At 38.8% G+C, this 72,089-nt stretch overlaps 1 long non-coding RNA gene and 2 pseudogenes across 3 annotated transcripts; 1 reads left to right on the forward strand and 2 right to left on the reverse strand.

The window, feature by feature from the left end:
- The first annotated feature begins 15,314 nt into the window (after window positions 1-15,314).
- On the forward strand, window positions 15,315-28,329 carry LOC118830660. Of its 3 annotated transcripts, XR_005009097.1 has the most exons (5): window positions 15,315-15,511; window positions 16,242-16,331; window positions 17,320-17,351; window positions 27,175-27,393; window positions 28,258-28,329. It is a non-coding gene; the product is annotated as an uncharacterized LOC118830660 (long non-coding RNA). The 3 variants fall into 3 exon arrangements; XR_005009098.1 differs by lacking the exons at window positions 27,175-27,393; window positions 28,258-28,329 and adding an exon at window positions 18,369-18,836 and having other exon boundaries at window positions 16,242-16,357; XR_005009099.1 differs by lacking the exons at window positions 27,175-27,393; window positions 28,258-28,329 and adding an exon at window positions 18,369-18,836.
- Window positions 28,330-35,988: 7,659 nt separating this feature from the next.
- On the reverse strand, window positions 35,989-37,074 carry LOC118830545 (annotated as a pseudogene).
- A 5,969-nt stretch (window positions 37,075-43,043) lies between these two features.
- Window positions 43,044-44,587, reverse strand: LOC118831639 (annotated as a pseudogene).
- Window positions 44,588-72,089: the final 27,502 nt, after the last annotated feature.

Raw genomic sequence — 72,089 nt, forward strand, 5'->3', positions numbered from 1 at the left:
ATGGTACAAGTGAAAATATATCCCCTTTGTAAAGTATCTGTAAGTTATAGTAAGTTAAAATTGTCTGAGAATTTCTAGATCTGAACCAGAGAAGCAGAACTCTCTTTTACTATCAAGGGACCAGATAACTACAATCAGGCATCTGGGATTTTAAAATACTGCTTTAAATGAACATTGTGAGGAGTGGACATCTGGGCCTATAGAAGACCTTGCCCTGCGGTTCCAAGAGCCTGAGAGGGACAGCACCGGACGCGGATGGCTTTCTCACGGGATCCGGAACCAGAACCTGAGCAAAGACCTGCTTTTTTCCCTTCTGCGTCCTTGTGTTCCCAAGACTGCTTTTCCTGAACTTTTATTATGTTCCCTCTGCTTACTTACAATTAGTTTACAATTCCTGCCCGTCCCTGGGGATGTCCAAATACAGAAAAGGGAAAACATGACTCCACCTAGATAGGGATTTTAAAACTTCACCCTGTGGAAAATAGAGTTTTTTCCATACCTCTAATTGGTCTTTAGGCGAAACTTTCAGTTTGTCTTTGACCAAAAAGGGGGAAATGTGGGATGTTTTGGGAAATGTGGGATGTTTTATACCATTTTTAAAAAATTTCTGGAGTGCAGTACCTGGGGAGGCTCCTTGGACTCTCCTTGAGTCTTCCAGCTAGGTCTGGCCTTCCCCTGGGGCCAATGACCTAGCATTCCTTTTATTGTCACCCCTGCTTAGCGGTTTTTGGTTGGCCTCCTAATTTTCATTGCTGTGCCCCATCAGGTCGTTCCTTTTTCAAGGATTTGAAACCCCCCATGAAGAAAAAAAGTGGGGAATGTAATACAAGGGAAATTAGGAACCCCTGAGTAACCCCTAGCTACTGACGCCCCCTAGGATCCGGTGACTCCTTCCTGGAATGTCAATAGATAGGACCATCCCACTGAGAGATAACCTGGCAGATCCTGTCTAGCAGATATCCCTGAGACTCCTTGGTTCCTTCCTGGAATGTCAATAGATAGGACCATCCCACTGAGAGATAACTTGACGGACCCTTCCTGGGAGATATCCCTGGGACTCTGTGACTCCACCAAGGAATGTAAATGAGATTATCCCACTAGTATGATAACCTGACTGAATCTTTTGATCAGCCAGGACCTTTGTTCCTCTTCCCCCCTACTCTGTACCCCCATATCCTATATAAGCCAAGCCATCACCCCAACACATTTGCCATTGATTTGTGGTGCCGTACCCCGATGGCCGCCGGCTAATAAATTCTCCACTTAAAACTTATACTCTATGGTGTGTCTCGCTCGCTTCTGGTACAACACTTTTACACCTCAAAAATCAGCAAACACTTGCAAACACGGTTTGATTTATCGTTTTGTTCACTTTAGAAAGCATTAATAATGCAGATTGAACACTAGAGTGCGTGTGTGTGTCTGTGTTTTGGGAAGATGAGACATGTGGTTAAACATTTTCCCGCACATCTCTAGTTTACTCCCTAGTATGCGATGTCCTGTCACGGGTAAGAAGCTCAGCCTGGCGCTGGGCCGGAAGTCTATGGAGTAGTAAGATCCCCAACTTCCTGTTGAGTTTTCCAGGTTCCATTCTGTGGCTTCCAATGCCCCCAAAAAGTATGGAGTCTCATTTGCATATTTCCGTCATTCCACCAATGGGGCAAAAGCCGCTGACTCCTCTGCCTTCCGGGAGAGACCTGTCACCTGACAACTCTAAACATGGCGGCTCCGGCTTGGGCACCGTTCTCTGTGCCGGGAGTACGTGAGTGCCGTGTGCCCCACGGGAGTCGGTGGCACCCTCCTCGACCCCCCGAAAAGGGGCGGTCCCCGAACTCCCGCTCCCGGCTCAGACAGGATCCCTCCGGCCCTGTCACAGACCCAGGCTCCACATTCGCTGTCTTGACCGAACAGTCCAGATCACAGGGGCTGCCTGTCTCAGCCGTTTCCCCCCAGGGGAGTGGGAGGGGAGTGATTTTTCCTTGGGAGATTTGGAGCCTGGAAGGAGCAGTCATTTTCGGCCCGGGTGGAGAGAGGAGTTTGTGAATCCGCCTTGGGCAGTGATAATGGATGGTCCCTGCCATGGAGTTAGTCTCCTGTCTCCGTGCCTTTGTACAGGCTGTCCACGTGCCTTTTTAGAATGTTTCTCTTCCTGCAGCGCCAGTCTCCGATGCTACCTTCTCTGCGCAGCCTTCCCGCAGTCCCACCACTCTAATCTTTAGCTCACCTGACTCCCCTCAATTACAGTGTGTTTACTTAATTTGTGTATATTTGGATATCCTTCGGTAGATTCTTTATGTATTGCTTCCCTGGCAGGTAGCACGATGCCATGTACAAATTGGGAAGTTATATTGGAGAACCTTGTTTTCAAATGCTACCTTTCTTTGATGGAACTCGCAACTGCTCATTATTCTAAGTCCAGCTCCTTCTGTTGCTTTTCTGACTCTCCCTATTTCATTTTCCATTTCTAGGAGTGCTCCAAGAATGGAAAGATTGAGAGCAGTTTGTGCAGTATAGCTCACTTTCCTCTATCCCCTGTACACTGTGCTGGGAAAATGCATCCATTTGGAAAAGAGGAAGCTGCCTCGGTGTTGCAGCTCTTTGGATTTTTTTGTGAGTGCCTGAAACGTGGAGAATGGAAACTGGCACAGGCCGGTGTCCCTCAACTACACAGAGGACATGGGGATATCCCCAAGAAGGTGGAAGAGATCCTGCAGGCTCTGGTGGCTTGTCCCAGCCTGATGAGGTAACTACTCTTAAGTGTTCCATCACCAGCACTGCCCATTCACAACTTAATTAGTGTATCAATCTTTGCATATAGATGCCACTTAAGTTTAAGATAATTTAGTAGAGTGAAATTTCAGGTTTTGTTTAGATATTTTCCCACATTCAGTAACTAGAGGAGAAATTTCCTTTAATAGTGAATAGAGAGCTAACTTGGAACCCAGAAACACCTGAGTTCTAGTCCTGCCTCTGATACACACTTGGCTATGTGTCCCCGGGCAAGTCACTTAACTTGGACATCTCAAACTATATGTTACATAGACATTTTAAATTAAATATCCAAAACTGAACTTAATATCTTCCTCAGAAAACTCTCCCTTCTTCTTAACTGTATTCTTGTTGTCAAGGCAAGCACCATCATCCCAAGTCTCAAAGGCTCAAAAACTTTGGTGTCATCTTCAACTTCTCACTCTTACCAGCTTCCTCCCACCATATCCAATCAATGATCAGGTGCTGTCATTTCTACCCTCATAACATCTGTCATGTACAACTCTTTTTTTCCTCTGACACTGGCTCCACCATAGTATAGGCCTTCCCTCCAGTCTTTCCTTTCACTCAGCTGTCAAAGTGATCTTCCTAAAGTGCAGGTCTGACCATATCAAACCCCTATACTGAAAATTCTAGTGGCTCCCTGTTATCTCCAGGATCAAATACAAAATCTGGTTTGACTTTTAAAGAGCCTTTTCCTAGCTTTCCACTTTTCCTACATCTTTTTCCCCTCCAAGTACTTTTTGATCTGTGTAACTAGCCTCCTTCCTCTTCTTTACATGAGAAACCCCATCTCCTGACTCTCTGCATTTCACTAAATGTACCCCATGCCTGGAATTCTTTCCTTCCTCATTTTTACCTCCTGGCATCTTTCAGGTTCTCACCTCAAATCCTACCTTGTGCAAGAAGGTTTTCCTGGTCTTCCTTCGTACTAGCACTAGTGCCTTACTCCTTAGATTGTCTCCAATTTATCTCGCACAGATCCTGTTTGTATTTAGTTAGTTGAGTGTTGCTTTCTCCATTACATTGTGAGCCCCTTGAAGACAGAAACAGCTTTTGCCGTTCTTTGTATCTATAGTACTTAGCGCAATGCCTGGTAGGAATCTAATAAATGCTTATTAATTTGACATGACTTAATTTCTCAGTGGTCTAGGCAAAGTCTCTTACATTCTTAAGTTGCAGAGAAGGTGCTCACCTGCATTGGAGAGGGAATACCTGTTAATGGTTCTCAAAGTACGATCCAGGGACCACTTGGAGTCTTCTAGACCTTTTTAGATCAATCAGTAAATATTTATGAAGTGCCTGTTATGTTCCAGGCACTGTGTGCTAAGTGCTAGGGATACATCTTGAGGTTAAAGATAATCTTGTCCTTAAAGAGCTTACAATAATTATATGGTGGTGATAGCACACAAACACTTATGTGCAAAAAAGCTATCCTGTATGTTAAACCTGAAAATTTGGTTGAAGGAAACAACAGAGCTAGGTGATAGCAAAATCCATGTTGTTTATTATTTTCCCTTAAAACATAGCGAAGCTAGCTTACTTGTACGTACAAGGAGTCAGAGCGTAAACTCTGACTGCCGGAACAAAGCAATGAGAAAACTTATATACGTTATTTTAGCAGAGCTAGCAAGCCTGTATTACCTCATTTTTTATGACCCTCATGTATGTTTAACCATGATACAAGAAGAAGATTTTCCTTAATGGAATAGAGTTGTAAAGGATGTTGACAAAAGTCAGTTGAAACTACAGCCCAGTGTCTCTGTGTCTCATTACATTCCATAACATAGTATATACCCGTAGAATATTAAGTGTGGAAAACATTATACTATTTTATATCATTTCCAACCAGACCCAGAGCCTGAATTAATGAGTAACTGGATGAAGATCCAGGACCTGGGCTTCTTTGTTCTCTCTAAAAGTTTGCTCAGGCAATACCCATACCTCTGTCAACAAGGCCAGATCATTAAGGACATTACCCTAACCCCAAGAGAGATTACCTTGCTTAATATTCTACAGGTATATACTATGTTATGGAATGTAATAAGACACAGAGATGCTGGGCTGTAGTTTCAACTGACTTTTGTCAACATCCTTTACAACTCTATTCCATTAAGGAAAATCCTCTTCTTGTATCATGGTAAAACATACATGGGGGTCATAAAAATGAGGTCATACAGGCTTGCTAGCTCTGCTAAAATAACGTATATAAGTTTTCTCATTGCTTTGTTCAGGCAGCCAGAGTTTATGCTCTGACTCCTTGTACGTACAAATAAGCTAGCTCCGCTATGCTTTAAGGGAAAATAATAAACAACCTGGATTCTTCTGTCACCTAGCTCTGTTGTTTCCTTCAGCCAAATTTTCAGGTTTAACATAAGGTAATCTCTCTTGGGGTTAGGGTAATGTCCTTAATGATCTGGCCTTGTTGACAGAGGTAAGGGTATTGCCTGAGCAAACTTTTAGAGAGAACAAAGAAGCCCAGGTCCTGGATCTTCATCCAGTTACTCATTAATTCAGGCTCTGGGTCTGGTTGAAATTAGAAATGATATAAAATAGTATAATATTTTTCCACATATATTCAGGATAAATTTGAAATAATCAACGGAAGGAAGGTAGGAGAATTGAGGGAGATAGGAAAAGGTTTCCTGTAGAAGGTGAGATTTTTAGCTGAGACTTAAAGAAAGTCAGAGAAGCCAGGCATGGGACACAGCCAGTAAAAATGCCCAGTCGGGAGGTGGAAAGTCGTGTATAACGACAACAAGCAGGCCAGTGTCACTGGATCACAGAGCATGTAGAGGGAAGAAGTGTGTAAGGTGTATGAAGACTGTAAACATAAGTGGAGACCAACTTATGAAGGGCTTTGGACACAAAACAGGATTTTATATTTGATCCTGCAGGGGTAATATGGTCATACCTGTGTTTTACAAAGACCACTGTGACAGTGTAGTAGAAGATAGACTAGAGTTGGGAGAGACTCGTGTCAAAGAGACCAACCAGAGGACTATGACAGAAGTGAAAGAGTGAGGCACCTGTAACAAGATACTGTCAGTGGAGAAAAGAGGGCACATACAAGAGATATTTCCAAAGTAAAATGGATAGTCCTTGGCAACAGGGAGGCTCCACAAAGTTAAAACTATTTTCATTGTATTACTGAGACATTATATGGTGGGGTATAGGCTCTGGAAAACCCCTGGAACTCTCCTTCAATCTTCCAACTTGATCTGGGTTAGCCTGAGGCCATAAGCCTTGCATTGTCACTAAGCCCAACTCTTTTTGACCCTTAACCTAGCCTGGCCCTCCATTGTCAGTTACCTCCAGATTGCCTCTTCCCATGCTTGTTTCTATTCAAATATCTAAATCCAAATAAATTACCCTTAATAAACTAGCTTAGCCTTCCATTGTCTGTTATCTCCAGGTAGCCTTCAGTTACTTCCCACTCTTAATCCCATTCTCTTGGTTCCTGGAGTCTGACCTCTAGTCACCCCAATCTGATCAACATCCTCTTTAGACCCCTCCTCCCATCACCCCAGACTTCTTGGCCGTCCTGGATCCCTCCCACAGTCTTTCTGTATAGAAGATCCATCTTGCCTCCATGAAGGTGCTCAGATTCAATCTACCCCAGATTCAGTGTGCCCAGCTAGCATTACTGATACCTATGCTCAGGCTCCTTAAGAGTCTACATAGGGTGAATCTTTAATGAACTTAGTTTTACTTTGGCTGAAAGAAGGCTTGGGTTGAATTCATTCAGACAGGACCTAGCATGTAGGTATTTTGGGGTCCTGAGCACTCCTAAACTTCATCGTGTAGATATAAACTACATGAACAAGAACTTTTTAGGGAGTCCTCAATAATTTTTAAGAGTATAAAGAAGTACCAAGACAAAAAAGTTTAAGATCAGCTGCCTGCCTTATATCACTGAAAAATCATAAGTCTAAATTCTTTCCAAGACTCTCTTTTTATCAGGTATTTATTAATTTATAAGCAATAGCTTATGATGATGAGGGCCCAGTCTCTGGGAACCCCCTTGAATCTGGAATACAGTCTCTGGGAGCCCCCTTGAACCGTCCTTGAATCTTCCAATTAGATCTGGCCTTCCCCTAAGGCCACAAGCCTCACATTATCATTAGGCCCAAATCTCTACCTAGCCTCGCCCTTTGTTGTTCAGCTACTTCCCACCCTTAATCCCATTACCTCACCTTGCCCTCCTTGGACTTCCCCTCAAGACCCTCCCTAAACCCCTCCTCTAGTCACCCCAGACCACCCCTCAATCCCTCCTACAGTCTTTGTGTATATAATCTCCATCTTGCCTCCATGAAGGTGCTCAGATTCAATCTAATTCAGTAGGTTGAATCTGGCCCTCTTGTGGAAACAGGCGTCACAAAGGCGGGGGGGATTTCTTAAGACAGCCCGTTGTGGTGAATCCCTAATAAACTTTGTCTTTTCCCTTGGCTGAGAAGGCTTGAGTCGAATTCTTTCGGCAGGACCCGGTGCGTCAATATTTTGGGGTGTCGAGCACCTCTCAACCTTTTACTTCTTCATTTTATGGTGCGTTGGCCGGGAACGACTGCTAATCTCAAGTTTTTCTCCAGCCAAGACTGGAAGGTAAGCCTCTCCCTAACCCAAACCCCTTCTCGCTCTCCAAGCATTTTGGAAGAGCTTTTCGGGCCTGACTTCCCAGGTCCCAGTAGGTCAGACAGCTGCTCGCTGTCTTGGACTCAGCCTGACGCTCTCAGGTACTCGGTCCAGTGGTTTATGTTCAAGGCCATGGACCTGGGCACACCTTCTGAAGCATAGAGGACAAGGATGGTTCAAGGGGGCTCCCAGAGACTGTATTCCAGATTCAAGGGGTTTCCCAGAGACTGGGCCCTCATCAATGACATCATGTAAAACTTGGTACAGAGCCTGTCCAGGGAATTACCCCTGAGACAATCTTTGTCTTCTTTACAATAAGTCTCTTTGAGAGGGGATAGATAACAACATACTATTTTCTTTCATTCCTTCAAAAATATAAATCCCATATCCATATGGGGATGAAGATTTTGTTGCAGTTTAAGCAAAATAATGAAAGAGAATTCCATCTTGTATTCATAATATTGTTCCTGCTAACAACAGTTATTGCTAAAGACGCTGGATATATTATTCAATCTTTTGCTTTTTATATTCCACCTTTTGTACCTCAGTTTAACAGAGAAGCAAAACTTAATAGATTCCTTTCTTCTTTGGGTTTTAGATAAGCACTTTTCTTATAGTTTTTGTTCTAGGCTGTGCTGTTGGATTTGGGTTGCCAGCTACCAAAAGAAAAAAAGTCAGACTCCCATATCTTTTTCTTTTTATGCAAAGAAAAGGAGGAAAATGAGCTGAAGAAACAATATACCTCAAAATAAATGCATAATTTAAGGAAGCAAAAATTAATTTCAGTTCAACAAGCATTAAATTCCCACTTTTGGAAACACTGGGCTAGGTGCTAGGAAAATAAAGACAGTTCCTCTCCTTAAGAAATTTGGATTTGCAGATGAAAGGGGAGATTAAAGGGCCATTAGTTCAGTACTGCTGTACTGATTGAGTAACTATAATAGCTTGAATTTAATAGGTACTCCAAGCACTTCATTTTGCACAGTTCTACTTAGCAAATTTAATTTCTTCTAGAGATTTCTATAGCAAACCACCTCTAATGGTTCCTTACTAAGTACCTACAGATTTAAATCTTCTTTATCCTAAATTCTTCCCTCATCTACCCATCCTAACTTTAACTTGCTCATCTTGGTTTCTTGACCTCCCATTCAACCACAGCTTAGACCTCACCATCCTCAACAAGCTCCCCTACTTCCTCAAAATTTTAAAATTAACACTTTTCCCCCTTCTCCCTTAAATTCAGCCTGGACTGTCCCTAAAATTACTGTATTCTTTGAAACCATATCCCTTGGAGGCCACATTCTTTGTTCCTCATTGCCTCAGGGTATTTTTTCTAAGTATGTTCCCTCCCTTTTTCCATTTAGAAGCCTATGCAGTCCGTCTATACCTGCCTATCCTCATTCTCATTGCTGTCCTTTACTGATATCTAGGTGTTTCCTAGGTGGCACCTTGGGAAGTGTGAGGCCTAGAGTCAGGGAGACATCTTCCTGCGTTCAAATCTGGTTTCAGATACTCAGTAGCTGTGTGACCCTGGGAAAGTCACTTAACCCCATTTACCTCAGTTTCCTCATCTGTAAAATGAGCTGGAAAAGGAAATGGCAAACCACTCTGGTATCTTTGTGTCTTTGTCAAGAAAAACCTAAACAGGGTCACAAAGAGTTGGATGTAACTGAACAACAACAAGGTCATTGCTAACTTCTTCAGTTATTTTGCTAAAGTTGATGGTTCATCCTCTTTTATATGCCATCCTTTGTCATCATCCATGAAGACTCTGGTGTACATGTTGAAGGACCTGACCTCTTCACACAATTCATCACCACTCTCAATTCCCTCTATTCTGTTATTGACTTCCAAGCTCATTCTACTCAAGGACATCATCATACACTGCTCTCTCACAGCAGATGGATTTGACCTAATGACAATAAGGAGACAACATATTATAACTTGTGGGGTGCAGTTGAACGCTTTCATCAGCAAAAGAGAGAAAGGTTTAGCCTTCACCAAGAAGATCCAGGCCATCTTCTTGTTACTCAGCCCTCCTTCTTTCCTCAGAACTTCTCAGCATCGTCACCTACCATCTCTTTCTTTCTTCTGACCTTAGAAGAGGAGATTTTGTTAATCCTCCTACTCCATCCCATTGCCTCCTGCTCCCACCTTTTCTAGGACCTCACTTCTGCTGTCATTCCCTCTGTTTGATGTATCTTCAGTTTTCTCGCTACTAGTTCCTTCCTGTCTGCCAACAAACATACTTTAGTCTCTTCAATTCTAAAGAATTGTTCTTTTGACCACTCTGCCCCATTTGTTATATCACTCTCCTCTCCTTTGCTGCTAAAATTCTTGAAAAGAGTTGTTGATGCTATAGTATAGGACCTCATCATCAACTCCCCTGGACTATCACATTAACTTAACTTCCCACTCCTCTTTCCAACCCATCCTTCATTACCAAACCTAGGTCTGGTTAGGTCACTTCTCTGCTCAGAAATCTTTAACAGCTTCTTACTGCCCATCAACTAGAGTTCTTACCTCCTTGGTTGGCATTCAAGGCCTACCAGAATAAGGTGGGTGCTGAGGTATATCCCAGCATTGTCTCATATTACGACCTTCTGTATACTCTAGGCCTCAGGCAAACTTTCCCTTTCCAGAATATACCCATTTCCCTCCTACTGTCATGTTGTTCATGTTTTCCTCTGTTCCTGGAATGTCCTCCCTAGTCTTCCTCATCTTTTGAATTTCTCCTCTTTCTTGAAAAGCCTAACTCGTATTCTTCTACCTCCATGAAGTATTTGCTGATGCCCATCCCTCTTCCTGTCACATAGCACTTTGAACCACTTTGATGCACTTAACCATGTAGTATTTTGTATAACATGTATGTATATCTTATCCCTAGACTCTATAGGACCTACACTACGAAGGCAGGGATGATGTCTTATCTAAATGTTTTATCCACTCTCCTGCCTTGTACAATATCCTGTACATAATAAACATTTGTTGAATTTACTTAACCATGTAAAGTAGGTTCTTTCCATTTTTAAAATGAGGAAACTTAGATTCACTAAATTGTGAAACATTTGGCTAATATGTCAGTGCTAGCACTTAAAACGAAGTCTTATGACTCCCAAGACCAGTTCCAAGAAATTTAGATCCCAAGGTCACGCTGCAGAAAGGAAAAAAAGATAAATCTTGGGTGTTGCATGTATGCGGGGCTGGGGTTCTAGCAACTTACTGCTAATGCAGTACTTTGAGTCCTAATCTTTAGATGTTCAGACGTTACCTGAATTTCCCTCAAGGCTGTTCTCATTTTGGACTTCTTCATACCACCAGGATAAGCTTATCACCTTAAATCTTATCACCATGCTGTTCCTAAGTAAAAATTTCTAGACTTTTGGCTGCTTGTTGCTTGTTGAAATCATCTTGCCTTTTCAGGTTTGACAGAAATGGAGTCACAGAGAAGTCAAAATAAACTGTTGTGAAACCCTGAACAGCTCTATTTCTTCTTGCCTTTTCAGGTGTGGGCAGTACAACAGTCCCCAAAGATTGGCCTGGATTTGGCTTCTGACACTAGAAAAATGGCTAGAATGGAACCGGGTAAGGATCTTCTTTACAATTGAAATGAGCCTCTGAGGTGGAGATTGAGAATGAACTGTGAGTAGTGAAATCCTCTTGGTGGATTCTATGTTTTCTATGTTGGTGATTTCTTTTCATCTGAGATTTACCAAAATTTACTTAACAGTGCTTCTTTGAGTAGAGCTTCTTACAGGCTGTGTGAGTGTGGACAACTATTGAACACCAGTATGGATATGAAGGAGAAGAGAGAAAAAAGGTCGTAATATTAATAATAAAGTTAAACTACAATCAGTTGTTGATTATGTCATGGTAGTGGGCAAATATGTAAATAATTGAAGTTCGGAAATATTTTTAAAACCTCGTTGTAATACATATGGGTTAGGATGCAACTTCTCTCACACGCATGCACACGCACAGGCACGCACAGGCATGCATAATTAAGCGAATATTAATCCTATTAAGGGTACAAATAGGGTTTTTAAAAGTTTAATTAGTAGAACATTTTTTTCTTTCCCTTTAGAAAGTTTACATACTAAATCAGTCAAAACATTTCTTAGCATTACTCTGAGGCAATATTGATTAATATTTGTTAGCTTTTACTTAAATTATGGTGTACATTGAAAGTTTTTTGTAAGCCTACATTTATGTACCAAGTCTTCTCATCAGACCATTCCTTTCTTCATTCCAAATTGCTTTTTATTCTGTTTTTATTGTCACCAGAGACCATATCTTTTCAGCAGAGATGCCAAAAAGCAACCAAGATGGTCAACTTAAATTGACCTCTTACTCTTTGCCATCTTTCTGGGGAAAGTACTAATGCACAACATAATGACCAAAATCAAGCCAGAAAAGGGAGATACGAGAAACAGAGTGCCTGCATGAGCAGGGATTATAGTTTATTTTTAGACTTATGGAAGGAGTTTGAAATAAAATGTTTAACAGTTTCTGAAGAGGAAAAGTTTATTGTTCCCACTTAGGGAATCTTTGTGTCTTAAACATTGAATTTCTTGAACCAGGTGAACTTTCACCTCTCATTTGCTTGCTTTATGAATGCTCACTCAACTGGATCAGTTTTCTTGCACCAGGGGATTTCATTATCCAGTCACCCTGCCCAGTCCTTTTCCTTCGTTTTCACTGCACAGGCTGAACATAACTTTTGTCTTGGTTTTTCCAAGATTAAAATAAATAGTTTTGCCCCTTAAAACCACAGTAACTCTGTTTTTTAAAACAACTTCAAAGATGTGATGAGTCCTCTGGGAGCTGATTAAACTTACCCTAAAACCCACATGGAACCTACAGCATTAACCTCTGACTTTCCTTCTCAAGGTGCTTCAAAACCAGACAAAAAAGTCTTGCTTTCTTTTAAACTGCTTGCTGTGGTTCCTTTTCTAAACCTCCTAACTTCTGCTAAAAGTTTCCTTTTTGATTTTCGGATTAGTGTGTAACCTTCTTCTCCTTTTCTTTGTTCCATTTTTGCTTTTCTCCCTTTCGTTTTGTTGTGATTTTTCTAGGTATTATTTTCAGGGTGGATCTTGTACTTAAGATGGTTGGCATCAGTGTTCTAGATAAAGTACATAAATTCTTGACTGTTGAAGAAAAATATGAATATGAAATCTGCTTATGAATCTGTGGATAATGACTGTCACATAATGAATAAAATCAGTGTTAGTCAGCTTGGCTTTAGAATTCTAAGTGGAAGCCCTAACCTGTTCCTTTCAAGTAAGAATATGGTGTCTGGGTAACTTAATTATTTCTCACAGACCCAGGCATCTATACAAGCCTCTATCTTCCTACATGAATCCTCTTCCTTCAACTATCATAGTCCTTTCCTGGTTTACTCCCTCCTGAAAAGACCTTGACACACAAATTAATGAAAATGTCATAACAATATAAGGAATTATCTCATCAAAAATATTAATGGAAACAATACATAAGTTTAGCAGATTTGCAGGACATAAAATCAGTCTGCCAATATCATCTGCATTCTTATTCACTAGTTATAAAGATCAAGAAAGGATAAAGCAGAAATCTCATTTATGATGAAAGGAAGCCCATCAAATATGTAGGAATTGACCTACCTAGAACACTTAAGATCCCTGTATAAGGGCTATAAAACTAGAGTGACCAAAATAGAGGAGGACCTAAATAATTGGAGAGACATTTGGTATTAATAAAATGGGCCAAATTAATATAGTAAAAATTACAAATTGCCCATATAAAAAGTTTGAAAAACTGGAATAGTTATCTCTTTTGTAAAAAGAAGGTATATATTTTTCTGTGCCACAAATAGAAGGGATCATTAGGGACAAATCTATATGCTTGACTACATTAGAATAGTGAAAGATAATACATTAGGGGAAATATTTATAGCAAATGGAAGATGATTGCATATGAAACTGCAAATCTGTTACGCACAACTTGCTATTACTTTCAAATATACAACAAAATTATCACATAAGTTTCTTTTTTTTTCTTCCATCTCCCCCTCCCACCCTAGAGATGGGTACCGTTAGGCACATGTACCTGTATATATGCGTATATATGTAATTATTCTATGCATACTTCTATTTATCAGTTCTTTGTCCATTAGATTTTTAAGTAACCTTCCTGGCCCACAGTTCTCTTTCCTTCAGGTTCCTACAACACTCATTTAGCCCTTACATGTGTCCTTACGTTGTCACCTTTTTAAATGTGTTTATGCTTTGTCCAGCAACTTCTCAACTACATCATCAACACCTTAAGGAGAGGGGCCATATTTTATCCTTCTTCATAACCCCTGTGGTGCCCAAAACAGCATCCTCAAGTGTAGAAGTATCACACTTAGTGCAAGCAGATTAAAATGTAATGGGCATGTGTTCAACAAAATAAGCAAAATATAGTAAAACATAAATGTTAGTTTGTGATTTTCTAAGTCAATACACAGCCACAGGGATGTATTTCTCTTTGAGCTTCATACCACTGCTCAAGTACTCAATAAATATCTCAGTGTATGTGGCTGATAAAGGCAGCAGACACTTGTGGAAAGCCCCAAGGTGTTTTCATCACAACATTGCACCTCTGTTTTTCTATACTAGTTCTCTTCATGTACAGACATCTGAACACTGGGTTGAGAATCAAAAGATTTTTGTTTTAGCCCCAGTTCTGATGCTTGCTAGCTGTGGGACTGTAACATCTCTCCAAGCATCAGTTTCCTCATCTGAAATATAGGGATAATCCTCTATTGTCTCACAGGATTTTTATGGAGAAAGTACTTTGTAAACTTCAAGAAGCAACATAAATATGAGCTGCTATCATTATCTAGTCCCAATTCTTACTCAGCACATGGCCTCGGGTAAATCACTTAAGACCTCTAAGCCTCAGTTTTTCATCTTTCAAAAGTGAATATAAATAAACATGCTTTACATAGTTAGTAACTACGCAACAAATGATGGTTTCCAAAAGCATTTTGAAATTTGTAAAGGACTCTTTTGTAAATGTGAATTCCTGTTATCTGAACCTGGCTCTACCCCTTGGTAACCATGTGACCTTGAGCAGATTACTTACTCTAATGTTCTGATACCATTATAAACAGGAATCCTAAATTCTTGACTTTGTCACTCACTGACTTTCAGACCTGGTACAATTTTTTTATATCTCAGGTTTCTCATTTGTAAAACAAGAATGATCATTTTCATTTCTATAAAGATAACAGATAAGATCAGGAAAATATCCTAAACTCCTATTCCTTAAAAGTAAGCTGGTGGTCTCTTCTCAAGCTTTTGCCTGGCCACTGTAATATAAAGCCTTCCAGGAATAAAAAAGTGTCTCTAATCGCAGCCCTTTGCCTAATCTGGGTTACAAATCCAAATAACAGGATTTAATCCACCTTATAAGAGAAAACCCCTTATGAACTATCTTTTATGCCTCAAAACTCTGAAGGAGTTAAATTTTCTGATCAAGCCCTGTCCAAAAATGATTTCTCAATTTTATCAAGAGGTGAATATCATAGAGATGGTAGCCCAGAGGAAATTCCAAGCCTAAGTTGGTTTCTTAGACCTCCAGTCAGAGTACTCCTGAGTCAGACCTCAGATCTCTCTTTTGTGGCCTGGCTTTTGTCATGCAGCACTCAAAAACCTTACCACATTGGGACTTAGCAAGGTTACAATATTCAGAGGTACAGTGTACTTAGTAGATTTCCAGCTTTTCATCTTTGAGCTGGTCTTAAGAATCTTAGATTACTTTTCCTCTGTAGTACCCAGAAAACTTTGCTCTGAATGGGACCAAAAAAGTTGATTGCATGCCACGAAGCAATGACTATGACATTTCTTAGCATATAATACATGATATTTGTCTCAAAAAAAAGATAGCCAACACAGCCAAATTAGAATTTCTAGGCTAATGACATATTGATATGGCCTGGCCCACTTAGCTGTATTCAAGCTCTAACTTTAATTCTCACTTTTCATCTGACCTTTCAGAGTCTCCTTTGCATGATCTCCAAGCTTAAAGGAGAGAAGCTTCCCACAGAGTGATCCCTTGGAATTTATGCCTCCTGAAAAACCGCCAGGTAGGCGGGAGTGGGTACCAGATGAGATAGAAATCACCTGTATGATATGTAGAAGTGAACGTTTCACCATGGTAAGCAGCTGCCTGCTTCATTTCTTACTAAGTGAGAGGCAGCCTCAGCTCAAAACGAAGGAATCTATGTTCTAGTCCCAAGTGTGTTACTAACAAGCACTTCCTTGTCTGTAAAAATGGGGGTGATAAAACTTATCTACCTCACCCTTTGCCCATAGGGATGAAACAAGGTTTCATAGGTAAAAGTGCTTTAATAAAGTATTATTATTGAGAAATATAGGTTATTTGATTGGTTTTATTGATCTGGTTGGCACAGTGCCTGGCACATAGTAGTAGCACTTAGTAAGTGCTGATTGATTGTTTAATTGAAAGCCATTGTTAAAAAGATGTGTGGGTATCTCTTCTTTCCCACTGTGTTGTGCCCACCAGAAGGTAGAACTAGTTTTCATGATCAGCCCAACATTGCAGAATCTTCAACGAACTTTGAAGTTTCTCCCTTCAGATGAAAGAGAGGCTCCTCTAGGGCAGGGATGTCAGATTGCATGTATTTGCTTTAGCACCAAGACTACCATGTCCTCTGAGTACATAATATGAAAAAACTGGAGAAAAGAAGGGAGGGAAGGGGACTCCATTGATAGAACTATTTATTAATTTATTGAGAAAAACATTTATTAATCTACCCATCTCCCCTTTCCTTTCCCCTCCTCTCTGTTTCTTAGTTTAACTGCCATCGCTGTACCAGGCTGGTGTGCAGCTCTTGCTCCACTAAGAAAATGGTTGTAGAGGGCAGCAAAGAGAACCCAGCTCGGGTATGTGACCAGTGCTACAAGAAACAGTGAGTAGAGGTTATGGCAGCAAGGGCTCTGCTCGTTCCCCTAAGCCTTCAGGTCCCCAAAAGCCCTGCTTCTCTGACATCAGCACTCCTCAAACAAACACTTAGTGACTTCTTAAGTGAAGTGTTGGTGGACTCGTAGCAGGACAAGCTATCTGTGGGTAGGGCTAATCCTTTCCAGCCAAGATGAGAAGAAATATGTGTTCAGGGTCCCTGTCATGGATTCCTCAGTGGCAGGGATTTATTTCTTCATTCTGACCCCAAGAGTCTGTTTAGTGTCTGCACTTAGTGAAGCAACTAACTCCTTATCCACTTGAAGCAGTCTCTGCTTCTTGGATCATACCTCCTAGCTCATAGATGCTTAACTAAAGTTTGCTAAATTGAATGAAATGTTTTCTATCCCAGTTGGGCACTACTTACCATGTAAAATCCAATTAGATAATATATGAAAGTCATTTTGTAAACCTTATTTATATGCAAACATTAGCTTTTTCAATTATTGTAACCTTACCTGTGCCAACAACCATGCCTGGTGACCCATAGATCATCAAACATGCCAGTCACACTTTCCTAATAAATCTTCCATTTGCCCTCATACTTCAAAAAACCATAAGAACCTCCAGAGTTCTATATTCATAGTAGCATTGATTAAGTCCACATCTCTGGTTTTAGTTCTGTGTTGAAATAGGTGCCTAATTCCCTTCAACAGTCAGAGAGACAATACATAAACGGGAAAGAGCTTTGAGTCTAGAGTCAGATCATAGGTTCAAATCCTGTCTCTAATATTTATTATCTGTATGATGTTGGGCAAGCCAACTTCCCTAGGCCTCAGTTTTCTCATCTATAAAATGAGAGTTGGACTAGATGGCCTCTGAGGTACCTCCTAGGTTAAGATCTGTAATCCTATGATCCTTTGAACTATGAGACATGTGATGGGCAATTTGTTTTTCTGTTTCTATTTCCAGTTTGCCAGAGGAGAGTATAGGACATTCAGAAGGTGAGCCTGAAAGATACTCTGATATTCTTATATTGGTTTTTAATCTCATGTTCCCTGTATGTCAGAGCTTATTGCAATGAAGACCCCAACTACTGCTTTCAGTCATTTACTTAATGCCAAAGCTCTCTCCATTTGCATCTGTTTCTTAACTCAGTAGGTCATTCCTAGGGTATTTAATTACTACCACCTTTACCTGGAAAGAGAACCCCTTCTTAGTTCTGTAGTACACAGAACAGATGAGCTAAAAACCTACCCAAATTCCTATTTGAGGTTGTACAATTTTATGTACCACTCTTAAGTTCCCACAAATCAAAGGTATAGCTATGGGGGAACAAATATTTATGCATCTTTCATTCTGAGCAGATGCAGAGAACTGAATTCCTTATTATTTACCACTGTCTATGAAGCATCACAGTTCTGTGTTCTACATTGTAGATCTTTTCCCAGGTATATCTGTCTCACAAGAGATGCTACTCCCTTCAGAGTTCTCCCTAAGGGAAAGAGAAAGAGGCCATTACCATAATCAAATGTCTGCACTATTACCTACTGTCAGGACTGACCACCATTGACTTCTATGGCACCCTAACTGATGAATGAATGAATGGCATTTCTATCCTCAGCCTCAGAGAGTCCCTCAAGTGAGAGCCCCCCATACTTGGCTGTGGTGTGAGTCCCCAAAGCAGCTCAGCTGGAGTGGATTTTAGATCTGAATGAGGAAGAAGATAATCTAGTCCGGAGTGAGTTTTATCGTGAACAGGTGTATGTGACTGCTGGCCATGCACCCACCAGTGCCCTAGAGGAGAACCTGAGATCAGCTACAGAGAGTTTTACACAGTGGGCCTTGGATCCCCTAGATTTATTTTCAATCCACTGTTGCTTTACAAAAGGATTTTTTCCCAAGTTCCTTCTCCTCTATTTCAGTTGGCCCATTCATAAAATGGAAATAAGTCCTCTCTCCTGGGAGTACTTGAAAACTGTTTCCATTGGACACTGCTTTCTTCCTTTTTCCCTGGCTAGACCCCCAGTGTCTCCTTGTGCATTGCCATCCTGAACCTGCACCGTGACAGCATTGTGTGCAGCCATCAGTTGATTGATCACTGCTGCCGACTGTCTTGGGGCCTGACCAACCCCGAGGTGGATGCTGGACTGCTCACAGATATCATGAAGCAGCTGCTCTTCAGTGCCAAGATAATGTTTGTTAAAGCTGGCCAGAGCCAAGACTCAGCACTGTGTGACAGGTAGCCTTGTCCTGTGGGTTAGGAGGGTTTCCTTCTACATCTTCCACTCCCAGTTATCCAAACACCCCCAACTTCAAAAAGATAGGGTTGGACAGGAATTCAGCCCACTCTAATTGATTCATGTTAATGAGTTAATTGCTAAATCCTATGTGATTTCACTTCATTCTGTTTTAATATCAGTATCTATATTCCCATACTGAGTTCCTGGGGAAAAAATCAGTATCAATGAGACTAGAATCAGAAGAAAATACAAACCTTGATTTTGGAATTTGATCAGCATTCAGTATTTAATGCGTTCTGGTGCCAAGGAAAATTCACTAAGTCTGGTCTTTTGCTGAAAGCTAAGACCAAGTGACATTGGAGTCTTCTAGGTAGGTATGGTAAACAATGAATTATGTCATTTTGTGGATGGAGTGCCGGCATCAAATGTGTCAAGCTCTAGACCTACTTTTGTCACAGACAGTAAACCTGCTCCATACCTTAAATTACAAAGGCAGTGTGGTGTGGTAGAAAGAGTACTGCTCTTGTATTTAGGAGAAACTTGAGTTCAAGTTCCACTTGGCTGACCAGCCAAATGACTGTGGGCAAGTCACTTGACCTCCCTATGCCTCAGTTTACTCATCTGTAAAATGGAGGTAATAACACCTGTGGCACCTACCTCACATAGTTATTGTGAGGATCAAGGGATCTCTATAAAGGGCTTTGTAAACTTTCAGTTACTTTATAAACATCAGCAATTGTTAGAATCCCCACATACAAGCTAAAAGCAAACCAGAAACTAATTTTACAGCTCTATACACTTGGCCCAGAGCACTGGGTTGTGGATTCAGTACTAGAGATACATGGAGACTTAAAACCATCTACCAGTGACTATACGTAGTTGAAATGTGGTCCAGGATGGAAAATAGAGAATGTCTTTCTTCAGATAAGATGCTCACCATTGACTTAGTACTTTTAACTCACTTTATGGTCTTGGGCAAGTCATTTGGGCCTCAGTTTCCTCATCTTTTAAATAAGGGGGTTGGACAAGGTAATCGTTTAAGATCCATTCTGGTGTGAAAATACTATGAATTTTTGAAGAGATAGCTATTGCTTCTTCTCTAGAACAAACCATAACAACCTTTTTCTCACTTAATAAAAATATGTGAAGGACTGGTGATTATGTGCTCATATGCTTTGTGCTCATATATAGCCCCTTTTATCCAGGCAAGAGTATTACAGTATAGCCTCACAGTAGCTCAGAATCCCCTTCCATGGAAATCAATGAGCAAATAAGATCATATACTAATACAGGCTATAATCTACTGCCAGGAATCATAGGGTTCACTCACCTAGAGTCAGGAGTCAAGGACTCCACTGGCAGAATGGATCAGAAAGGACAGTCCAATAGTGTCAGACAGAGCAGGATTGACCTTTGGGCTCTCTGCTTTCTTACCAAGTTGAAACAATCGCTGTCTGTCAGGGTTGGAGCCCAAGAGAAAACTTGTAGGCTTGAATATATGCCTGCTAAGGCAACCAAACATAGGGGCCCATGAAAGAACTTCAGTTGAGCCAGGCAGGAGGTGAGAATCTAAATAAAGGGGTAGGGAGACTCTGAAAAGAACAATTAGGAAATCAGTGGTGTTTTCATCTGGGTACTAGTGTGAAATAGAATCTAAGCTGATAATGATTCAAGTGATGGCATCACTGAACAAACTGGCCAACACAGAGCACACAGACCCCACCTTCTACACGAAGCCTTTCCCAGTCCTCCTTAATGTTAGTACCTTCCCTCTAAGATGATCTTCACCTTGCCCTATATATATCTTGTTTGCACAGAGCTGTTTTCAGGTTGTCTCACCCTTTAGACTGTGAGCTTTTTGAGGAAGAGACTGTCTTTTGCTTTTCTCTGAATCCCTTTTGCTTAGCATAGTGCCTGTCATAGTAGATGCTTAATAAATGCTAGATGACAGAGTGAGCTAAAAAGGAATCTAGAGCAGGTAGTCCTGAGACTACCTGCTACAAAGGCTTTGCTTCATGCTCCTAGTGACCATAGCAGAAAATTAAAGCAGGAGTTCAAGCAACAGTTACTCTAGTGGGAGTTCTGTGTAGATTCATTTCCATGCCCCTTTCTTCCTAATAGCTACATCAGCAAGGTGGATGTACTGAATATTTTAGTTGCTCCTGTCTATCGACATGTACCATCTCTGGATCAGATCCTACAGTCAGATGCAGTAACGAGACTAAGGAACCAACTTTTGGAAGCTGAATACTATCAGCTGGGTGTTGAGATAAGAGAGGAACACAAACTGCATCTGACTCGTGAGAATGAATTGCGTTTTGCTAGTCTCAAAAATCACTCTTGTCAGCATTTCATAGGAGTAGGGAAGTATCCTGAGCAGAGCCAATGGCCAAGTTAGAGTGGTGGAATATATTTTTTAGTTTAGACTTATCTATGGGTAAAATTGTCAGTGTCACAACAAACCAGAACCAAAATCACAACCCAAAACCAATGAGGATTTACTGAGTTCACCAGCAAGGGAGCTTCACCTACACAATTAAAAATTCCCCAAAGGAACAAAATATCAAAGCTTATATAGGTTTCAATTTAGGCAGGAGGTGAATTGGTTATAAGGTACCTTAGGATTGGACAGGGCTATTGCTGAGCTAGTAACAGAAAAGACTGTTCTTCAGGTTAGCTATCTCTTGTAACCCCACCCTAATAGGCCTCTCATTGCTACAGTAGTAAGGAAGGTCACAGACAGGATAGGACAAGGTCAGGGACAAGATACAGCCATAGACAAAATGGAGTTACTTTAGCTTTCTTGGCTACCTAGTGTCCCCTTTGAGACTAAATAGTCTTGCTTTTTTTTTTTTTAACAATTCCCAAGTTGATATTAGTTCAGATAAGCAGCTTACAGAATGGGTAGCATACAGAAAACTAATAAAAACAAGCAATATTACAATAGGATGAATAACAAAATCCATTATCACTGAAATTTTAAGGGTATCAAGTCCCTTGGCTGTGTCCATGATCTCTAGGTGTCTGGATGGTTTGTGGAAATAGCTCTTTGACCACCAGGTCACTTACAGAAATTCTCTGGGCAATGCTTCTAATGCCCAGTAGTGGTAAGTCTTGGCATAATTTACAAAATCTAATCAAATTGGCCTTTCATGTGGAGAAAACCAGACCTTATAAAGATAACCTTATAAACAATAGAACTATAGGAAGAGCAACCAAGTAGGCAACACAATAAAGGGCTTTGTACTTGTATCACATTATAGCACTTTAGAGGTACTAAGGTACTGCAACAAGATTCATGATACAAAAAAATATAGTTTTACCTGCTATGGTAAGAGAGATTTCCTATGAAAGGAAGAAGCAGGGACCTGGTTGTAACACCCTCAAGCTTAAGGGCACAGAATGACTTAACATAGATATAACAGGATAATGCATCCTTAGTTCCACTTGATTTCAGGTAAGACTTTTTGGAATAGCCAATTACATAGCAAAGTTCTACATTATTCACAAAGTATCATAGCCAGGCTCAGGATTAACCAGGTGGAAAACATTCCTGTTCAAAAAGGAAATAACACAATGAGGAAACTGAGTCAAGAGCATCCTACCTTAGCCTAGTGTAGTCAGAGTGGCCTGTGTTTTCTTTGAATGACAGCTTACCTCATGGAGCCTCGCTGGACACTGGGGCTTGCTCTTCCGGGGCAGAAAGCCCAGCGACCATGCCAGGAATCAGAGAACTTCCTGTGTGATGAGTCATGGGGCTGGCTGAGGGGAGGTGTTAGCTCCAGAACCTGGTCTACACTAGAGGGAGGGGCCAAGTCAAGAAGCAGTCGGCCCTGGTCATTCAGGCGGCGCTTGATGATGTCAAAAACTCTATAAGAGGGGAGAGGACAGCTTGAAGACTCTCTTTCCTTTTCCGGTTGGTGTGGGAGCAACGGAGCGTGACTCTGGGCCAGCCCTTGCTCTCGGGCCGAGCTCAGATGTTCATAACTATGAATTGTATTGGATCTGTCTGTTGATATTTGTAACTTGTTTGTATTTTGGTTTTGAGGTTCGGGGTGCTGGTTTTGTTTTCCCCCAAACTAAATGAATGTTTTGAACCTCAGGGTGCTGACTTTTTTCCCCTGAAGTACGTGAGTGAATTTGTATTTGGTATATCTTTTGATGCTTGTCTCTGCTCTCCTGAACTAACTGAATGCTAACTGAGTGTTGGCGTTTTCCCCTGAATGTTGTCTGCATGCTAACTGAATGCTGGATTAAAGTAAGCTGGTCAGCCCCTTCACCATGCTTTCCTTGTTTAAGCAGATAAAAAGAACCTGTGCTTTCCCGGCGTCCCCGGCAGCCTCCTGGGTGCCAGCAGCCTCCTAAGTGCTGGCTGTGGTGGGGGGAGGATCTTACACCCCCACAGAAGCTGCTAGCTGGGTTGTTAAAACACCTAGTCAAAGTTGCCCCCTTAACTTTCTCAGACACCGGGTCTCAGATCACCCTCCCTTTGAGCAGCTTGTGGAATTTCCCTTGAATGACTTAGTGATAATTCACACCTTTACATCTAAATTCAAAACTTGGAACAATATCAAATTACAGTCCCAAAAGATTTTACTTCAAATAGTAATCTTCACTGATCATAACCTAGGACTAGATAGTTATTATTTCTCATGTTGTTGCAATAACAGTTAACAATAAAGGATTTACCAGGCTTTTCAAAAAAATCATTCAACATCCTTTTTTTTCCTTGATTTTAAACTCATCTGGGTATAAAAATATATCATTGGAAATTAAGAAAATAATCACGTTCTGGAATTCCACATAGATAGCAAATAGTTCACTCAAAATCCAGGAAATACTGACTATTTATTATAAGTCTCTAAAGCCTAGACTATCAGATATCCATCTGTTAAGGTATTGTATATTATTAATCTGTCAGGCAAAAATAAATCTTTAAAACTGGAGTTTGTTAAAACTAAGTTGGCTCAAGATGTAACATACATAGGTGTGTGTATACACATACGTAAATACATACACATACATATATATTTCAGGTATAATTTCATGATTCCCATAGTCACAAATTATATAAATCACTTCTATACTATAAGCAAGCTTATAAATGCAAGTGGTGGATGTGATGGAAGTACCATTTTCTCAGAAAGTCAGTTCATTTTTTTAGAATTTCACAATATTAACAAGTTCTTTCACAGGACTGATAAGATTTCAGGACCTTGTCCAAGCAGATGATCCCAAGAAACCTGGCAAGTTTACAGATAAGGAGATTTTACAAGGTTGTTTTCTTTTTCCTTTTCCCACAAAGTAAATAATTATTATTCTTCCTTTTAAAAATATTCCCAATTAAAAACTTGATAGGTTTTGACATTATGATAATAACCTCTAGTAACTTAATAATTTCACAGTTTCCAGATCAAAAAGAGTTAGATTTTCCAATGATACAATTGCATCATTTTCTTAACAGCATTTCTTGTGCAATGGTTTCCCAAATTTCACAGTCTAAGAAAATTTAGAAATGCAGTAATAAAATCCACACTATTGTGTATTTAAAACATGAAACAAAGCATATTACCAATCAGATGATATCTATTCAGTTGAATACATTTCCAAATTATCTTATATAGAAAGTCACTTTGTTTTATCACTTTGGGCATTCTATGCTGATTATATTCAAGACCAGTATAGAGTAATTTTGTTTCAATTACACCTTTAACAAAACTTGTACTCTCAAAACATATTGTTTTAATTGCAAATATTAAGTATCTTTTCCATTAAGGTCTGTTTTACTTATAAAGAGTCAAAGATCACAATTGTCATAACCGGAGAAAACATCCCATTTAAAATAAGACCAAAAGAAATTAAATCACATCTGGATCCATAGTTACCAATGGTATCATACAGAATCTCAATTTTCCCAATGACCATTTTACTAGTAGCACTTCCTAGGTCCCACTACATTCAGTTAGTCTAGTGCCAAAGACTTAAAGTGACAGTCTTGTATTCTCAGCCCACTCTGCTAGGGTTAATGAGGATCTTATAGTCCTTACATAACAACTAAAATATACCTTTACAATGGTCCTTCAAGGACAGAATTTTGGTACAGTATCTTCAAGTAATTCCATATTGTTACTTGTTGCTAAATTTTCCATATCCTAAAAATGTCCTTATCTCAATGAAATCAAACCTCTCTTTCCAAAACTACAAACCTTTGTCTTTCAAACCCTCCATTCACAGTGCAAATTCCAGCTTTCTTTAATTTTCTGTACATTTTTTTTCCTCATCTCTACTTGCTTAAACTTCCTTCCTTCCTTTCTTTTTATATCCTTCCAGTGGACTTTGATTACAGCCCTTCAAAACTGCCCCTTTCTTATTTCTTTCATATTCTGAACTAACACTTATATAATTCTGCTTAATTGCTCTAATCTTTATTTGCCAGTCATATCCCAGACTATCTGTAGAACTTTATTTCATTGGATTTCTCCAAGTTTTTAGCACAAGTTTTATTACACAATGCCAATTAATTGCAATAGTATTACCTTTCTGGGTTTTTAAGAGTGCATAGTGTGTTCCAATTTCTTTTAGATGACTTTAATTCTAGTTTACCTGTATAATTGCATTCCCTTATATCCTTCACAGTATAAAATACAGTTGTAACACAAAACATTTTCCCAAATTAAGTTTTACTCACCTTGAAGTTGCTTTCTTATTTAAACAAGTTTTTCTCTTTTCATAGTCAAAAATATCTAATAATGGGTGCTTCTTAAGTACCAGATAAATTTAAACCACAAACTCATTTTTTTTTCTTCACTTTGAAACTTCACTTTCAAATTAGCTTCAGTTCCCATTTTTTCCCCTTTCTCTGTAATCAATGAAATAACCTTCCTTCCTTGCACTGAGACAATAAATCTCACTCTCCAGAGAAAGACTGATAAATGGTCTAGGTATTATTTCCATGTTACTTTCGCAGAGTTTTATTTTTATTTTTCCTTAAATTCTGTAGAGTGGTACCCCAAAACTTGCCTAGATATTTCAGCATTTATAAAAAATATTCATACCACAATTTGGAAATTCACAGGATAGAACTTACATTTAGTCACAAATGTAGTCTCTAATTAGTTTACAATGCCATACATTTCTGCAGACTGGGAAAAGATTCTCTTCTCTCTTGTCTGTATTGTCTCGTCTGCCTCACCAACTTGACCTGAGTTAGAAATGCAGAGACTTTCATTTAAAGGCTTAGGAAGTCCCACAGAAAAGTTTTCATTTTTTACATCCTTTTTCCTTTGGCTGATTAGAGCAATGGAAGGAATGAGTTGGATTTTACCAAGACACAAAACACAGACAATGATAACAACATACTTGACATTAAATACAAACACTTATATTGTAACAAAGACAAAACAGAAGTACTTTGAGGTGAAATCTTTTCCAGTTAATCCAGAGAATCCATTTTCTAACTGAGAACCAAACCAAACCACCAGTTTAATCAGAAAGGAGGAGGGTGAGGGGTGTTGCCATTTGTGGATCAGGGCACTATGGCCAATCCTCACCCACCTAACTGCAAATACTTACCAGATTCTCATCACCAACCCATAATGTCTATCCAAAGCAGAGGAGCTCAAGTCATTCCTGAGTTGTCACCCCTGGAATTCCACTAGTCTGTTTAGGAATCCTGCAGCCCGCCACCATGTACTGTGGGTAAAGTTGTTGATGCCTCAGCAAATTAGAACCAAACCCAGTACCACCAATTTAGGAACCAAGAAGGGTTTACTGAGTTTGCCAGCAAAGGAGTCCCAGCCACACAGGCAGACGCTTCCCAAAGGAACAAAAGGACAAAGTTTATATTGGCTTAGATTTAGGTAGGAGGCAAGTTGGGTATGGGGTGCCTTAGGATTGGATAGGACCTATTGCTGGACTAGCGATAGGAATGGCTCTTCTTCAGGTTAGCTATATCTTGTAACCCCACCCTAGCAGGACTGTCTTTACCATTTTAGTGGTATGGCTGTATATGGGGATAGGGTGGGGGGAGGAGGTTGCCATACCAGCCGGATCAGGAACAAGATAGAGGAATTGTAGACACAATGGAGTTGCTTTGGCTTTCTTGGATACCTACACCTCAGATAAAAACTGGACTGGATCTCACTGGTGCATGGCATTCCTGGGGTATGGCCTGCCTCAAAGCTGGGAACCTGATGGCAACACGTGAGAAGTTCAGTCAATGTCTCAAGTCACCCCTTGATCTCAATCAGCTAACTCATGGCTCAAGGCTGGTACAGAATGTAATTGAGTACCTGGAGTCCACAGTATAGCCTGTCTTGTCAGTGGTAAGAGAACAGCAAGCAGTTCAAAAAAGGAAACATCATTGTGATATCATAGTTATAGGGGTCACCTTGATTTTCAACTCTCTCTAATCTCATGTTTAATTATGCATGTGTCATTCTTCTATTAAACTATAAATTCATAAGGACAAAGTCCAAGTTCCATCTAAACTTTGTATCTCTCCTAGTTACCACCACACAGTAAATTCTTAGTAAATATTATTTATTAAAAAGAATGCTTTTCCTGCTCTTCCTCTTCCTTATAGCAGGATGATGGTTATTTTGCCACTCTGAAGGAGCTAGAAGCTACTCTTAGAACTAAGAGCCTCTCTCTAGAAGTGATTTCAGAGGGGAAGTTCATGCACAATACCTACTACCAGGAGTGCCTCTTCTACTTACATCACTACAGCACCAACCTGGCCATAATCAGCTTCTACATGAGGCACAACTGCATGAGAGAAGCCCTTCAGCATCTCCGAAAGAAGGTGAGTGATCCAATGACAACTGGCAGCTTCTTACTTCATCCAACTACATCATCCACACACACACATATACATATATACATACATATACTGATACACACACATTTAAACATATACATATATACATACATACACACACATACACACATACATATATACATACATATACACACATACACACATCTATATATCTACATCTATCTGTCTATATATCTATATCTGTATTTCCTCTAACTACCCTAATGCTGATGAAGGTCTCTTGAGTTAGATATATATCATCTTTCCATGTAGGAATGTAAACAGTTCAACTTCGACTCTAATAATTTTATCTAGGGTTTTTATTACAACCTGCTGCAGCTAAAGCTAACAGATTGGTTGTTTGGTTACCACCTTGGAAATGATAATCCCTAAATCTTGTTGTACAAAAGGATTCTGACTAATATTTACGAATCTCATACAATCCACAGTGTCTACAGATACTCCTGCCGCCCCTTCATCACCGATTCGCACCATCCAAGATATTAACAATTCTCCCATTCTTTGGATGGAACCTACTCAAGATATCTGTGATTTCCTGCTGTGTGAAATCCTCCAGCATCTCTCTGAACACTGTGTTATCTTGGGTTTCTTGCCTCCTTCGCTGTATGGGGCATACTGCTATTTGAGGAGCCTGATCTGATACTGTATCGTTCTCTGGCTCCATAGCATGGTCGCACAAAGTAACATTTCGTGCCTCAGCTTCTGATATTGTATCATCCTTTCTAGACTCACTATCCCCGTCACCATGGTAACGAGACTGGCTGCTAGACTCGAACTGTGCTGAACTTAAATGCACTCTTGACCTCCTTGGCTCCCTCTGTCTTCTAGCCAAATAAACAGCAAACACATAGGATCCAAAATATTGAGTATTGGACTGTGAGGGAAGATGTCCCACCACCATTTCCAGGAATACCTGGTTCGGCAGGATATGATTTACATTGTTTAGAGGACTTCTGGTTGGATAGAAAAGAGGTAAGATAAATCTCTGCTGGGATATGCATGAGAATCCCTAAGAATCATCTTGGATGGATATTACCTAAGCAGCTCTCCTCTCTTTTCCTCCAACTATCACATAGATGCCTTCCGCTACTATCTCTTCCTTCACGTCTGTCTCACATGAAGAGACTTACTCCTTACCAAGGCTAACCTACTTTCCCTCTATCTACCACTCCATCCCATCTCCTCCAACAGATTACTCCCTCTCTGTCACTTACCTTCAGTCTTTCTCTGTCTACAGGCATCTTCCCAATGTCTACAAATGTGCTTGCTCCTTTTGAGGGTTACAAATGGTACTCAACTAAAATAGTATGAATATAACGTAACATTAAACAGTAAAATTTCAATTATCAGTGATTCAATTAGCATCTTAAAGATGGTTTCTTTCTATTCTTGAATACAATATCCATATTTTAATGATACTCACATACGTCTTAGAGGGAAGACATGGTAGCAAATGCCATCTGGCTTGAATGTATTTTCTCCTTATTTCCCAGCCCCACACAACTGAGGACAAAGTGTAGACATCAGGGTACCAAATGACATCAGAAAAGAGCAAAAGGACAGAGACTGTCTATGAAACCTGGGTCCAAACCAAGGTGTTGGCCTTCTGGAAAAACTCATTCTTCACATGACCTATGTGGAAAGAATAAGGAAGAATGTGGGCTAAAATACCATTAATGGGGCATCATTTTCTAGTCTCAAAACTCAACAAAACCATTGACGGTGAACCTACTATGCTTAGAAAAGAATTGATGTGAATTTCATCAAAGCATTACTTTCTAATGTCAATTCTGTGCTCAGAAAAATCTCGAGAGGGACACTGGCCAAAGAAAACCTCAATTTGCCTGTAAGGATTGAAGGGCCAAACATTTTAGTTTGTGCATGAATAAGAGAAGAAGCAAAATCATAAAGACATTGCTATCTGTGGACCAGGAAGAAAGAAGTTCTTAGGCTCAAAAGGCTTAAGGAATTGCTAAGTAGGTGATGAACGAAGACAGAGTTCAATGTTTCTTGTTTACTGGATTTTACATCAATTCTCTTTAGGAAAGAAACAAACACAGCACTTGGTCACCACCTCCTGCCTGCTCAGCACAGTGCTAGGCTCAGTGGAGAGGTGAGGAGACAGAGTGGAGATTAGGGGAACAGACATGCCTCGCCCCCAGGCCAATGCTGACTGAAATGGCCTCTCAGAACCAGATGAGCTTGCTGTCTTCCTCTCTTTGCCTTTTCCTCTCCCCTTTATTTCATTGTCTTCTCTGAATTAGAAGATGCTTTTTACAATAACATTTTGAACCAACACTTTTTAAATGACAGCTTTGATAACTTAAAATTTTACTAAGACTTTTGGAACACCTTGAATGGTTTCCTAAAGCTCCTAAAGGTTGAATGTTGAATGTTGAGGACTCAGAAGCTGGGCTTAAACCCAGGTACTTCAGCTCTCTGTCCACTACCCTCTGCTCCCTCACCTGCCTGGCACACAGTAAGCACTTAATAAATGCTTCTGGATTATTTTTTGTGTAAAACTGAGACACCTCCTGGTCCACATAAAGATTTATTAAGAGTTTTTTTATCCTTTTAGAAAGATATAAGGAATATCCCTGCTTCAGCATGTGCAGAAGAGCAAAAGGGAGATGGGAGGAGGAAAAGATGTTGATTTTACTTAGAAGTCTCATATGCAAAAGAGGTATACTTATAACCCACCCCTAGGTATGCATGAATTCCAGAAAAAAATCAAAAGTCCTACACTCAAAGAACCCTCATTTTTTATGTGTACATCTAAATAAATTTTAAGGCAAATGTGAATTAAGCTTGAGCCAGAGACGCCTCCAGGGGTGATCATGCTGCCTGAACCTTGGCCTGCCTGTCATACCATTTAAGGGTGGGGCACCACATGTGTTGCTACCCATGCTCCTGTTCTCTGTAGGGACCACCCCTCCATTTCCTTGGAAAAAAAAAGGGAAGAAGTCAGTCAAGGGAGAAACGACTGGCTTACTGCCATTTTTAACTCAATGGCCTATAGGCAACTCAATCTCAACATGTTCAAAACAGAATTCATTGTATTTTCCCCAAATCTATTCTCTTTGGACTTTTCCTCTCAAGGACACTCCATCTTCCCAGTCACCTGTTGCAGCCTCAAAGTCATCTTCTGATAGATGAGCTACTCTCACCTAATCTTACATGGAACCAAGACACCACCTTATTTCCCAATCATTGGCTTCAAACCACCCTGCTGCTCTTCCCCATTTCCAGCTTCCCTTTATGCAATCCCTTCCCCCACTGGAGAGTAAGCTCTGTGAGGGCAGACACTGTCTCCTCTTACTTGTTGGCATTTATGTTCTTAGTGCTTAGCAGAGCATCTGGTGAGGAGTAAGCAGATAATCATTGTACTCTCTTGTATAAACTCCTTCTCCCTCTCCTTCCTTCCTCTCTTTCTTTCCCCCACTCAATCTCATACTCCTCACTCTTCCTCAGCCCCCATATTCGATCAGTTGCCAATCCCTGTCATTACCACCTACACAACATCTCTGGCATCTTTGGCATTCTCTCCGCTCACACAACACTTTTCACCTAGGATACTGGAGTATCCTCTTATTGGGTCTCCCGGCCTCTAGTCTCTCCCGGCTCCAGTCCATCTTCCTCTCAGCTGCCAAAAGGATATTCCTAGAGCCCATGTCTGACTGTGTCCCTTCCCTGCCCAACAAGCTCCAGTGGCTACCTAATAATCTATGATCAAACACAAATGCTTTTGTCATTTAAAATGATTCATATCCTGGGTATGCCCTCCCTTTCTAGCCTTGTCCAATATTATTCCCCTTTGTGTACTCTATAATTGACCTTTTCCTGTATTTCATATGCCAAAAAAGAAAAATTCCCATTTAGAGGTCTTTGCAAAGGCTCTCCTCCATGCTTGGAATCCATTCCATCTTCACTTCTGACTCTCAAAGTCCCAAATTTCCTCAATGCTACCTTTTACATGAAGCTTTTTCTGACACTCTCCCTCCTAGTGATCGGATCTTTCCTACCTTGATCCTCCCCCCGCCACTCCACTCCATTACCTTGCATTTTGTTTATATTTTGGATATATTTGCCCATGTACCTACTGCATCCACCACTCAGATGTAAGCCCCTTGAGCACAGGGGCTGTTTCCTTTTTTGTCTTTGTATCACCAGCACCTCAGATAGGGCCTGACATATACTAATAATTTATCGTCTTTGACCAATTGCCATGGAGAAACATACTGGGGCATTTGGTTGATATCTAGTGGCTATACTGGATATTGAAGTCGATTTGTGTTTCCCTTCATCTCCTCACTCTCAGAACTAGAAAGGATTTCCAAGGCCACTATTCCAGACCAAATGAGAATCTCCTCAACAAGTGGTCAAATAGCTTTGGTTTGAAGACCTACAGTGATGGGAACCTTTCCACCACCTAGCAAGATAGCCCATTCTCCTTTGAGACAACTTACTAGCTAAGACACTTACTAGCTATGTGACCCTGGGCAAATCATTTAACCCTATTTGCCTTAGTTTCCTAATCTGTTAAATTAGCTAGAGAAAGAAATGGTAAACCACTCCAGTATCTTTGTCAAGAGAACCCTAAAAATGGTCAGGAAGAGTTGGATACAACTGAAAATGCCTAAACAACAACAACAGCCAGCTTTACAATGCAGTTTGAGGTCTGGAAGGATTATTACCCCTTTTCTCCTACCCCTTTTCATCTTTTCCCTTGATGCCTTTTTAAAAAAGTAATTGTGTTATTATTTTGCCAAGGTTTTAAAGTATGCCTTTGATCATTTGATCAGTATTCACTTAAAAGTATAAATTGACTTTGGTAGTATAGCTAGCATCTGACTAGTGTGAAACATGAATCTCATACAGCTGTATGTATTGGAATTTGCACTATTTGAAAGTATAATGATGTAAAATATGGTTAACTGGTTCCAGCCCAATGGAAATATACAGTGCAAATTCAAAAAATGTGACCACTTCAGGAGATTCTTTATTTGTACTAATCTGGACCTAAGGTGTATTGTTATTTCTATTAGATTGGTACAGCCCAGCCATGAGCATGGAATATTTCTCTAACTATGTAAGCTTGTTCTTTCTTTTTTTTTTTTTTTTTACAACTTGAGGGTCAAAATATTTTAATATTTATTATGATACATTGATTGTGGGTGCTTTTAGAAGGTAAGAATCCTAGTAATGATCTTGTGCTGTCAAGGTTAAAATTAGGTTCAAATATTATCAAATCATACATAATTAGAAGGTTTGTAATGCATTTAGGTAGAGTAATTTATGTAAAATGTATTATTGAGATGAGTTTAATAATCAATAGGGATATAAATAGTGAAATGGATAGAGTATGAATTATTTTATAAAAGCTCCAAGTTAATAATATTAACTTACTATGTATACATTTTTATGTATTTTAATATTTACAACCATTTTTATTGCTTGAGTATATTCTATACAAATGTTTTAATAAATGATTTATGGGTATTTAGTAATGCTCATAGTATTTAGTATTTTAGTAATGTTGTTGTCTTAAATTGTCAGTTTAATACTGTGGCCATTGTTGATCCTGGAGAAATTCTATGATTGTTTAAAATATTTGCTATTTAAACTGTAACCCACACTAAATGGTCTTTAAAACATTTTTATTTTAGGCAAGATGTAAAATATTTAAAATACGGGGGGCGGAGCCAAGATGGCAGCAGGAAAGCAGGGACTAGCATGAGCTCCCCACCGAGTCCCTCCAAAAACCTATAAAAAATGCCTCTGAACCAATTCTAGAACTGTAGAACCCACAAAACAGCAGAGGGAAGCAGGGATCCAGCCCAGGACAACCTGGATGGTCTCTGGGTGGGGTCTATCCCACATGGAGCTGTGAGCTGGGAGCAGAGCAGAGCCGAGCCCCGAGTGAGCGGCTCGGACCAACCAGACCAGGAGCTGGGCAGAGGGGGCCCTAGCGCCCTGAATCAGTGAGCTGCAGCAGTTACCAGACTTCTCAACCCACAAACACCAAAGACAGCAGAGAAGGTTAGTGGGAAAAGCTGTGGGAGTGGAAGGAGTTTGAGGTTCGGCCACCACCCCAGGGCAGCCAAGGTGGGGCAGCTACAGGTTGCTTCTGGCCCCAGGCCCACCTGGTGGGAGGAATTAAGTGGTGGATCAGAGCAGGAGTGCACAGCTTGCTGAAGATCTAAGCCCAGTCCAGGTTGGGGGTTCTTGGGGAAGGAGGAATGCTGGTGTGGCAGAGCTGGCGCATCCCCCCCAAACGTGGAACATAGAACTCTTTAGTCTACAAGCAGTCATACCCTGCTGAAAAACTCAAGGGTCAAGTTAGTTGGTTGGGAGTATGGCCAGGCAGCGAAAACACACCCAGATTCAGTTCAGACTTTGGATTCTTTCTTTGGTGACAAAGAAGACCAAAACATACAGCCTAAAGAAGTCAACAAAGTGCAAGAGCCTACACCAAAACCCTCCAAGAAAAACCTGAACTGGTCTCAGGCCATGGAAGAGCTCAAAAAGGATTTGGAAAAGCTAGTTAGAGAAGTAGAGGAAAAACTGGGAAGAGAAATGAGAAGGATGCGAGAAAACCATGAAAAACAAGTCAATGACTTGCTAAAGGAGACCCCAAAAAATACTGAAAAATACACCGAAGAAAACAACACCTTAAAAATAGACTAACTCAAATGGCAAAAGAGCTCCAAAAAGCAAATGAGGAGAAGAATGCCTTGAAAGGCAGAATTACCCAAATGGAAAAGGAGGTCCAACGGACCACTGAAGAAAATACTACCTAAAAAATTAGATTGGAGCAAGTGGAAGCTAGTGACTTTATGAGAAATCAAGATATTATAAAACAGAACCAAAGGAATGAAAAAGTGGAAGACAATGTGAAATATCTCATTGGAAAAACCACTGACCTGGAAAATAGATCCAGGAGAGATCATTTAAAAATTATTGGACTACCTGAAAGCCATGACCAAAAAAAGAGCTTAGATATCATCGTTCAAGAAATTATCAAGGAGAACTACCCTGATATTCTAGAGCCACAGGGCAAAATAGAAATTGAAAGAATCCACTGATTGCCTCCTCAAACAGATCCCAAAAAGAAATCTCCTAGGAATATTGTTGCCAAATTCCAGAACTCCCAGGTCAAGGAGAAAATACTGCAAGCAGCCAGAAAGAAACAATTTGAGTATTGTGGAAACATAATCAGAATAACTCAAGATCTGGCAGCTTCTACATTAAGAGATCGAAGGGCTTGGAATACGATATTCCAGAGGTCAATGGAGCTAGGATTAAAACCTAGAATCACCTACCCAGGCAAACTGAGTATCATGCTCCAAGGCAAAATATGGCTTTTCAATAAAATAGAGGACTTTCAAGCTTTCTCAGTGAAAAGACCAGAGCTGAATAGAAAATTTGACTTTCAAACACAAGAATCAAGAGAAGCATGAAAAGGTAAACAAGAAAGAGAAATCATAAGGGACTTACTAAAATTGAACTGTTTTGTTTACATTCCTACATAGAAAGATGATGTGTATGATTCATGAGACCTCAATATCATAGTAGCTGAAAGCAATATGCATGTATATATGTTTATGTATATATATAAATGAATGTGCATGTATGTATTATGTATGTGTGTACACACATAGAGAGAGAGAGAGAGAGAGAGAGAGAGAGAGAGAGAGCGGGCACAGGGTGAGTTGAAGATGAAGGGAAGATATCTAAAAGAAATAAAATCAAATTAAGGGATGAGAGAGGAATATATTGAGAGAGGGAGATAGGGAGAGATAGAATGGGGTGGATTATCTCTCATAAAGGTGGCAAGAGGAAGCAGTTCTGTGGGAGGAGGGGAGAGGGCAGGTGAGGGGGGAATGAGTGAATCTTGCTCTCATCAAATTTGGCCTGAGGAGGGAATACCATACATACTCAATTGGGTATCTTACCCCACAGGAAAGAAGAGGGAAGAAGATTAAAAAAAAGGGGGGGATGATGGAGGGGAGGGCAGATGGGGGTGGAGGTAATCAAAAACAAACACTTTGGAAAGGGGACAGGGTCAAGGGAGAAAATTCAATAAAGGGGGATGGGTTGGGAAGGAGCAAAATATAGTTAGTCTTTCACAACATGAGTATTGTGGAAGGGTTATACATAATGATACACATGTGGCCTATGTTGAATTGCTTGACTTCTTAGGGAGGGTGGGTGGGAAGGGAAGAGGGGAGAGAATTTGGAACTCAAAGTTTTAAAAACAGATGTTCAAAAACAACAAAAAAACAGTTTTTGCATGCAACTAGAAAATAAGATACACAGGCAATGGGGCATAGAAATTTATCTTGCCCTACAAGAAAGGAAGGGAAAAGGGGATGGGAGGGGAGTGGGGTGACAGAGGGGAGCGCTGACTGGGGAACAGGGCAACCAGAATATATGTCATCTTGGAATGTGGGGAAGGGTAGAAATGGGGAGAAAATTTGTAATTCAAACTCTTGTGAAAATCAATGCTGAAAACTAAATATGTTAAATAAATTTATTTTAAAAAAAAGATTTAAAATACTATTCTTCCCTTGCTTCTCATGACTGCTTTTGGGGGTTTGCTGAAGGTTCCACTGGGGGTGATAATGGAGAAGAAAAAAACTACATCTCAAAACCCTGGACCCTTATGTCAAACAGTACTGTGGCCTAGGGCTTGACACTTAGCAAGACTTAATCAAAGGCACTTGATTACTTTAGCATTCTAAGAGAGAAAATAGTAAAAAGAAAAAAAGTTCCACCTTAATTACCATAACAGTGCATGTCCCCAACTTTCCCCTAAAGCAGGAACTGACAAGGACTTTTGATTTGTATCAATCTTTATAGTCATTTGATTAGTCCAAATTACAGCTAATTTGTAATTATTTGCCATGCTGATCAGCTGCTATGCTAGTCCATTCAGTAACCATGTTCAAAGAGAGAGGTCATCAAAATCATTCCAAAATGGAAATTCACTCCCATCCACTATAATCAGCTGGACATCTGAATGTTCCAAAAGAAAGTCTGGGAGGAGTCAGTAGCTCCTGATGGTTGTGACAATGAAAATAATAAATATGAGAGAGTATGCTTTCTAGGGAGAAGTTCTCCAAAGCTTTTTGGTACTCTTCTTCCAAGTGTGATCCTGCAATAAGGGAAAGATGCTGAACACAGGCTGTGGCAAGATCTACCTCTCTGTCAACCATAAAACTTCCTTCTGTATCAAGGGATAGGGCTTCACCTGCTACTCCTCCTAAACATTCTGGAATCTGTACATCTAATGCCAATTGCATGCATAGCTGTTTTTCCAACATCTGGTACCCCACAAATCTCTGTTGTTTTCTTTAGGGGTAGTCCACCTCTGATAATATTATCTAGCCCTTGCTCAAGAAGTTCCAATGCTATACATTTCTTGCCTGATGTGGACCCAGAGGCGTATTTCAATATATCCATGGGGCATTCCTGACTTATTATTTGCAGCGTTCCCAGAGACTCTTCTTTAGAGATTCCAACTTCTCTGCTGAGCTCCGAAGACTTCCACTCCAGGAACTCCTCAGTGTTCTAGAAGCTGGCACTCACCAGTTTTACTTTTAGGGCAGAGGCTAGTGGGTAGCTCACCAAGTCCCGCTGCATGGCAGCCCCAGGGAAGCTCCACACCAGGGTTGGTGGGAGCCACCACTCTTGTTTTTATTTCTTCAAGGATCATTTTGTAATTAAATCTATACAAGCCTTTTGTGTGCTTTGGTAGTTTGTTTCCCAGACACTTTATGCATCTTGAAGTTATCTAGAATGGGATTTCCCTGGACTGGCTTTCATAATTATTTAGAAATGCTATTAATATTTGACATTTATTTTGCAGCCTGCATCTTTGCTGAAGTATTAATGGTTTCTATTTGTAACTTTGCTAATCCTCTAGGCATTTCCAAGGAAACTATAATGTCATCAGTTCGCTGTTCTGCCTCAGCAGGAAATCATGGGTTCCTTTACTTCACATGTTAAGGGACCAGAAGCAGTCAGAATAGCTGTAAGCAAGATCTTTCCATTGAACGTCATCATGCCTTTCTAAAAGCAGGCTCTCGAGCCTCTCCCACATGTGCTGACAGCAGGCAGACCACACTGCACTAGCTCTTTGGAAGGAGTTACCACTGGCAGAGACCCCATTACACTAATATGGTAGAGTAAGAACAATTGCTTTAAAAATATATCTAGATCTCCCCAAATTGTTGTTGTTAAGTCATTTTTCAGCCATGTTCAACTCCCCATGACCCCATTTGGGGTTTTCTTGGCAGAGATACTGGAGTGGTTTGCCATTTCCTTCTACAGCATACATACATATATATGTGTGGGTATGTATGTATTCTATGTGTGTGGCAAGAGAGAGAGAGGAAGGCAAAGACAGAAACAGAAAAGTCAGAAGTGAATATATATGTATGTACACATATGTGTACATACATTTGTGTGTATATGTATATGTATGTGTATATGTATATACAAACGTGCTCCCTAACCAAAGACATGCTCTCTCATGAGTACATGCAGAGGCAGGGGAAAGACAGCTCCAGGTTAGACTGTATGTGTGACACAGGGGTCATTACTTCCAACTCCCAGTTACTGGAAGTTTTTTCTTCCCTTTTGTAGGGGCCTCACAAAGTTTCCTATAGGAATGCTATAGCTTTCTACTGGGATCTTTGTAGATTATTGAAGCTACTTTTCTCTAGACTGTCTACTTCATCTTCAGTATGGTTTCATATGCATTTCATAAGCTTTCAATGCAGATATGGTTTTATGGACAAATCTTCTCTGACCTTGCAATAGATTGAAAAGCCTTCCCTGGTCTATCAAGCATAAGGGTGGGAATAAGTCTCTCTCCCCGCATGAGCAATTCCCTTTTAGAGCCTTAGTTGAAGCTTCTCTATCATTAGGCTGTCTTGTCACTGGGATCCTGGATTCCATACCATCTTGCTGTTTTTATCCAACCTCCATGGGGTGTAATCAAGTCTTCGATCAGTTCCAATGTTTCCTAGGTTTGCATTTAGCTTAAATATTCGATCAATTCAACAGAGGTCTGGAGCTTGTATTGTTCATGTCTGAAAATGTTTCCTCCTTCTAGATAAACAGTCCATTACTTCTGTGGCAAGAGACAGGAAGCATGCCTTATCATCAGTCTTCTGGAGTTATAATTGATCATTGTAATACATATTTGTAATAGGTTTTATTTTTGTTGCCTTCCCATTGGGTAAGAGAAGAGATAGGAGAAGGGAGAGAATTTTGAATAGGAAAAAAAGAATACAAAGTCTCAGTGCTTTAAAAATAAATGAATAAAATGAAATGAAATACATTTAATAATCTAAATGAATCTAAAAATGCTATTTCCACTTTTTAATTTTTTCCTTTCACATGGTTTTTCCCTTTTGTTCTGAATTTTCTTTCACAACATGACTAATGTGAAAATTTATTTAATATTATCGTACATGTATAACCTATATCAAATTTCCTCTCATATTTTTGGGGGGCAGGGGAGGTAAGTAGGAATAAAAAAATTGGAACTCAAAATCTTATAAAAGTTGACATTGAAACTACTTTCAATTGGAAAATAATTAAAAGATTAAGTGCAAAAATAGATAAAATTATCATAATAAAATAATGTATCAGCAATACTAAACAAATATGCACAAATGGCAGAGCATCCACCTTTGTAAAGGAAAAGTTAAATGACTTACAGAAGGAGTAGTCAAAGTATACTAATGGGTGACCCCTGCTTTTCTTTCTTAGAGTTAGCACATTATAAATAAGAAAGAAGTTAAGCAGACAAAAAGAATCATAGAAAATGTGATAGACCTCTAGAGAAAACTAAATGGAAGTATAAAAGATTATAACTTTTTCTCAGTTGTACGTGGTGCCTTCAAAAAAAATCACCCTGAATTAGGGAGCATAAAGACCTCATAACCAAATGGATAAAAGCATAAATATTAAATGCACAATTACAGGCCACATGTGATTAAAACTATATTCAATAAAGGGCATGGAAACAGATTAAAAACTAAGTAAAGGGGCAGCTAGGTGGTGCAGTGAGTACAGCACTGGCCCTGGAGTCAGGAGGACATGAGTTCAAATCCGGCCTCAGACACCTGACACATGTACTAGCTGTGTGACCTTGGGCAAGTCACTTAACACCAATTGCCCTGCCCAACAAAACCTAAGTAAAAACTAATCTAATCCTAAATAATAAATGGGTCAAAGAACGAATCATAGATAACAAATACATTATTAAAGAGAAACATTAAATACATTCATTAAAGGAGACAACATACTAAAAATAGTGGGATGCAACCCAAGCAGTACTTAGGGAAATTTTCTTTCCCTAAATGCTCACATTAACATTACAGGGAAAGAGCAGAACTAGGAATTTTGCATGCATTTTTTTTAAATCTAGAAAAAGAAGAAATTAAAAATCTCTAAATAAATATCAAAATGGAAATCCTGAAAATAAAACTTGAGAAGTTCATTTCATGAAAAAAGGGAACTATGAAATAGATAAACCATTGTTTATTTAATTAAAATAAAGAAAGAAGAAAACCAAATTATCAGTCTTGAAAATGAAAAGTGTGAATGCATAACCAATGAAGATTAAATTAAAGGAGGTACTGTGCACAATCATATGCCAGGTAAACTAAAAATCTCAATGAACTGGATGAATATTTATAAAAAAATATCAACTGCACATGTTAACAGAAGAGGACATAGAATACTTAAATAACCTTGTCTCAAAAAAAAAAAAAAAAGAAAGCAGTGTAGATGCATTCCCAAAGAAAAATTCTGAAGGACCAGATGAACTTAGTGAATTCTACCAAACATTAAAGAAAAAATTCAACCCAATATAATATAAGCTATTTTTTAAAATAGGTAAATGAGTCTGAGCCAAGTCATTTTACAGCAAAAATATAGTTTATACCTAAACATGGGGGAGCAAAAACTGAGAAAGAAAATTGTAGGCCAATTTCCTTAATTGCAATGAAATATTTCAAATAAAATCCTAGTAAGGAGATTAAAGCAATATATCACAAAGATCATACGCTATGACCAGTGAGATTCATATGAAGAATGCAAAGTTGTTTCAATGTCAGGAAAGCTATAAGCATAATTAACCATATCAATAACAAAAATCATATGATTATATCAATTGATGTAGAAAGAAATTTTTTGACAAAATACAACAAAATACAACATCCATTCCTAATAAAACACTAGAAAGCATAGGAATTTACAGAACCCTTATTAAAGTGATAAATAATATCTTTAGAAAAACAAGAGCATGTGTTATCTGTAAAAAGAATAAACTTAAAGCCTGCTGAATAGGATCAGGAGTGAAGCAAGGAGATCCATTATCACCACAATTATTCAATATTGTACTGGAAATCCTAGCTAAAGCAAGAAGACAAAAAATCAAGAAACTGGAAGAATAAAAATAGGCAACATGGAGATAAAACTACCCCTCTGTGCAGATGAGATCATGGTTTACTGAGAGCACCCCAGAGAATCAAATTTTTTAAAAAAGCTAGTGGAAATAATTAACAACTTTAGCAAAGTTGCAAGATACAAAACAAGCCCACGTAAATTATCAGAATTTCTGTATACTACCAACACAACCCATCAGGAAGAGATAGAAAGAGGAATTCCATTTAAAATAACTACAAATAATTTAAAATAATCGGGAGTCTCCCTGCCAGGACAAACACATGGGCTACATGAAAATAGTAACAAAACACTCTTCACACAAATACATTTAAAAAAAAACTGGAGAAATATCAATTGCTCATCAGTAAGCTGAGCCAATAAAACTAACAATTCTACCTCAACTTACTTATTATTGCCATACCAATTAGATTACAAATGCAGTATTTAATAGAACTAGAAAAAATGAATAAACAAATTCATCTGGGAAGAACCTAAGGTAAAGAATATGAAGGGAATCAATGAAAAAAAAATGGAGGAATGCAGTGAACCAATACTAGATTTTAAATTATAATGCAAAGCATTAATCATGAAAACAATCTGGTACTGTCTAAGATATAGTAGAGTGGATCAGTAGAATGGATTAGGTACACAATACACAGTAGGGAATTACCATAGTAATCTAGGAGTTAATAAACATATATCCAAGCTTTAACAGTAATAACTCACTATTTGCCAAAAATTGCTGGGAAAAATGGAAAGCAGTTTCACAGAACTAAGCACAGATCAACAGGTCACATTGTGTAAGAAGATAAGATCCAAATGGATACATGATTTTGACATAAATGATGATATCATTAGTATATCAGGGGACTGAGGAAATAATACCTGTCAGATGAATGGTTAAGGGAAGACTTTGTCACAAATCAAGAGATAGAGAGGATCATACAAAGGAAAATAGCTTGTGTTAATTACATGAAATTAAAAAGGTTTTGCACAAAAAATCTAATGCAGCCAAAATTAGAAAGAACACAGTTAGATGGGGAAAAAATGACAGCAAGTTTCTCAGATAAAGATTTTTTTTTTACATTTAACCTAATTTTATTCATTCTTGCTTTGGGATGGGGAATAGATCATTTGGTTAAAAACATACAGTAAAAACAAAATAAGTCTTACCATATACAACATTTAACCTACAATAATGATGTACCTTAATTACGTCCATGCACACAAGTCTAACATTACAATTTTTAAAAAAATAAACACAATCAAGACTTCTAGGAGCATTTTATAATAAAGTAATTCCTAACTTTTTCTTTGTAGAAAGATGAAGCACCTCCAAAATAAAAATTCCTATACACAGTGAGCACCTTACTTAAAATGAACACTTAAGTAAATTGAGTACGTTGACAGCCTCAGAACAAGCTGACATTACAATATTCAGCTATGTAGGCAACAAACCATAGTGCCAAATGGAAAAACTTTATTTTCAAATAAATTTCAAAAAACTAAGTTAACTTTCTGTAATTAAATACAGAAAATATACTGATTTGCTAAAATTAATAAAATGTGGCATATTAACACTTCACTAGAAAGAATGCATACCAGAACACTTATAAACAGTGAATGATTCTTATTAAGAAGTTACTATAGTAAGGCTGGCTAAATAGAAGGGCATATTGTGAAGCACTATGGGTGGTACATGTTTTGCCACATACTTCTGTTACCTTGAAGTAGATAACACATACATACCAATTTGGCATTCATTTTCAGTTGCTGCTGGTATCACGTGTTTTAAGAAATGTGTACAGCATGAAAAACTTGAAAATACTCATGAATGAAAAATGTTTTAGGAAAAAAATAAATATTTTCATGCAATTATGTACAGTCTCACTGTTTAAATTTCAAGGCAAGATTTTTTTTTCCTGTAAAACAGATAACCATTTTACTGAGAGAATGTTTTTACTTGGCTTAGTGCATTTCTTTTGTCTCCTCCTGCATTGCCTTATTTTGCTCTATTCTTTAATTTTGTGTGCAAATGACATGCCAGTGTAAAATGAAAACTATTTCTGTATAGAAAGTAATTCTGGATTTTAAAAACCAAGAATTAATGAAATCCATGCTAAAAGGACACCATCTGATTGAAGTAAAAAATGACTTATACTAGTAATAAAAAAGACAAAACACATTTCATGAATACAAAAAGAACTGTCTGCTGAGTGTTTTAGTTCAGATGTTTTGGAATGCTGCTGTATGTTTTATGGGGAATCTGGGGAGGAAGATTTCATAGCAGAAGATGTTAATGTGGCCTGTATTGATTTAAGTGGTGAACCAACTGGCCTATGAAACTGTGGAATGCCTATAGACTCAAGCAGCTTGTTAAAGAGGAACTCCCCACTATTGTTAAGAAAACCCTCCTCACTTTCTCTTTCCCCAAACTTGCCATCCTCTACTGGCTCAGTTTCTAGCATTTCATTATCTTCCTTCCTGCTAAAGAACTTGTCTAGGTAACTGGTATAAGTGTTTTCCTTCTCAATTTGTTCATCCTTTCTTACTTCACTACAAAACTGATCTATGAGAAAACATTCATCTCTACCACTTACAAACTGGCTATCCCAAGAAAATTGGTACAAAGCTTCTAACTGAGCCAAATTTGCCATTTCTTCTTCTTGTTTTTCCTGGCTTACTGACTTTGATATCAAACTTTTCAATTCTAGTTGGGACACTGAGCTATTCAAGTCATTTAATTTATCAACAACATCAGTAGACTCATGTGAACTAAGTTGAAGAGTTCCTGCAATAAAGGAATCAGTCAAATCCTTGATTCTTCTCCCTTTCTTTTTCAACCAGTTGCTGTGATGCTTCCTCAAGAGCTATTTGGGCTTTAACCAATCCATTCCTTTCACATTTTGACTTGCCTTTCTTATCAGATTTTTCTCTGCTTTGTTCTTTCCAATTAGAAAGATCTCTAATAAGTCTGGGTTCACTCTCTCCAAACTAAGTTATCTAGATATGATGATGACCTCATTTAGTAGTTACAAGTATGGCTGCATTCCAGATCACAATACTTATTTTCATGATGATCTGGATACTTCCAACAAGGCTCAGAAGAGAAATGGGTATCAAAGGCAGGATCCTTCAGATACTTTTCACGATCTCCATCCAAATATTTTCCAGGATCTTCTTGTACTTCCTTTTCATCGGTGACATCAGAAAGAGCCCTTGGGTCATGCTGAACTTCTTCAATATCAAAATTATTGTGTATAGGCCAGTCATGGTCTGAAAACTGACAATCATGGTACCTCTTCCAATTATAAATGTGACTATGAGTTTCATCGATGAGCAAAATATCAACTTCATCTTCAATGTGAAAAGGATGGCTTGAAATTGGTTCATCCATTGGAAAGGAATAAATGCTCATATAAGGATGGGACAGAGCTTCTTCTGCTGTCAATCAATCCATGGGACTAAATGTCAAAATTTGCTCCAAGAAGTCCAGTGCTTCATGACTAATTCCTGGAAGCAGCTGAATTAAGGGTTTGTGTGGCTCAGTCATATCATTTCTTATGTAAACTGGGATTACACTGAGAAGCTCCTGACAATCTTCCTCATGTACAACAGGAATAGATTCTAAAATCAGCTGCATCTGTTCAAGTTCATGTGCACCTGCAAAGAGAGTTTTCCCAGTCAGCATTTCTAGGGTGCCAGTAAGCACTATGTTAGTTTTGTTTCTTTTCCTCCTTTGTTTACTGTTTATTTGACTAGGAAGCTCTGGCAGCTGTTGGTTTATAGGAGATGTCTTTAGTTAGTGATCAGGTGGCTCCAGCTCACCACAATCACAATCAAAGCTACCATCCATCTTACTCTGTGACAGCTGGACTTCTCTGACTCATCAAGGCAGTGCAGGGCCCGCGAACAGCCCCTAAGGTTGGCTCCGGTCTCCAGCGGTGTTGGTGGCAGCGGCGTCTCCAAGACTCTGGCTTTGCCACAGTCGCCACCATGTAACCTAAAGATGTTATTTCTCAAATAGGTAAGGAACAGAATCAACTTGTAAAAATATCAGTCATTCCCCAATTGATACATGGCCAAAGAATATGAACAGGCAGTTTTCAGAAGAAGAAATCAAAGCTATTGATAATCACTTTAAAATGATCTAAATTACCAATTACTAAATTACTAAATGAAACCAACTCTGAGGTACCACCTCACCCCTATCAGATTGGTTAATATGACACTAAAGCAAAATGACAAATCATGGAGGGGGTGTGGAAAAATTGAGAAACTAATGCACACTTGTTAGAGTTGTGAACCAGTCTACCCATTCTGGAGAACCATTTGGAATTACACCCAAAGGGCTACAAAACTGTGCATACCATTTGATCCAGCAATATCATTAGTAGGTCAGGATCCCAAAAAAGATAAATAAAAAAGAGAATAAAACCTATTTGTAGAAAAATATTTACAGCAGCTCTTTTTGTGGTGGCAACAATTTGGAAATGGAGGGGGATGCCCATCAAATGTGGAATGACTGAAGGAGTTGTGGTATACGATTGTGACAGAATACTAGCATGCTCTATGAAATGATGAAAAGAATGGTTTCAGAAAAACCTGGGAAGAAATATATGAACTAATACAAAGGGAAGTGAGCAGAGCCAGGAGAAAAATGTACACATCAACAGTAATATTGCAACAATGATCAAAGACCTAGCTAACTCTGATCAAGATGACGTTTCAAGACTATTCCAAAGGATCCATAAGGAAAAATTCTATCCATCTCCAGAGAGAGAACAAATGGATTCTGGTTGAAGCATTCTTTTTTTCAATTTATTTATTTTTCTACTATTTTATGTGTGTTTTCTTTGGCAACATGGCTAACATGAAAATATGTTTTGTGTATCTGCACATGTATAATCAATATTCTATAGTGGAACTCAATATTTTAAATTTTAATTCATTTTAAAAATTTTGCTTGTAACTAGAAAATATATGTATATTATATTATATATTAACTCATATATATGTATGAGAAAAAGGAATTAAAGAACAACATAAATAGCTGGAAGAACATTCAGTATGCATGGCTAAACAATGCCAATATCATTAAAATTACCCTACTAACACAATTAATTTATACTTTGAATGTTAATTAATCAAATTACCAAGAATATACTATATATAACAATAACAAAATTCAGTTAGAAAAACAAAAGATCTAGAATATCAAGAGAAATGATAAAAAGAAGAACTGATGAAAGGGGTATAGCACTTCCAGGGCACAAATTACGTTATAAAGTGGCAGTCATCCGAAGTATTTGGTATTGGTTTAAAAAATAGACAAATGGACTAGACTAGAAAAAGGAGATTCAGAAAAAAAGAACTCAATTATATAATATTTGATAAACGGAAAGGATAAACAACCTAGAGAAAAAATCCTTATTTAATAGAAGCTGCTGAAAACACTGGAAAGTACTTTGGCAGAAAATAAGCTTTCACCAGCCTGGGACAATCTAAGTGAATATATGAACTTAATATTAAAGATCATGTGACTCAAAAAATCAGAAGAGAAATTGATCATGTACTTCCCACAGATATGGGTAAGGAATGTATACTTAACCAAATAAGTGGCAGAGGCAATCATGAAGTATAAAACTGATGACTTTGATTACTTAAAACCGAAAAGCTTCTGAACAAACAACATTAATGCATCTAGGATAAGAAGGGAAGTGGATGAATGGGGAAAAGAATCTTCATATCAAATTCCTCTTATTAAACATATAAGCTATGCAAACAAGTTTTTATATGTGTGTATATGCATACAAATATGCATACATATATATGCATATATGTCATTCTCCTATTGATAAATGGTGAAAGAATATGAACAAACAGTTCTCAAAAAAACTTCCAAGTATTCACAACCACATGAGAAAATGCTCCAAATAACTAATGATGAGAAATGCAGATCAATACAACTGTAAGGATCCCTATTACCTTCTGCAAATTGTCAAAAAGGCCAAAAAATGGCATGAGTCATTGTAGGGGGTGTGGGAATATAGGTACGCTAGTACATTGTTGGTGGAGCTGTTTTGGGATAGTAAATAAAAGAAAAATTGAACAGAAATGGCACTCATCATCATCATCACCACCAGAACTATCATTACTGATTGTCACTGTTGTCAGAACCATTTGCAATGCCAGCATTGAACCATTTCAAAAGAAGCCATTTAAATTTCATCAGCATGATGAAAGCTGATTATCTAGAGATAGTGCTCCTTCATTGCCTTGCACAAACACGTTTCCAAAATTGCTTCCAAAATCAAAATGATACACCAAAATTTATTTTCAAATCTCTCTTTACCACTTGTATGTGTAACTGCTCCAAAGAAATGCCAGTATAGTGACACAACCCATTACTAATTGTAAATGCGAAATCAAATGCAAAATGGAGCAGTAACTTCCTGCCAGTATGATCTTTAACTGACACCAGCTCTGTTAACATATTTGTCTTTTGCAATGAACATTCAGCCAGCACCAATTCAATGGAATTGGGATTGAGAGATCTGACAAGGTCAGAGAAAAAAGACAAGAATAAGGTCTGAGCACTCATGCAAAAGCTACAGGCCAAGACTGTTTATCAGAGAGTGGTCAATCTCTGGGGGAATCCTATAAAATAGCACAGATCCAAGAGAGGAGTCAAAATGTTCTCCATAGGTGACATTCCATGTGAATTCAACTAACAATGAGTGCACTGAACACACGTTTCTCATGTGGGTTTTTTTAATAAAAATAGAGTGGATTTCCGATAGCAATTCCACATTTTCAGCAGAAATTATCGAAAGATTGTGTTTAAGGAGTCCATATTTAGCAATCAGCACAGATTGTGGAAGGAAATGGTTGAAACCAAGCACCATATCACTGCAGGTTGTGAAACAATAATGCCTAATGAATACTTAGCAAGACATCAACTGGAGGCTGGGATTATCCATGAGAAGCTCAATATCTTTAAAAAGTGAAGAGATGACAAATGTTCATTTTTACAAATGGTGACCTCTTGAGAATACCCTTGAAATACCCTTGATACCCTTGAGAATTCAAAAATGAATTGTAACAGATCTGGAACATTGTCATGGAACAAAATTATTACCCCTATCTCTTAGTCAAAACAGTGATCCATAAAAATTCAAGAACAATGAATTATTTTATTTATATTAAATTTTTTTTAGTATTTTCTTTTTTAGCATTTATTTTTTAGAAATTTGAGATCCAAATTCTCTTCCTTTCTCCCTCCCCATCCCTCGATTTAGAAGGCAAGCAATTCTATATAGGTTATCCATGTATAGTCATGCAAAACATTTTCATATTCTTCATGTTGTGAAGGAAAACATAGACCAAAAAAGAAGAAAGAAAAATAAAGTAAAAAAAGTATGCCTCAATCTGTATTCAGATACCATCAGTTCTGATGTGCTACTGCCCTGCCTCTCCCTAGCACTGCCCCTCAGGATGGTGACCTGGATCTGAACATGGACAAAGCAACAGAGTCCTGCCTCAGTGCTACCAAAGAGACCCCATGAAATCTCCTTTTGACCAGTTGTTTGACCCCCTTACCATCTGTGGGCTGAGAGCTCTAAAAGCCACTGCTGCCACTCCCAAGGCCTGCTTTTTGTTTTCTGTGGCCTGGTCTGTGCTTACATGGGCTGTGCTGGACTGTGCTCCACTCTCGCCTTGGTGCAACAGGCCTTGTTTGCTGACTTTCTAAGTTGTCGTGGGCCAGAGACTTGTTTCACTCCATCTTTTTGTGGGATCTGCCACAGTGGAATTTGTTTAGAGTCATTATTTAAAGTTATTTGGATGGGTTTGAGGTAGAGTTCAGGCAAGTCTCTGCCTTTACTCCACCGTCTTGGCTCTGACTCAAAGAACAATGTTTTTAATAGCTTACTAAGTGTTCCTAATCTCTAAGCTGCATTGGATGAAAACCTTTCAATGTATAGAGCTAGTGGAAGAACTGAAAACCATGTGGGACCAGCATGAGGAACATGCCATCCCCAAAGGCTACTTTCTCCCTAGAATTGTCCTAAAGATGGAGCATGTAGCAGATGAGTTAACATCCCAATACTTTTACTGTGTTATAAAAGACAGTAATTCTGAACAATGATCAGAAGATCATGAAACAGAAAAAAATAAATAAGGGGCAGAGCCAAGATGGTGGCAGGAGAGCAGGGACTCACTTAGGATCTCCCCCAAATACCTCCAAACACCTGTAAAAAATGGCCCTGAACAAATTCTAGAGCTACAGAACCCATGAAACAACAGAGGGAAGCAGGTCTCCAGCCCAAGATGGCCTGGATGGTCACTGGGAAGGGTTTACTGCACCATGCTGGGAGTGGAGCACAGCCCAGTGTGGTCCGCAACAGACAGACCAGGCACTGAAGAGATTGGGTGGAGCAAGCCATAGGACCCTGAATCATTGACCTGTGGCAGCTTCTTGACCCACAAACACCAAAGACAACTTAGAAGGTCAGCGGGAAAACTGCTAGATTGCAGTGAGAGGAGTGCACAGTCAGTCTCAGCCCCAGAGGTGGCAGAGGTGGTGTGATGTAGTGGCTGCAGCAGCAGGAAGCTCCTGTTGCTGCTTCCAGAGTTCCAGCTGCAGTTGCTTCCAGCCCCAGGCCCACCTGGGGGGAGGAGTCAAGCAGCAGATCAGAGTGGGAATTCAGGGAGCAATTGCTGGTGCAGAGGCAGAGTTCTCTTGCTTTGCCCTGCTTGGATCTGGGTTGCAGTTGTTGTTGGCGGCTCTTGGGGGAGGAGGAGCACTGCTGTGGCAGAGCTTGCCATGTAGAAGTAGCTCTAAATACCCCTGAAACATGGAACAAAGCACTCATCATTCTGAAGCCAGTCATACCCTGACAAAAACCTCAAGGGTCAAGTAGTTGGCTGGGAACATGGCCAGGCAGTGAAAGACTCAGACTATTGAATCTTTTTTGGTGACAAAGATCAAAATGTACAGCCAGAAGAAGACAACAAAGTCAAAGAGCCTACATCAAAAGCCTCCAAGAAAAATATGAATTGGTCCCAGGCCATGGAAGAGCTCAAAAAGGATTTGGAAAAGCAAGTTAAAGAAGTAGAGGAAAAATTGGGAAAAGAAATGAGAGTAATGCAAGAAAATCATGAAAAACAAGTTAATGACTTGTTAAAGGAGAACAAAAAATAATGAAGAAAATGACACCTTAAAAAATAGACCAACTCAAATGGCAAAAGAGCTCCAAAAAGCCAATGAGGAGAAGAATGCCTTGAAAGGCAGAATTAGCCAAATGGAAAAAGAGGTCCAAAAGACCACTGAAGAAAATACTACCTTAAAAATTAGAATGGAGCAAGTGGAAGCTAGTGGCTTTATGAGAAATCAAGAAAGTATAAAACAGAACCAAAGGAATGAAAAAATGGAAGACAATGTGAAATATCTCATTGGAAAAACCACTGACCTGGAAAATAGATCCAGGAGAGATAATTTAAAAATTGTTGGACTACCTGAAAGCCATGATCAAAAGAAGAGCCTAGACATCATCTTTCAAGAAATTACCAAGGAAAACTTCCCTGATATTCTAGAACCAGAGGGTAAAATAGAAATTGAAAGAATCCACCAATTGCTTCTTGGAAAAGATCCCAAGAAGAAAACTCCTAGGAACATTATAGCCAAATTTCAGAGTTCCCAGGTCAAGGAGAAAATATTGCAAGCAGCCAGAAAGAAACAATTTGAGTACTGTGGAAACACAATTAGGATAATACAAGATCTAGCAGCTTCTACATTAAAGGATCAAAGGGCTTAGAATATGATATGGCTCTTTTTTCATCATGGCTTTCCAGTAGACCAATAATTCTTAGATTGTCTCTCCTGGATCTATTTTCCAGTTCAGTTGTTTTTCTGATGAGATATTTTACGTTTTCTTCTATTTTTTTTCATTCTTTAGATTTTGTTTGACTGATTCTTGATGCCTTACATAGTCATTAGCTTCTACTTGCCCAATTCTATTTTTTTTAACAAATTGTTTTCTTCATTTAGCTTCTGTACCTCTTTTTCATTGTGGCTAATTTTACTTTTCATGGAGTCATTTTCTCCAGTTAGGTTCTACACCTCCTTAACCATTTTGCCAATTTTACTTTTTAAAGATTTGTTCTCATCAGTGAATTTTTTTTCCATTTTTTATTTTACCTCTCTAAATTAGTTTTTAAAATCCTCCTTGAGCTCATCTCAGTAATGCGTTTTGCTCTTGAGACCTGCTAATATTCCCTTTTGAGGTTTCAGATGTGGGGCATAGTGTCAATATTGTTCTCTTTTGTATTCGTATTTTGATCTTCTCTATCCCCATAATATGATTCAATGGTCTTTTTTACTATTCCAGTCTACTTCTTCATGGTGGTTGCCTTTTTCCTAGATTTTTAAGTTTATCTCTGCTTCTGGGGCATGGGAGGCTCTGTCCCAAGCTTCTTGTGCTGGGAACTGGGGGCCTGATTACTGGCTTTGTGTTCTCAGCTAGAGTCTATATAATGCTGCTGCTCACCTGATGCTGAGCTGGAGCTGGCTGCTGTGTGCCAGGGTCAAGGCCAGTGATCTCTTTCTTAGTTTCCCCAGGATTACGCTGATATTCCTGGTGTGAGGCATGGGGGAGGGGTGGTCTGGCTTCTGGAAATCTTTTCCATAGGACTGGACTACAGCATGGGTGATCTCAGCTGCTGTCTGTGCTGGTGTCTGCCAATTCCCCTGGCTGTGTGAAAGCACGTCTGGGGTCCTGTTGTTGTCACTTGCCAGCTCCACCCCTCTGGGGTTTGGGAACCCCAGCTGGTCTGCTTAGGTGGGGCCTGATGGGTTGTCTCCCTTTTTGCATTGGTCTCCTTCTGCCACCACAAGAGGGGCCTGTCTCCCCAGTCTCCTATGCTAAATGAGTGCTGAACCCCTACTTCTAGCTCCCCTATTCCAGGGTTTTTCCCAGGGCAGTATTCTCTGGGTGAGGAAGGGAAGGATGAGAGCTGTTTTACTGTCATCATGGCTCCTGGAAGTTCAATAAGGTGAGTTTCAAACCTTTAGCCTGTGAACTGAAAGCCTCAGGAGTAGCTTCTGCCATGGCTGCAGGCTCTGTGCTGCTGTCTCACCTACCTCCGACAGACTCCTGTCCTATGCCAAAGAGCCTAGGAATCCCCACCAAAGCCAGCAGTTCAGCAATTCGGTCCTGGGCCTGCTCCTCCTCCTGCTCCTGCTCCAGCATGATTTAGTTCTGTGTATCCAGCACTCTCCCAGCCTGGTCTGCTGGCTGGGTTCTGATGTTGCTCTTGCTCTGGTGTCCTTGGGTGGTATGGTCAGATGCAATTCCACACTTGGTGCTCTCCCAGCCCACAGATACATCTAGTAGACCCTGTGGACTCTCCCCAGCTGGAAATCTGCCACACTCTCTTCTAATAGCTTCTGCATCTTTCATATCTGCTTAGATTCACTTTTTTAGAGGAATCTGACAGGATTTGTAAGAGAGCTCTGGTAAGTCACTGGTTTTACTCTGCCATCTTGGCTCTGCCCTGCCCCCCATGCTAGCCTTTTTAATGAAATGTTTAAATTACCTAGAAACTATGCTTCTCACCCTTTTTAATTGCCACTCTACAGACCGACACCTCACAACATAAAACAAGATAAGGTCCCAATGAAGGGAGACATTATAAACAAATTCCAGAACTGAGAAATTACCTTTATCATCTGTAGATAGAGAACGATTTCAGGAACAAAGAAGAGATAGAGAGGATCTCAGGAGGTAAAAATAGTAATTGAAATTACATAAAATTAATATATTTTTGTAAAAGGAAAATTCAGTCAGACAGAACCAGAAAAAAAGCAGGTAAATGGAAAAAAAATCTTTGAAGCAAATTTCTCTGATATGCAAGCTATATAGAGAACCTATTTTCATTTATAAACATAAAATGAATTTCCCAACTGATAAATGGTCAAAGGATACAAAAAGGTAGTTTTCAGAGGAAGAAATAAATTATTCAAAATATATGGAACAATGCTCAAAATTACTAATAATTAGGAAAATGTCAGTTAAAACAAATCTGAGTTTCTAGTTCACGGTAGTATGGCATTGATATTGAAGATAAGAAGATAGATAGTTAAGAGAGCAACTAATTGTCCTTTATGAATTGGTAGGTAAAGATGACATTTAAGAAAGGGAAAATGCAATTGTTGGAGATTGGACTGTGGGTCCAGTAATAAACTGTTGGTACAGTTATGAGTTGGTCCAGTCATTTTGACAATCAGTTTTAAAGTATGTTCCTAAAGCACTAAACTGAGGATACCTTTTAATCCACCTATACCACTACTAGGCAAATATCTAAAAAGATCAAAGAAAAAGAAAGACTTCTATGTATAAAAATATTTATAATACCTTTTATTTTGTAGTAGTAGTAGTAAAGTAGAAACTAATAGGGTGCCCTTCAATTGGAAGAATGCCTAAACAAATTATCTTATATAAATACAATGGAATATTATTGCACCATAACAGATGCCTAAATGTACAGTTTTAGAGAATCCTGGCACATCAAGTATCAAAAAATAAAATTCTGTCATGCATATAAAGGATTAGATTTGCTCTTTTGGATCCAGACATTAGACCCGTGAGCAATAGTTTGGAGTTCTAAAGAGACCAATTTGGGCCTGGCATCAGGAAAAACTTCCTAAAAATGAGAATTCTCCAAGAGTGTGGTGGGCTGCCTTGAAAAGTTGGTGGGTTCTTTCTCTTGGAGGTATTCAAAGAAAAGCAGAATGACCATTTGTTCCTTATACTAGAAATTCCTTTCATGTATAGACTGGAATAGTTAGCACTGTGGTCCTTTCTAATTCAAAAGTTTATGCAAATTATGTGAACCAAGGTTGAATGGGAAGTCTGAGGACAGCACAAAGTTTTTTAAATAATATTTTATTATTCCCCAGTTACATGTAAAAACAATTTTTAACATTTAACATTCATTTAAAAAATTCTTGAGTTTCAAATTTTCTCTCTCCATCTCTTATCTCACCACCACCACCACCACCACCACCACCACCACCCCCGCTGAGACAGTAAACAATTTGGTATGGGGTTATACCATGTTCAATAATGCAAATCATATTACTATATTAGTCATGTTCTGAAACAATACGCAGACTCAGAGGGGAAAAAAACAAAAAATAGAGAAAGCATAAAAGGGTATGCTTTAACCTGCATCGAGACTTCGTCAGTTCTTTCTCTGGAAGTGGATAGCATTTTTCATGATAAGCACTTTGGAATTGTCTTGGATTGCTGAGAATAGCTAAGTCATTCACATGCTGTTCCTGTATACAATGTTCTCCTGGTTCTGCTCACTTCATTTTGCTTCAGTTCATATAAGTCTTTCTAAGGTTTCTGAAATCTGTGTGTTCATCATTTCTTATAGCACAGTAATATTCCATTACAGTCATACATGACACCATTCCCCTATTGGTGGGCATCCCCTAATTGATGGGCATCCCCTCAATTTCCAATTCTTTTCCCCCATAAAAATAGCTGTTACAGATATTTTGTACAAATAAGTCCTTTCTGCCTTTCTTTTTATCTCTTTGGGAGTGGGACTTAGGAGTGCCATTGTTGGATCAAAGTGTATGCATAGTTTGATAGCCCTTTGGGCATAGTTCCAAATTGTTCTCCAGAATAGTTGGATCATGATGTTCACAAGTCCACCGACAGGGCATTAGTGTTCCAATTTTTCCACATCCCCTCCAACACTTACAATTTTCCTTTTCTGTCATATTAGCCAATCTGAAAGGTGGGAGATGGTACCTCAGAATTGTTTTAATTTGCATTTCTCTAATCAATAGTGATGTAGGGCATTTTTCCTATGGCAGTAGATAGTTTGGGTTTTTTTCATCTGAAAACTCCCTATGCATATGCTTTGGCCATTTGTCAGCCAGGGAATAACTAGTAGTCTTATGAATTTGATGCATTTTTCTATATATTTGAGAAATGAGGCCTTTATCAGAGACACTTGCTGTAAAACTTGTTTCCCAGTTTTCTGCTTTCCTTCCAACCTTGGTTGCATTGGGTTTGGGAGTGCAAAATTCTTTTTTTCATGTAATACCATTGAAAGTGTCCATTTTATATCTTGTAATGCTCTCTATCTCTTATTTAGTTATAAGTTTTTCCCTTTTCCATAGATCTGACATGTAAAAACTATTCCTTGGTCCCCTAATGTGCTTATGGTGTCACCCTTTGTGTCTAAATCATCTACCCATTTTGATCTTATTTTGGGATATGACGTAAGATATTGGTATTTAACTAGCTTCTGCCATACCTTTTCTAGTTTTTCCCAGTAGTTTTTGTAAGTAGTGAATTCTTGTCCCAAAAGCAGAGATCTTTGCGTTTGTCAAATGCTAGTTTACCATAGTGATTTACCACTGTGTCTTGTTTATCTAATCCACTTCATTGATACACCACTCTATTTTTCAGCCAGTACAGATAGTGTTGATGATTAGCACTTTCTCATACAGTCTGAGATCTGGTATGGCTACCCTTGATATACTTATTCTTGTTCTTCAAGATGAATTTCTTTCTCAATAAAACTTGTGGCACTGAATCAGTAAATTTTGTCATCTTAATTGTCATCTTAATTATATTGGCTCTGCCTACCCATGAGCAATGAATATTTTTTCTAGTCATTTAGATCTGACTTTATTTGTGTGAAAAGTGTTTTGTTATTGTCTTCATATGATTCCTGGGTTTAACTCCCAAGTAGTTTATACTTATTACTGTTATTTGAAATGGAATTTCTCTTTCTAACTCTTGCTGCTGGGCTTTGTTAGTTATATATATAGAGAGAAATGCTGATGATTTATGTTGGTTTATTTTATATCTTGCAACTGTGCTAAAGTTGTTAATGATTTCAACTAGGTCCTTAGTTGATTATGTGGGATACTGTAAATATACCACCATATCATCAGCAAAGAGTGATAGTTTTGTTTTCTCATTGCCTAATCTCTTTCAATTTCTTTTTCTTCTCTCATTGCTAGAGCTAACATATCTAGTATAATATTGATTAATAGTGGTGATAATAATGGTATCTTTGTTTCATCCCTGATCTTATTGCTATGACTTTTAGCTTGTCGCCATTACAGATAATGCTTGCTGATGTAGATAGATACTACTTATTTTAAGGAAACTTCCATTTATTCCTATGTTCACTAATGTTTTTACTAGGAATAGGTGCTGTTTCAGAAGTGTTTTCTACATCTCTTGTGATAATCATATGATTTCTCTTGTATTTGTTTTTGATATGGTCACTTCTGAAGATAGTTTTCCTAATACTGAGCCACCCCCACATTCCTAGTATAAATTCCACCTGGTCATAGGATAAGATCCTGTTCATATATATTGCTGTAATGTCCTTGCCAGTATTTTATTTAAAATTTTTGCATCAATATTCATTAGGGAAATTGGTTTATAATTTTCTTTATCTGTTTGGCTCTTCCTGGTTTAGGTATCAGCCCCATATTTGTGTCAAGAAAAACAATTTAGCAAGATTCCTTCTTTGCTTATTTTCCCAAACAGTTATTGTATTGTATTGGAATTACTTCTTCTTTAAATGTTGGGTAGAATTAACTTGTGAATACATCTCGCCCTGGTAATTTTTCTTAGGGAGATCATTGATGGCTTGTTCAATTTCTTTTTCTAATATGGGCTTAAGTACTTGATTTCCTCTTCAGTTAATGTGGGCAATTTCTATTTTTGTAAATGTTAATTCATTTCACTTGGATTGTCAGAATTATTGGCTTACAACTGTTTCAACAATCTGGCTAGCAACTGTTGTGGGGGTGAAAAGCCAACACAGGCCCAACAACAAGAATGCTGCCAAAGCCCGCTGCAAAAGCCCAGGTTCTTTTAATCTGCTTTAGTAAGGAAAGCAACATTAAGGGATTGGCAAGTTTGCTTTAATTCAGCATACAAATACCATTCACTGAGTTCAGGAGAAAAAGCCAGCACCCTGAACTTTGGAGCAAATACAAACAAATTACAAACATCGACAGACAGACCTTGTCTGATTCAAATCCCAGTACATAGTTACCAGAGTTTAACAAAGTCCCAACATCCATGGTTACGACATGGAGGGCTCTTAGCTACAGCTGCCCTGAGTCTCCACATCAGCATGCACCACCAAGAGTGAGAGCCCTGTGCAAATAGCTCTGTCTTCTCTTCTTATAGCATTTCAGATGTCATCAAAAGTCATCTGAATGACCAGAACTTAGGCTCCTGTGATTGGCTCTTGAGTTAGCACTTCCCCTTAGTACCCTGGGAGCATCACACCCACATAGGCTTAGCACCTAATAGGGGTTTGGGCCTGGGGCTTAGCACCTAGTAAGACTCAATGAAATACACTGAATTACTCAAAGGAAACAAAAGCCAAACTCTTCAAGGGGCACTTGGTTGAACTGAGTGCTAAGAGCCCATTTTGCTTACTAACACAACAACCAGGCAAAATGGTTCCTAATTGTAGCATTAATTTCTTTGCCATTGGTGGTGAATTGTCATTTTTCATTTTGATATTGCTCATTTGATTTTCTTATTTTTTCAAATCAAATTAACTAATGGTTTTATTATTATTATTATTCATACAACTATGTCTTATTAGTTTAATTATTTTCTTAATTTTTGGAATTTTTAAAAAAAAAACTTTGTTTTTCAGGATTTGTAATTTGTTGTTTAATTGAGGATTTTTACTTAGTTCTTTTTTAGCTTGTTTAGTTGCATTTCCAATTCATTGATCTGCTCTTTCTCTGTTTTATTGATGTAAGCATTTAGAAGTATAAAATTTCCCCCAGGTACAGCATTGGCTGCATCTCATGCATTTTGCTATGTTGTTTCATTGTTGTCATTCTCTTTAAAGAAATTATTATTTCTATAATCTGTTCTTTGACCCACTCATTCTTTAGGATTAGATTACTTACTTTCCAATTATTTTTACCCTCTCTTTCCATGGCTTTTATTAAATGTAATTTTTACAGTATCATGATCTGAAAAAAAGAATTTAGTATTTCTACTTTTCTGCATTGCCTTGTGAGGTTTTTATGCTCTAATACATGTTCAAGTTTTGTTTAGGTGCTGAGTGCCAAGTGCCAAGTACTAAGAAAAAGTGCATTACTTTATATCTCCGTTTAGTTTTTTTTTCCCAGAAGTCTATCTTATCTAACTTTTCTAAAATTCTAATCACCTTAAATTATTTAATATTTTTTGTGGTTAGATTTATCTAGTTTTGAGATGGGAAAGTTGAGGTCACCCATAAGTACAGTTTTAGTCTAAATTTCATTTTGTAACTCATTTAGCTACTCCTTTAGAAATTTGGATGCTATACCATTTGATGCATATGTGTTTAGTTTGACATTACTTCATTGTCTATGGTACCTTAAAGCAAGTAATTTTCTTCTCTGTCTCTTTTTACTTTTGCTTTGTCTTTAGATCATGATTACCATCCCTGCTTTTAATTATTATTATTATTATTATTATTTTGCTTCAGCTGAAACATAATCCATTCTGCTCCAGCCTTTTACCATTTCTCTGTATGTGTTTCTGTTTCAAATGTGTTTCTTGTAAATAGCATATTGTAGGATTCTGGGTTTTAATCCACTCTGCTCTCTGTTTTCATTTAATGTATGAATTTTTCCCATTTATATTCACACCTAGGATTATTAACTGTGTATTTCTCTCCATCCTGTTTTTTCCCTGTTTATACATTTTTTCCTCTCCTTTCACCCTGTTTCAACAATCTGGCTAGCAGCTTCTGGCAGCACCTGGAAAGCTGCCAACAGCACAGGTTCTTTTGATCTGCCTTAATAAGGAAAGCAAAGTGAAGGGGTTTTCAAGTTTACTTTAATCCAGGATACAGACAGCATTCACTTAGTTCAGGGGAAAAATCCAGCACCCTGAACTTCAGAACAAAATACAAACAAATTACAAATATCAACAGACAGACCCAATACAATTCATAGTTACCAACATCTTGGTTCAGCTCAGAACAAGGACTGGCCCAGAGTCACGCACCACCATTGCTGCGGCAAAGAGCTTCAAAGAACAGACAGCCAACCCCCGGTTTTTATATCTTTTTCAGCGTCAGGGGTGAGTCACACATGCGACTCACCCACGTGACCTAGAATCGTCACAAAGAGGCGGACTTAAACCCACTGTGGTCTAAAAGCCTCTGCTCTCCCAGATATGTAAACTAGGCCCTCCCCGGAGTTGCCAATCCACACCCACTAAGGTTTTACACCTAATAGGGGTTTGGGCCTGAGGCTTACCACCTAGTAAGACTCAATCAATGACACTGAATTAATCAAAGGAAACAAAGGCCAAACTCTTCAAGGGCACTTGTTGAACTAAGTGCTAAGGAGCCCATTTTGATTACCAACATACACCCTATCCTTCCTCACCAGTGTTTTGCTTCTGACTGCCCCCTTTCTCAATCTTCCCTGTCTCCTATCAGCTCCCCATGTTTTCTTCTCCCCCTCTCCTCCTACTTTCCTATGTTCCTATATGATAGGTTTTTATACCAAACTGAATTTATATTTTATTCCTTCTTTGAGACAATTCTGATGAGAGAAACGTTCAAGCAATGCTCAACCTCTCCTTTCTTTCTGTCAGTTGTAATAGGTCTTTTGCAACTTTGGATGTGACATAATTTAGCCCATTCTTCATTTCCATTCCTTCTTCTCCCAGAGAAATCCTCTTTGTCACCCACTAATTTATTGTATCATCTCATCAAAGTCAATTTATACCCATGCCTTCTGTCTACATATAATTTAAAAAAAATTAATTACTTTAATTAGTGGAGAGATGAAGAGGTAATGATATCAAGAAGAAAAGGAAATAACTGAAAAGAGCATTAATGAAACATTCAAAAAAATACACAAAATAGAGAAAAAATTTCAGAAGTAGACACAGACTTTCACAATAGTGTTGTACCTACCATGTTTTACATTTAAAAATAACTTACAGCACAATCAAGTTTCCAATGTCATAAACAATCCTGGTTTTTTTCTGTACTTCTTTGTATAAGTAAATGTTCATATTTCTCAAATTTATAATAATAAAAACTGAAATAAATATGAACCTGCTTAGTTTGTCTTTGAACCAAGGAGACATTTTAAAGGATTAAACATATCTTAAAATATAATTAAAAAGAGAATATATGTAAAACAAAGACTCCTAATATTGAACCACCCTTGCATTCCTGGAATAAATCCTACCTGGTCATACTGTATTATTCTCCTGATAAGTTGCTGCAATCTTTTTGCTAATATTTAATTTAAAATTTTTGCATCAATATTCATTAGAGCAATTGGTCTATAATTTTCTTTCTCTGTTTTGATTCTTCCTGATTTGGGTATTAATACCATATTTGTGTCATAAAAAGAATTTGGTAGGACTCCTTCACCTGTTTCCCAAACAGTCTATAAAGTATGGGAATTAATTGTTCTTTAAATGTTTCATAGAATTCACATTTAAAACCACCTAGCCCTAGAGATTTATTGTTCATTGATGGCCTGCTCAATTTCTTTTTCTGAGATGGGGTTATTTAGGTATTTTACTTACTCTTCTCTCTCTTTTTTAAATGAGCTTATAGAAACAGTATTTACTAAGATGGCATGAGAAGAGTAGTTGGTTAAAAAAGCCTTCAGTTCTCTCCTCTTCCCTCCCCCAAATCTCCCCAAAAAAGACTGTGACAAAATCTTCCACCAGTACATACAGAGTTCAGGGAAAAATGGGCTCAAGACTAGATAGCACATGGAACAAAGAGGTAACTCACAGCTTCAGGAAGTCCTTTTACTAGAGTTGTCAGGATGTTCCATTTAGGTATAATTTACTTTTTCTGCTAGGTTCCTTGTAGAGTCTTGAATCTCCCTTTCTTCGTCATATCCAGTCTGTTTTTAACTCCCAATATAAATATTGCCCTCAGGCAATGTTCTCCCAGAGATAATGCTAAGATTCACATGTGAAGGTGAATAATCCAAAATCATCCTGACCCTTGGAAGCTCCTAAAGTCATCTTCTCACCAAGCAGTTGGGGAAGAGACCAAAAAGTCTAAACTGAAGGACTCTCCTCCTTTTCTCTAAGCAGTTCCTTCTTAGGAAGTTTCAGGAATACACTTCCGCCAGTTCATTGCTTATTTAAATCTCTTGGGTTATGAACTAGCTCCTTGGTTTTATAGAGGCACATAGGACAGTGTTACCAAGTACATTACCCAAATGGAACTGACTTTCTATTGCACTTAGCTGAAATTTCTGATCTGAAGGGTTTTCCCACCTTGTATTTTTTTCTCAACAATTATTTTATTATTTAATGTTTTAGTTTTCAACATTGATTTCCACAAGATGTTAAGTTACAAATTTTCTCCCCATTTCTACACTCCCCCCCACTCCAAGATGGCATATATTCTGATTGTCCCATTCCCCAGTCAGTCCTCTCTTCTGTCACCCCACTTCCCCCCATCCCTTTTCCCCTTACTGTCTTGTAGGGCAGGATAGATTTCTACGCCCCATTCCCTATATATCTTATTTCTCAGTTGTATGCAAAAACAACTTTTTTTGAGCATTTGCTTTTAAAACTTAGAGTTCCAAATTCTCATTCCTCTACCCTTCCCACCCACCCCCCCTAAGAAGGCAAGCAATTCAACATAGGCCACACATGTCTCATTATGTAAAACACTTCCACAATACTCGTGTTGTGAAAGACTAACAATATTTCTCTCCATCCTATCCTGTCCCCCTTTATTCAATTTTCTTCCTTGACCCTGTCCCTTTTCAAAAGTGTTTGCTTTTGATTACCTCCTCCCCCATCTGCTTTTATCCTCTTCCCCCTACTTTCCTGTAGGGTAAGATACCCGATTGAGTGTGTATGCTATTCCCTCCTCAGGTCTAATCCAATGAGAACAAGATTCACTCATTCCCCCTCATCTGCCCCCTCTTCTCTTCCAACAGAACTGCTTTTTCTTGCCACTTTTATGTGAGATAATTTACCCTGTTCTATCTCTCCCTTTCTTCCTCTCTCAATATATTCCTCTCTCATCCTTTAATTTAATTTAATTTTTTTTAGATATCAACCCTTCATATTCTACTCACCCTGTGCCCTCTGTCTATATATAAGTATATTCCTTTCCACTACTCTAATACTGGGAAAGGTCTCATGAATTACGCACATCATATTTTCACGTAGGAATGTAAGCAAAACAGTTTAACTTAATAAGTCCCTTATCATTTCTCTTTCTTGTTTACCTTTTCATGCTTCTCTTAATTCTTGTGTTTGAAAGTCACATTTTCTATTCAGCTCTGGTCTTTTCACTGAGAAAGCTCGAAAGTCCTCTATTTTATTGAAAATCCATATTTTGCCTTGGAGCATGATACTCAGTTTTGCTGGGTAGGTGATTCTTTGTTTTAATCCTAGCTCCTTTGACCTCCAGAATATCATATTCCAAGCCCTTCAATCCCTTAATGTAGAAGGTGCCAGATCCTGTGTTATCCTGATTGAGTTTCCACAGTACTCAAATTGTTTCCTTCTGGCTGCTTGCAGTATTTTCTCCTTGATCTAGGAACTCTGGAATTTGGTGACAATATTGCTAGGAGTTTTCTTTTTGGGATCTTTTGCAAGAGGTGATTGGTGGATTCTTTCAATTTCTATTTTACCCTCTGATTCTAGAATATCAGGGCAGTTTTCCTTGATAATTTCTTGAAAGATGATGTCTAGGCTCTTTTTTGATCATGATCATGGCATTCAGGTAGTCCAATAATTTTTAAATTATCTCTCCTGGATCTATTTTCCAGGTCAGTGGTTTTTCCAATGAGATATTTCACATTGGCTTCCATTTTTTCATTCCTTTGGTTCTGTTTTATAATATCTTGATTTCTCATAAAGTCACTAGCTTCCACTTGCTCCAATCTAATTTTTAAGGTAGTATTTTCTTCAGTGGTCTTTTGGACCTCCTTTTCCATTTGGCTAATTCTGCCTTTTAATGCATTCTTCTCCTCATTGGCTTTTTGGAGCTCTTTTGCCATTTGAGTTAGTCTATTTTTTAAGGTGCTATTTTTTTCAGTATTTTTTGGGTCTCCTTTAGCAAGTCATTGACTTGTTTTTCATGGTTTTATCATATTACTCTCATTTCCCTTCCCAATTTTTCCTCTACTTCTCTTACTTGATTTTCCAAATCCTTTTTTGAGCTCTTCCATGGCCTGATACCCATTCATATTTTTCTTGGAGGCTTTTGATGTAGGCACTTTGACTTTGTTGACTTCTTCTGGCTGTATTTTTTTTATTTTATCTTTTTTGTTTAATATTTTAGTTTTCAACATTCTGATTACCTCATTCCCCTGTCAGCCCTTCCTTCTTTCACCCCACTCCCCCCACCCCATCTCCTTTCCCCTTTCTTGTAGGGCAGGATAGATTTCTATGCCCTATTCCCTGTATATCTTGTTTCCCAGCTGCATACAAAAAACAACTTTTTTTAAGCATCTGCTTTTAAAACTTTGAGTTCCAAATTCTCTCTTCTCTGTCCTTCTCACCCAATCTCCCTAGGAAGGCAAGCAATTCAACATAGATCACACATGTATCATTGTGTAAAACACTTCCACAGTGTTCATGTTGTGAAAGGCTAACTATATTTCCTTCCATCCTATCCTGTCCCCATTTATTCACTTTTCTCCCTTGACTCTGTCCATTTTCAAAGATGTTTGCTTTTGATTACCTTCTTCCCCCATCTGCCCTCCTTTCTATCATCCCACCCTCTTTTTTTATCCCCTTCTCTTTACTTTCCTGTGGGATAAGATACCCAATTGAGTGTGTATGTTATTCCCTTCTCAAGTCAAATCCAATGAAAGCAAGATTCCTCTCTCGCCCCTTAAATTTATTTCATTTTTTAGATATCATCCCTTCATATTCAATTCATCTTGTGCCCTCTGTCTATATTCCTTTCAACTCCTCTAATACTGAGAAAGGTCTCATGAATTACATATATCATCTTTCCATGTAGGAATGTAAACATAACAGTTCAACTTTAGTAAGTCCTTTATGAATTCTCTTTCTTGCTTATCATTTCATGCTTCTCTTGATTCTTGTATTTGAAAGTCAAATTTTCTATTTAGCTCTAGTCTTTTCATTGAGAAAGCTTGAAAGTCCTTTATTTTATTGAAAGTCCGCTCCCAGCACCATGCGGTAGACCCTTCCCAGGGACCATCCAGGCTCTCCTGGGCTTCAGCTCTGTTTCCCTCTGCTATTTTGTGGGTTCCAAAGCTCTAGAATTTGTTCAGAGCCATTTTTCACAGGTGTTTGGAGGGATTTGGGGGAGAACTTAAGCAAGTTCCTGCTTTCCAGCCACCATCTTGGCTCCCTGGCTATATGTTTTGATCTTCTTTGTCACCAAAAAAAGATTCTAGAGTCTGAGTCTGCATCCTTTTTCTCTGCCTGGCCATGTTTCCAGACCACTACTTGACCTTTGAGCTTTTTGTCAGGGTATGGCTGCTTATAGAATAGAGAGTGCTTTGTCCCAAGCTTTAGGGGCTGCAGTGCTGTTTTCAGAGCTACTTCTACTCCACGGTCACTGTAAGTTCTGCCACAGCTGCACTCCTCCTCCCCCAAGAACTGCCAATCAGGATTGTGACCCAGATCCAAGCAGGGCAAAGGCAGCCCTGCACTCCCACTCTGGTCTGCTACTTGATTCCTCCCACTATGTGAGTCAGCCACTCCGGAAGCAGCTGACACTGGAGATCCACTGCCACACCACCTCCACCACTGCCAGGGCTGGTGACCAGACCGCTCTCTAACCCAATCTAGCAATTTACCCAGTAACCTGCTCCATGGGCTTTGGCATTTGTGGGTTGAGGAGTCTGGTAACTGCCACAGCTCAATGATTCATGGCCCTAAGGACTGCTCAGGTCATCTCCTGGTCTGGTCTGTCCTGGTGCGGCCCACGCTGGGCTGTACTCTGCTCCCAGCACTGTGAGATAGACTCTTCCCAGAGACCATCCAGGCCATCCTAGGCTGGAGACCTGCTTCCCTCTGCTATTTCGTGGGTTCTGAAGCTCTAGAATTTGTTCAGAGTCATTTTTTACAGGTGTTTGGAGGGATTGCAGGGAGAGCTTTAGCAAGTCCCTGCTTTCCAGCTGCCATCTTGGCTCCGCCACTTCATCTTCTTTTAACCCGGGCAATTTACATTTTTGTAAATATTCATCCATTTCCTTAAGGTTTTCAAATTTTTGGGCATACAATTGTGCAAAATAATTCCTAATTATTGTTTTAATTTCTTCTTCATGGGATGCAAATTCACCCTTTTCATTTTTGATACTTGTAATTTGGTTTCCTTTCTTTTTTTAATCAAATTGACCAAAGGTTTATCCATTTTATTGTTTTTTTCATAAAACCAGCTCTTAGTTTTATTAGTTCAATAGTTTTCTTGATTTCAATTTTATTAGTCTCTCCTTTGGTTGTCAGTATTTTTAATTTGGTATTTAATTGGGGATTTTCAATTTACTTTTTTTCTAGTTTTTTTTAGCTAAATGCTCAATTCATTGATCTCCTTTTTATCTATTTTATTAATGTAAGAATTTAGAGATATAAAATTTCCCCTAAGAACAGCTTCTGCTGCATCCCATAAATTTTGGTATTTTGTTTCATTATTGTCATTCTCTTGAATGAAGTTATTAATCATTTTTATGATTTGTTCTTTGGCCCACTCATTCTTTAGGATTAGATTATGTAGTTTCTAATTAATTTTTAGTTTATCTTTCCATGGTCCTTTATTACAAATGATTTTTATTGCATTATGATCTGAAAAGGACAGATTGACTATTTCTGCCTTTCTGTACTGGATTGTGAGGTTGTTATGCCCTTATACATGGTGGTCAATTTTTGTGTATGTGCCATATACTGCTGACAAAAACGTGTATTCCCTTCTATCCCAATTCAGTTTTCTCCAGAGGTCTGTCATATCTAACTTTTCTAAAAATTCTATTCATCTCCTTAACTTCTTTCTTGTTTATTTTGAGGTTAGATTTATCAAGTTCAGAGAGGGGGAGGTTGAGGTCACTCACTAGCATAGTTTTGCTGTCTCTTTCTTCCTGTAACTCCCTTAACGTATCCTCTAAGAATCTGAATGCTATACCTCTTCATGCATATATGTTAAGTAATGATATTACTTCATTGTCTATGGTGACTTTTAGCAGGATATAGTTTCTTTCCTTATATTTTGTAATTAAATCTATCTTTGTTTTACCTTTGTCTGAGATTAGGATTACTTCCCCTGCTTTTTTTTTTACTTCAGCTGAAGCACAATATATTCTACTCCAGCCTTTTACCTTTACCCTGTTTGTATGCCTCTGTTTCAAATGTGTTTCATGTAAACAAGTGTAACAACAATTTTGCTAGCAGCTGTGGCTGAAAGACCAATAACACCACTACACAGGAGGGCTGCTAGCACAAATTCTTTGATCTGCTTTTCTAAGGAAAGCAACTTCAAGGGGTTAACAATCCTACTTTAATCCAACATACAAATATCATTCACTTAGTTAAGGAGGAAAAGACAGCACCCTGAACTTCAGAGCAAATACAAACAGAGAAAATATAAACAGAGCAAACACACACAGATATCAACAGACAGGCCTCTAGCTGTCTGATGAAAGAATTACAAAGTTACCAGAGACAGAGGCACCAACATCTGGGTTTTGAAAACTGGGAGACTCCAGTGGCTACCCAGAGTCACATCTGGTCAAATCACATGACACTTCCAGTGAGTGAGAGCCCCAAACAAAATGTTAACCTCAGACAGTACATACACTTCTTCATGGTCAGAGAGATTCACAACTCTCCAGGGCTTCACACATCTCTAGGGCTTCATACCTTTCATGACCTAATTAGCAAAAAGGTATGGGCCTTCCTAAAAACAAAGGCAAGACTCAATCGAAGGCACTTGATTACCTTGGTGCTGAGAAGTACTACAAAAGAAAAAACAGTAAATGGTCCCTTTTTGCTTGCTCTTACATTCCACTCCTCCAGGCTAAGGCTAAGGCCTTACCATCTAAGTGGCCATGGATCCTGAAACAAATAGTGGCACTATAGTTTGTGATTCCATTACATAGTAACTTATTAGTAAGGTGGCCATATAGTCTTCAATAAAACATCATTCAATATATCTGATAGCATTTCTCAGAATTCCCACATAGAATATATCATTGTTCAATAAACTAAACCGTAACATTCATAGCAACATTCTTAAGCAAAGCATCATTCAGTATCGTTCCCCAAAATACTTGTTTACAGAAGCAGGGGGTCCCAGGCCAGGGTCTTCCCTAGCACAACATATCATCCTCAAGATGTGGCAGAAAATACAAACACCATCCACCCCTAGGTGACAGCAAGTTACAATCTCCTCAGTCAATACAAAGCATCCAAGTAAATCCTCTTTTCATCTTGACCCGAGGTCAACTTTCAAGTCCCATGTCTATCCCTCTGTGGACACACTGCTTCCAGCTCCTGGCTGGATTCACACACAGGTAGCTTTCTTCTCTTGTTCCTCATCTCAGCTCACAGGGACTGCTCCACTTCAAGTTCTACCTGCTCCTCCCTGATAGTAGGCTCCAGGGGCTCCTGTATGAAGTTTCTGTTTCTGCAAAAGCACAACTCTTCAAGCAGGCAGCTCTCTGCTCCTGCTCCAGGCTCCACAGAATCATAGTTACCACAGCTGGGAAACAGTGAACAAGTACCTCAGGTCCCATGCTTTCCTTTTAATTTGCAGGTCCTGCCAACTAAACCATTTTGTAACAACAATGTTGCTAGTAGCTGTTGTGGGAGTGAAAGACCAATAACACTAGCACGCAGGAGGGCTGCTAGCACAGAATCTGCTTTTCTAAGAAAAGCAACTTCAAGGGGTTAACAATCTCACTTTACTTAAACATACACCATTCACTTGGTTCGGGAGGAAAAGCCAGGAGCCTGAACTTCAGAGCAAATACAAACAGAAATTACAAATAGAGAAAATATAAACAGAGCAAACACACACAGGTATCAACAGTCACCAACAGACAGTCCTCTAGCTGTCTGACCAAAGAATTACATAGCTACCAGAGAGAGAAAAAACACCGACATCTGGGTTTTCAAAGCCAGGGGGCTCCAGGGGCTACCCATAGTCTCATATGGTCAAATCACATGACATTCTTCCAGTGGTCAGAGAGCTTTGCACCTCTTGAGGGCTTCATACCAATCGTGACCTAATTAGCCAAATGGTACAGGCATTCCTACAAACAAAGGAAAGACTCAATAACAGTGTACTTGATTGCCTTGGTGCTGAGAAGCATGCCAAAAAAATCACCCCATTTTTCTTGCCCTTACAGCAACATGTTGTAGGATTGTTGTTGTTTTTTTTTGCTTGATTTCTTTTTCTTTTTTACATTTAATTAATTTTTTAAAATTTAATTTATTTAACATATTTAGTTTTCAGCATTGATTTTCACAAGAGTTTGAATTACGAATTTTCTCCCCATTTCTACCCTCCTGCGCACTCCAAGATGGCATATATTCTGGTTGCCCTGCTCCCCTGTGAGCCCTCCCTTGTGTCATCCCACTTCTTCTCCCATCCCCCTTTCCCTTCTTCTCTTGTAGGGCAAGATAAATTTCTATCTTATTTCCTAGTTGCGTACAAAAACTTTTTTTTAGTTGTTTTTGAACATTTGTTTTTAAAACTCTGAGTTCCAAATTCCCTCTTCCCTCCCTGCCCACTCTCCCTAAGAAGGCAAGCATTTCAACATAGGCCACATGTGTATCATTATGTAAATCCCTTCCACAATACTCATGTTGTGAAAGATTAACTATGTTTTGCTCCTTCCTAACCTATTCTCCTTTACTGAATTTTCTCCCTTGACCCTGTCCCTTTTTGAAAGAGTTTGTTTTTGATTACCTCCTCCCTCTGTCTGCCCTCTCTTCTATCATCCCCCTTTTTTTATCTTCTTCCTCCTTCTTTCCTGTGGGGTAGGATACCCAATTGAGTGTGTATGGTATTTCCTCCTCCAGTCAAATGCGATGAGAGCAAGATTTACTCATTCTTCCTCACCTGCCCCCTCTTCCCCTCCTAGAGAACTGCTTTTTCTTGTCATTTTTATGTGAGATAATTTACCCCATTCTATCTCTCCCTTTCTCCCTCTCTCAATATATTCCTCTCTTATCCCTTGTCCCTTAATTTGCCTTTATTTTTTTAGATATCATCCCTTCATATTCAACTCACCCTGTGCCTTCTGTCTCTCTCCATACACACACACACACACACACACACACACACACACACATATATATATATACCTACATATATACATACATAGACACATACATATGTGTACATATGCATACACATATATATATGCATATTCCTTTCAGCTACTATGATACTGAGGTCTCATGAATCATACACATCATCTTTCCATGTAGGAATGTAAACAAAACAATATAACTTTAGTAAGTCCCTTATGATTTCTCTTTCTTGTTTACCTTTTCATGCTTCTCTTGATTCTTGTGTTTGAAAGTCAAATTTTCTATTCAGCTCTGGTCTTTTCACTTGAGAAAGCTTGAAAGTCCTCTACTTTATTGAAAATCCATATTTTGCCTTGGAGCATGATACTCAGTTTTGCTGGGTAGGTGATTCTAGGTTTTAATCCTAGCTCCATTGACCTCCAGAATATCATATTCCAAGCCCTTTGGCCCCTTAATGTGGAAGCTGCTAGATCCTGTATTATCCTGATTGTTTTTCCACAATACTCAAATTGTTTCTTTCTGGCTGCTTGCAGTATTTTCTCCTTGACCTGGGAGCTCTGCTATTTGGCAACAATATTCCTAGGAGTTTTCTTTTTGGGATCTATTTGAGGAGGTGATCTGTGGATTCTTTCAATTTCTATTTTGCCCTGTGGTTATAGAATATCAGGGCAGTTCTCCTTGATAATTTCTTGAAAGATGGTATCTAGGCTCTTTTTTTGATCATGGCTTTCAGGTAGTCCAGTAATTTTTAAATTCTCTCTCCTGGATCTATTTTCCAGGTCAGTGGTTTTTCCAATGAGATATTTCACATTGTCTTCCACTTTTTCATTTCTTTGGTTCTGTTTTATAATATCTTGATGTCTCATAAAGTCACTAGCTTCCACTTGCTCCAATCTAATTTTTAAGGTAGTATTTTCTTCAGTGGTCTTTTGGACCTCCTTTTCCATTTGGCTAATTCTGCCTTTCAAGACATTCTTCTCATTGGCTTTTTGGAGCTCTTTTGCTATTTGAGTTAGTCTATTTTTAAGGTGTTGTTTTCTTCAATATTTTTTTCAGTATTTTTTGGGTCTCCTTTAGCAAATCATTGACTTGTTTTTCATGGTTTTCTTGCATCATTCTCATTTCTCTTCCCAATTTTTCCTCTACTTCTCTAACATGCTTTTCCAACTCCTTTTTGAGCTCTTCCATGTCCTGAGACCAGTTCATGTTTTTCTTGGAGGCTTTTGTTGTAGGCTCTTTGACTTTGTTGACTTCTTCTGGCTGTATGTTTTGGTCTTCTTTGTCACCAAAGAAAGATTCCAAAGTCTGAGACTGAATCTGAGTGCGTTTTTGCTGCCTGGTCATGTTCCCAGTCAACTTACTTGACCCTTGAGTTTTTGTCGGGGTATAACTGCTTGTAGAGCAAAGAATACTTTGTTCCAAGCTTGAGGGCATACGCCATTGATTTCAGAGCAATTTCTATACAGTCAGCTCTGCCACACCAGCACTCCTCCTTCCCCAAGAACCGCCAACCCAGACCTGACACCAATCTTAAGCAGGCTCTGCACTGCTGCCCTGATCAGCCACTTAATTCTTCCCACCATGTGGGCCTGGGGCTGGAAGTAACTGTAGCTGTAGTTCTGTAGCTGCACCACCCCTGCTGCCCCTGGGGTGGTGGCCAAACCGTGAACTCTGTCCCCCCCAGCTTTTCCCACTAACCTTCTCTGTTGTCTTTGGTGTTTGTGGGTTGAGAAGTCTGGTAACTGCCACAGCTCACTGATTCAGGTTTCTAGGTCCTGTTCTACCCGGCTCCTAGTCTGGTTGGTTCTGCCACCACCCATGCTGAGCTCTGCTCCCCCCTTCTCCGTGCATGATAGACCTCATCCAGCCACCATCCAGGCTGTCCTGGGCTGGATCCCTGCTTCCCTCTGCTATTTTGTGGGTTCTGCAGTTCTAGAATTTTTTCAGAGCCATATTTATAGGTTTTTGGAGGTACCTGGCAGGGAGCTCATGCAAGTCCCTGCTTTTTGTTGTTTTTAATGTATTCTGCTATCTGCCTCCATTTTATAAAAGAGTTCATCCCATTAACAATCACAGTTATGATTACTCTCTGTGTCTTTCTCTCCATCCTATTTCTTCATGTCTAGTTTGTGCTTTTATTTCCCCCTTCTCCCTTACCCTCCTCAAAAGAGATTTGCTTTTTGCCACTGCCTCCTTCAATTTTCCCTTCCTATTAGCCCCCCTCCCTTACCTTATTCTTTTCCCTTACTACTTCTTCCCTCCCTTCTAACCACACCCATTTTTCTTTCCCATTTCCCCTCCTACTGCTCATATGATGAGTTAGATTTCTATACTTAACAGAGTATGTTATTCCCTCTTTGAATCAAATCCAATGAGTAAAGCTGAAACAATGCTCATCTCCTTCCCTTCTTTCCCTCTACTATAATGTTTTTGTGCCTTTTCATGTGATGTAATTTATGCTTTTCTACCTCCTCCTTTCTTTTTCTCCCATTACAATCCCTTTGTATCACTCAGTTATGTTTATATCATCACATCAGTTAATTTATACCCACACCTTCTATCCATGTATATCCCTTTTAAATGTCATAATAAATACATAATTCTCAAGATTAACAAGTATCATCCTCCCATATAGGAATGTAAGCAGTTTGGCCTTATTGAATAACAAGGTTTTTTTTCTATGTTTTTTTCCCCTGTTTACCTTTTTACACCTCTCATGAGTTCCTGTATTTGATGAACAAATTTTCCATTGAGCTCTGGTATTTTCCTCAGGAAGGTCTGGAAATCCCTTATTTCATTGAATGTCCATCTCCTTTCCTGAAAGATTATGCTCAATTTTGCTGGGTATTTGATTCTTGCTTGTAGTCCAAGCTCCTTTGCCTT

This window comes from Trichosurus vulpecula, chromosome 9 (genome assembly GCF_011100635.1).
Source record: "Trichosurus vulpecula isolate mTriVul1 chromosome 9, mTriVul1.pri, whole genome shotgun sequence".
NCBI classification, from domain to species: domain Eukaryota; kingdom Metazoa; phylum Chordata; class Mammalia; order Diprotodontia; family Phalangeridae; genus Trichosurus; species Trichosurus vulpecula.